At 40.0% G+C, this 60,948-nt stretch overlaps 1 protein-coding gene across 3 annotated transcripts; it reads left to right on the top strand.

The window, feature by feature from the left end:
- Nucleotides 1-4,533: 4,533 nt before the first annotated feature.
- Nucleotides 4,534-48,524, top strand: LOC140465762 (ras-related protein Rab-5C). Of its 3 annotated transcripts, XM_072561490.1 has the most exons (7): nt 4,539-4,696; nt 13,803-13,919; nt 24,091-24,340; nt 39,610-39,761; nt 41,139-41,261; nt 41,410-41,503; nt 46,919-48,524. In XM_072561490.1, the coding sequence occupies exons 3-7, from the start codon at nt 24,175-24,177 to the stop codon at nt 47,032-47,034; spliced, it is 651 nt and encodes a 216-aa protein (XP_072417591.1). In that variant the 5' UTR covers nt 4,539-4,696; nt 13,803-13,919; nt 24,091-24,174; the 3' UTR covers nt 47,035-48,524. The 3 variants fall into 3 exon arrangements, with proteins under 3 accessions (XP_072417590.1, XP_072417591.1, XP_072417592.1); XM_072561489.1 differs by lacking the exon at nt 13,803-13,919 and having other exon boundaries at nt 4,534-4,696; XM_072561491.1 differs by lacking the exon at nt 4,539-4,696 and having other exon boundaries at nt 13,785-13,919.
- The last annotated feature ends 12,424 nt before the right edge of the window (nt 48,525-60,948 follow it).

Below are 60,948 nucleotides of genomic sequence, written 5' to 3'. Positions count from 1 at the left end.
CTAAATATCAAATTTTATTATATTTTCCTGCTCCAGTTGTGACTCCTCACCCTGTAATTCACCTTTCTGGCAGCAATGCCTAACTCGTCCAAAGGCCTCAGTCCATTAAGTTACATTGGGATGTCTGATTCATGCAGAAATTAAATGAAGCCAGGGTTTCAAAATCAAGTGGTCCTCTTTGCTATCAAATAGTTGTGCACTTTTTCAAACTGTTGTCCAAAAGTCGAAATTGACCTTTTGAGCTTTATCCAAAAAAAAGTCAAGTAGTATCATGCTGGTGCATCTACATAAAACTTCAGTTACGTCATAATTAGAGCACAGTGGCTCCCAACGTTGGGCTAACAACAAGGGTGTTGAGACAGAGGAGAGTGAACAGCACAAGTCCACTAGGATCCTGCTCATAAGGCAATGAACCAACAGGATAAAAGACTTGAGAATTTAGGGCTGTTTTCCTATTGCAGAAGAGATTTCAGTAGCTTGAAAGAAGTGTTCAATATTATAAATGAATGAAACAATGTATAGATTAGATTAGATTACTTACAGTGTGGAAACAGGCCCTTCGGCCCAACAAGTCCACACCGCCCCGCTGAAGCGCAACCCACCCATACCCCTACATCTACCCCTTACCTAACACTATGGGCAATTTAGCATGGCCAATTCACCTGACCTGCATATCTTTGGACTGTGGGAGGAAACCGGAGCACCCGGAGGAAACCCACGCAGACACGGGGAGAATGTGCAAACTCCACACAGTCAGTCGCCTGAGGCGGGAATTGAACCCGGGTCTCTGGCGCTGTGAGGCAGCAGTGCTAACCACTGTGCCACCGTGCCGCCCACAATGGAGGGTCTCCAACAAATGGATGTGGACAACACACTACATGTGAAAGAATTAGATAAGTGTGAGAGTGGAATAATCTGTGTGGAAAATATAGACTATTTTTAATTCTACTTTAGATTCCATAAGGCATTTAATAAGGTGCGACATCAGAGGTTAATATTGAAAATTAAAGGACATGGTGTAGGAGATAACACTAGGCATGAACACGAGGCACTAACAGGAAATAGAAAGTTGACATAAATGGGTCATTTTCTGATTGGCAAGAAGCAACAAGTGGTGTGCAAATGGATATCGTTATATTAAGTGAATGGGGAAATGATCTTGTAAATGGAGAATATTACAGAAGAATGTGAAATTGTCCAATTTGTTTGGTAGAATAAAAAATAAGCATATTATCTAAATGCTGAGGGATTGCAGAGCTCGCAGAAAGGATCTGAGTTTCCCAGTGCATGATTTATAGAAAATGCAAGTATGTTACTACAGCAAGTAATTTAGAAAAATAACAGAATATTATTGTTTATTTCAAGGGGAGTTGAATATAAAATCAGGGAGATTATACTGGGCATTGTGAGACAATAGTTGGATAGAATGTACAGTACTGGCCTGCCTATTTAAGGAAGGATATATATGTGCAAGAAGCAGTTTAGAGAAGGTTTAGACAAATAGTTGGAATGGAAGAGTGTGGTGCTGGAAAATCACAGCCCTGTCAGGCAGCATCAGAGGAGCAGGAGAATCAACATGTTAAGCATATGCCCTTCATCATGAATGAGACTCAATCCTGATGAAGAGCTTATACTCGAAACAGCGATCCTCCTGCTCCTCGGATGCTGCCTGATCGGCTGTGTTTTTCCAGCACCACACTCTTTGACTCTGAACTCCTGCATCTGCAGCCCTCACATTCTCCCAAAGGTTGGAATGGGCAGGTTGTCTTATAAAGAACTGTTGGATGGCTAGACTTCTATCCACTGAAGTTGAAAAGAGAAAGAGGTTACTTGATTGATACATCTATGGCCCTGAGGTGTCTTGACAGGATGGGAAATGATGGTTCCTTTCATGGGGCAAGCTAGACCCAGGGGTCACCCATTTAAGAGTGAGATAAGGAGGATTTATTTTTTCACAGAGAGTTATGACACTTTAGCACTCTTTTTCTCAAAACGCAGTGGGAGCTGAATCTTTGAAGAGTTTTAAGGCAGTGGTAGATAGATTCCTCAGAAGAAATTGACTGGAAGGATATCAGAGCATATGGAAATGTGGAGTAATCAGTTCAGCCATGATCTCATTGAATAGCAGAGCAAACTCAAGGGGCCAAATGGCCTACTCCTGTTCCCAAGTTAAATTTGGGCTGAATCACCAGTTTCTGTCTTACAACTTCTGTGTATTTCTATATTTTTTCACTCATTTTACTACATCAGAGCTCTCCGTAATAAGGTAAATGGGGCTTGTCCCTGTGAGAAAATATTAGGCAAACAGAATTTTTACCTAAAATATTCCAGCAGTTCTTTTTTTTTGTCTGTGTGGATTGGTTTGGACATGGTGAGGAACTTCTGAGGAGTTGTCTCATAAATACCAAATAAACATAAAATATAAATTAATATTAGGTAGAATACCTTGAGACAGAATACCTTGAACACTGAGGGATGAATTATTTTGTTTAACAGTAAAAAAATGAAAATAAACTTTGGGATTGTGAATGGAAATAAATAATAAGTGACTAAGGCAATATTTGTGCCATTGCTTGAGATTATTTTTTGTCTAATATCTCTTAAACTAAAATGGGATTCAGAGAGAAATTGAAGGGAGTAAGATTAATTTAAATTCTACACAGAAAGTGGTGATTTCAGCTGCATTACTGACTGTTCAAAAATGAAGCTCACTACCACCTTTTTGAAAGGCAACTAAGGATGGCCAATGAATGCTTGCCAAGCCAAGACTAACTACATCCTATGAATTAATAAAAAAGCAATTGCATTTCCAGAGGGCCATCATGGGCTCACCAAGCCCAATAACACACGTTTGTTTATGTAACCATTCTTTGATTCAATTCACCCCAACTGGGATATCATTTAAAAATAAGGGTCCCCTCTTTAAGGCTAAGATATAAAAAAAATTATCTCTAAGAAGGTCAAAAGTCTGTCAAATCCTCAGCAATGGAGACTGGGTTCTTTCATATATTCAAAGCTGAGATAGGAAGATTTTTGATGGACAAGTGAGTCCATCCTTCCAGGTCAGCAAGCAAACCTACATCCATAACTCAACCTCAAGCGACAAATGTTTCTCAAAACTTGCAAGGCAGGCTCAAGGGGCTAAATGGCCTGCTCCTAATTCTTATGTTTCACAAATGAGCTTTAACTTGGAGAATTGTTAGTTATTCAAAATCAAAGAGTTAGGAAAAGGTAATTAGGGAGATACTATTCCCCTCAGTTTAAGGATACCAAGCCAGAAGATATTGATTGAAAATAGTTGATAGAAAAGAAGCAATGGCAATACAAGGAATGTTATTTTTACACAGTTAATGGTTAGGGTCTAGAATGTATTCCCTGAGAACGTGGTGGAATGGACTCGATTGAGGCATTCAAAAGGAATCACATCAGGATCAGTGAAGGAAGGATGTTCAGGGTTATGGATAAAAGGTGAAATGCTGGTGCAGAGGCTCAAATGGGCCAAGTAGTCTTCTTCCATGCAGTACCTCTGGCGATCCTATAATCATTAAAGGTTTAGAAAAGATTTGAAATAACCTTTCTATGTGTAAACACACACACACACACATATATGCGTAGTTATTGGGGGTCTTGTGATCATTATTATTTTTTGCCACTGGGCTAGAAAGTTCAAGTCCCAACTCAGAATGCTATGGTCACTAAGTCATGATTTGGAGGTGCCGGTGTTGGACTGGGGTGAACGTTAAAAATCACACAACACCAGGTTATAGTCCGGGAGGAGAAAGTGATGCTGGAGACCAGAGTTGAAAGGTGTCGGGCTGGAAAAGCGCAGCAGGCCAGGCAGCATCCGAGTAGCAGTAGAATCGACGTTTCGGGCATAAGCCCTTCTTCAGGAATGAGGCTGGTGTGCCAAGCGGGCTGAGATAAAAGGTGGTGGGAGGGAGGGGGGAATGTTTGGGCGGGGTGCTAGAAATACGATAGGTGGAAGGAGGTGAGGTGAGGATGATAGACCAGGTGGGGGCGGAGAGGTCGGGAAGAAGCCTCATTCCTGAAGAAGGGCTTATGCCCGAAATGTCGATTCTCCTGCTCCTTGGATGCTACCTGGCCTGCTGTGCTTTTCCAGCAACACACCTTTCAAACCAGGTTATAGTCCAACAGGAGTAGTTACCTGAGGGAAGGGGCAGCGCTCCGAAAGGTAGTACTTCCAAATAAACCTATTGGACTACAACCTGGTGTTGTGTGATTTTTAACTGTGCAAACGAAGAGTACCCTAACAGTGCACTGTCAAACACTCTGTCAAGGGAACCTAGTCAGGTTGACTACCCCTGCGCCCTGGGTATTGTAGTCCCAGATGCCCAAAGACTTGAGTCCACAACTCCCGGCATGCAATGGGCAACGTTCTGATTGGTCCATCTCCGGGCAGGCGGCGCGGTGCCATTGGCCGGCCGGACCTCACCCTATTCAGCGTCTATTGGTCGAGCCTGATGTCAATCCGAGATCTGCCCACCGCGCTGCTTGCGCAGGTCCGGAAGTGCGTGAATTGGGCGGGTCGGACATGTGAAAGCGGAAGTGTAGGCCGAGGTTTGGGCCTGGTGTTTTCTTTTTAAGTCAGAAGCGGGGCGGCAGCGGGGAGAAGTGAAGTAAAAGTCGAAGGGAGGGGTATATTAGACGCATCGCCTCTGCTTTGCGGTGCTGCCAAGTGAGTATCCGTTTTTATGGCTTTAAAGGGAGGCGAAAGTCGAGGTTGTTGAGTCGTCTTGAGGTAAATGTCGGTGTGTCCGCTGTCAGAGTCGGGCCAAGTTTATCTGGCAGCAGAACTGGGCATTTCCCCCTTATCAACCTCCATATAATCTAATCCCACTCCAACCCCCTCAGTGAGAACTTTAACAGTGAGAGTGTAATCCTTGTTGGTGAGGGGAGAACTTTTAAATAAACATTACGGGCAGAGAGATTGGATTCAACTTGAGAAGCCTCGACTGTGCGTTGTTCCTGGTTTTCGGTTCGTTTCTTTTAGGTTTCGACTTTGGAGTTGTTAAAATTGTTCACTTTACAGGTTCATGGGCAACAACAGAATGAGTAAACCATGTACTGAGTCAGCCGTTTTATAGTGAATTTATTGCGAAACAAATCGGGGGCACAGTGCAAAGCTTTAAGTGCGTTTTGTAAACTTTTTTTTCTTTTGCAGTCGGAAGTAATCAATTTCTTTTAACTTAGCTACTTGTTAGACTCCCACTTTGCTTCTCTTTTTCTCTCCTTGTCTTTGAATTAGTGTTTTAATGACAGCCCAATCTCAGAATTCTGCTTTTAATGTTGTGAATTTAAATCTGCCTTTCTTGAAGTATGTAAAAGCCATATTTTTTTCTTAATATTATTGCCTCTTGATCGCCACCACCCCCTCCTCTTTTTTGTTCCCCCTCACCCCCAAGTCATGTCTTACTAGCAATTTTTTCTAGCAATGTGCATTTCTCAGAAACAATTGTCTTGGGGTTTAATCGCTACATTCACTGGAGTTTATACTGTGTGCATTTCATTGTCTTGGGAATTTGTACAAGCAACAAAGTTTGCTGAATTGTAGCTAAGATATTTGGAAATACTGCTTTCTCAGTGATAGCATGGGATACCTAGATGTGGAAAGAGACTATCTGTTTACTTTTTCTACCTATAGCTGTGTAGATGTATCCTCATTTTGTGTAGCATTCTTTAAAATGTAGAATGTAAATTGTAGTAATGTTTCGAAGTCTGCAGTTGTAGAGATCCTTTTTAACTATTTGCAAGTCAATTCTATTTAGTCTATTATTCTATATATCCAGAAAAGTGTCCCCCTTCTGTTGTAGACAGTTCTCCCTTTCCAGGAGATTTGCACTAGTGTAGTCTATTTTGAATTAGCAAAGGACCACCAATCCACAATTCAATTTCCAACATCCAAAATGAAACAAAAACAAAATGTCCATGTATTCTGTAAGTATTGCATGAATAAATCGGGTCCAATGTATATTGAAAATGCTAAAATCCATTGCTTGGGATTTTACTGGAATACTCAACATCAGAGCACAGTACAGTTAGATCCCTTTTATTGCTGGCATTTATTCAGTCAAGAACCAGGTTTACAAAGATCCCACAGATGCTGGTGAGTTCCTTAAGTTCTGAAAAGCATTACCTGCACTAACTTTGAATCAACTTTTAATAGCCTTTAAATCTTGTATTTTTTTACTGAGCCAGTGTAAAGTTACAAACTGGTACCTCTATCACTTCAGTGTTATGCATTGTTAAATGGCTAGAAGTAGGTTAAAATCTCAAGTGTAGCTGTCTTAGTCAAATTTTGCATGTCAGGAGAATACTTTTTTTGATTGGCTTGAGGCTGTATCAATTGATCTAACAAACTGTTCTTCCTATTTACTCAATATGAATAATTTTAATATTTTATTTGAATTTCTTTTACTCTGGATTCCAATTATCTATTTTAAAATGCCTTTGAAAGTTGTAGCAGGCAATAGTCTTGATTTGGATTGAAAAACTTGAGAGTTCAGAATTGCAGGTGTCCTTGATTCTAATCTAAAACTGCGATACAGAAGGAAGAACTGAAAGGTGAATCCAGTAGTTATGTTTTTTTTCAAGAACGAATAGCTTTTTGCACTGACGTCCAGAACCTGATACTGTTAAGACTGGAAAATAGAAAAGTTTTTGTCCATTCGCCTTAGTGGGCAGGCTCATTGAGTTCTTCACTGAATTTCTCTCTCAACTTTCTCTTTTTGCTTTTATTCAATTTTTAAAAATTTTCTTGTGCAATGGATTTGGAAAGGCAAATCTGTTTCTGGGCTGCATTTGACAATTGTGCCAAAAATGAAGGACTTCAGTTGTGTAGGATTAGAGAAGTGAATATTTTTTGCTTTGAGATGGTTAAGGTGGTTTTCAGTCATGCGAGTGAAAATTTGTGGGTTGGTCTCTGAGAAATTTAACAGGATGGTCAGTAACAAGAGTATTCACTTTAAAATAAGTTGTAAAAGACTGAGAGTAGAGATATCTCTCTCATCCAGTAAACTTGATGTGTAATCTACCACCTGCGGATGCTGAAAGCTGGTTTTTAAGTAGTAATTTAGGTTTGGGGTGAGCTTCAGAAATTGGATAGATTTTTAAAATCTGGTACAGGCAGAATAGGCTGTGACAGCTCCCTATGCTGAGAGGTTCTGTAATTCAACGAATTGCTTTGTGGGTTGCTACTGAAAATGAATCTAAGGTTCATTTAATCCCTGTCCTCTTTCCTCAGCTTTCTTATAGAGAAGGGAATCTATATTGCTTCCCTTTATATAACTTGTGTAGTGTGTACTTACAACTGTTATGTAAGTAAAAGTGGTAGTGATCCTGCATGTATAAATGGCTTGCATACTCCTGGTTAGAAACGTAATGATAAAAATCCATCAGAAATGAGGGATGGAAATATCTACATCCAAGAACAGAAGGAAAAGCGCAACCTCCTCCTTTCCCATATCTTCCAGTTATAAACAATACTGTGACATTATTCTTGAGTGAAAATGTGAATCATTCAAATTTTGCAACATTTTCTTTTGCTAGTGTCAGTATTTAGCACATGACTGTATATATTTTTAGGAGAAAGTGAGGACTGCAGATGCTGGAGACCAGAGTTGAAAAATGTGGTGCTGGAAAAACACAGCAGGCCAGGTTGTGTATATTTTTAGCCTTTTGTCAACTTTGCTCGCCTCCCCACACGCCTATTAGTGATATCTTCTGGGTTTCTTGGGAGTAGTGTTCCTGGTGCAGAGACAGTTATTTTGGTGTTGAAGTTTAGTTGAATGACTGATGGGTGACAAATTGTTCTCTTGGAACTACTGTCTCTTAAAGCACCTCTGGTCATTCTTGCTTTTATTTCTCCATTAATTCTTGGGTCACTTCAGTGGCTCCTGCCATTTTCCTCTTTAAGAGTCTCCTTTGATGTTTTAAATTTTTACTTCCATCAACAGATCTGTCAAATTTTATCAACTTAGATCTTTTTATCATGGAAGACTGTTGATTTTTATGAATGTTTTGGGTGAGTTATAAGGGATCATATTTAAAGAGTTTTGATGTTACAGCTGAAGACCTGATCTTGAATCGTTCATGCTCCCTTCTGATTTGCACACTTGCTTTCATCATGAATTTCTCTTGCATTACTTCAATTTCCCCAACTTTCCTGAGTTTTATAGCTGGATTTAGTCAAGTGGAACGCTTTCATCAGCTGCTGTAGATAGTAGTGGTGTTTGGTTCCTTTGCTTCCATTCACTTTATTATTGACCTTTTTGAGCATCTCTTCTAAAACTCAGTTGGTTAACTTACTAAAGTGGTTTCTTTTTCTATCACTCCTGTTCCACCAGGAAGTGAGCGTGGCCCAGGTATAGCTTGAGGGTAGGGAGGAATGTTTTCTTGTTTCACTGATCTATCCACATCCTAATGCATTCCATCTCTTTCTCTCTCTCTCTCCTCCTTCTCCCCCCCCCCCCCCCCCCCCCAGCAGCAGCAGCACTTTTTTTTTTCCCTCTTGGGTATCATTTATGGTGCTTGCTTCAAGGTTTTATGGATTGATTTTGATAAAGTTCAAAAATTTGCCTAGTCATTGAATGATCAGACTTTCTATAAACTTGATGTATGTAGGATTAAATGCTTGTTACGAGATGTGCATTTTAATGGCATTTGACATAGTTTATATTTGTAAGAAATGTTAAGCAGGAAGGTAGATTCTGCTTGGTGCACACCTGTACCTACAATTGCTATGTCTGCATGATTTGAGAGATGTACTAGTGTTTGTAGCAATTCAGATGGTTAAATTTTCACCCTCCCAGTCTCAGTTTTGGCAAAAGCAGAGTAAACCTCCCTATACTACTGTGTCTCCGATGTTATCCAAGAAGAATCCCTTGTTTGTTTCTCCCAAGCATCTTCCCTGGTCTTAAGTGGAATTTCCATTTGGGGTCCAATTGTGTTTTGGAGCAGGACCACCTAATTGCATTTATAAGGTGCCATTTGCCAACAGATTGATGTTTTCTATCAGTGCAAGGTAGTTTTGAGTTTAAAGAGGCAAGGCTTTGTTTTACGACTGAACTATGAAAATTCTGCAATGCCTTTTAATGCTTGATGGTATTAAAGCATCCTGAAGTACAAATCAATAGATACCAGTAATTCCCCTCTGCCTACCTAACGACTACCTGCACAGTTGAGCATCATCTAGTCTCAGAATGCAAACTGCCAAAGTACAGTTGTATCCTGTTCATCCTTGCAGTTTATAGCAAAAATGGTTGGATTGCAATAGCGTATAAAATTGACACTGTTGTATGCACTTTGGTGCAGCTATAATATGCTAACTGCATACATTTAAGACATACCTAACCTGTTACCATCTCCAAAATGTTTTAAATATTTACATTATGATCTGACTTAAGAGCAGCAATATTTTGCCTAAAAATAAATTCACTAACACCTACAAGTTGGTTTAAGTCTGATCATGATTTTGCTTGTAGTTTCAGTTGTTAATGAAAAACTGAAAGTTCTTAAAGTTCGTGGATCGTACTGAGCAATATCTGACTTTTTTGACGTTGCCCTTCTTTGTTTTTTAAATATAGTCTGATTTAACAACTTGAAGATTCTGACACAGCCTGATCAGTTATGTTCTACATGATTCAGTCACCTGTTAAATATGGTTTCAATCTGTCAGGTCTGATCAAATGGATGGTTTTTTGGTTTGATTTTTAATTGCATCGCTTTTCAAATGTGATAAATGTTCCTCCTCCTTTGTCACCTATGTGCACACTTCCACATACACACATCCTTCAACCAAAAAAGTTTTTTAAAAAAATAAGGAATCTGCTTTTTTAAATGCTAAACTTTATTTTGACTGAAATTAGCAATGGATCTGCAGCATATAGGTAAAATGGTCCAAATTTGGAGGACTGCTTGGTTACATATATTGTAGTGGGTAGCAAGAAACATGTTTAGCAATTTAACCAGTTCTTCAAAAATTGCATGTCCGTGCTTATCAGTGGGCTAGATTTGCAATGCAGACTGATACCAACAGCATGGGTTCAATTCCTGTATCAGTTGAGAGTAACATGAAGGACTCCCCTAAAGCTCCTGTTTGAGTTATTGTAACCAGGTTAAACCACCACTACTTTCTCAAAAAGCAAGCTGCCCTTTGGCCCAGTAGAACTATCATATCTTGGTTTTACCTTTTTAATCTTTGTATGCACATAATGCAGCTCTCTAACAAAAATGTAATTGGGAAAAATGCTGTTGAAGATTCACATTTTTCCAGTATGCAGTAACACTTGAAGCATAGCACATTTTTGCAGTTAAAAATGTTTTCTGCAAGTTGATCTTGCTTATTTCTAGAATTTGGGTCAAATGGGCTTGTAGCTTATTAGTTCTCAGACTGTTAGCTGTAGATGGAAGTTTTCTTTGACATTGTCTCAAAGGAAAAACTGATTCATTATTCTCTGGAAATGCTAATATGCACATCCCCACACTTTTTAAGGAAGTAGCACGAGAAAACAAAGGTTTTTCATTAGCTCTCATTACATGATTGACTTGATGGTTTAAAGAAAGCAAGGCCAGTTGTGTTGAAAGTATTGTTACCTGAAGCACATTCTTAAAGTAGTTTCTTAAGAGCTTGTCTCTGCTTTTCTCTCGCATCGCTTTTCCAAATTTATGGATAACAAACTGAATTAATGGCCTCTGGTTCAGGACAGGCATTATAATTGCAACACTGTTCCAATTGTTGCTAGCTTGATCCCTTTTGGCAATGTGGAATAGAAATGCTGTCAAACTGTGGATCTTGTGACTCATTTATTCTTTCCCAAAAGGGAAATTGGAAATTGAAGTGATCAAAAATATTAATGGCTTAATGATATAGTTCACTGGAATTCTAGTATGCTGTACTGTGGAGGTGGTGTTAGTGTATCTTCAATTGAGTTGTCAGTTTGTAGTTCAAATGGAACTATCAAAAATGCTCACATTTCTGCGTTTGCCAACAGCTGCTTTGAAGGCAACATTCATTGAGTAGGTATTTCATAATCTTTCTATGTGGATGCTGTGGGGCAAATCCAGATGTTCAGTTTATGCAACTTACTGTCATGTAGTTTTTAGTTGCAAAAGAGCAGTGGAGGCATGAAATGCATACTTTGCTTCTAGAGTGGTTCACATTACAGCTCAACATATGGAGGGGAGGGTAAACTCAAAAGCAAAAAACACTTTTGACTACAGACCTCTCCCTCCTTCCCCACCTATTTTTCTCTTTACTTCTATCTGTGTCCCCCTCCATGGCTCTGTTCAGTGGCAAGCCACCTACTAACAATATATACTACCTGAGCTGTTGTCTGCACCAATTTTAGCTTCAAAGCCTGTACGTTTTTGCAGTCCCTTGCATAAACAGCAACCTTGGTTTCTAGCAAAATGTAAACTGAATCCAAAAGGAGAGCAGGCCAGAAATTTGTGGCTTTCCAGGATGTCATATCTATTGAGGGGACAGCCTGTAAATCAGCGAGAGCTATCTTTGTGTTGGCTATTTAAAGTGTAATGTATAACTACTAATCCGCAGTTTGCTTGTTCATTTTGATTTTGCTTGTTGAAGTAAAGGTTATGAAAATGAATGTTAATAAATCACTTCAGTTGGCTGGATTGGTAAGCCCTGTTTTAGATAATGGTCTTTGTGGGGATTGTAATGTATGCAAGAATTAGCACTGGAGTCTGGCAAACACCAGCTGGTCCATTTTGAAACTGTCCTGGTATAACCCCTGTACACTCTGCCCTTGTCCACCAGCTGTGCACTGTCTCAGCAGGTGTCCAGATAAGTCAGGAACTCGTTCTTTGCGCTGTCAATGTGATTAGACTATTTCCAACTACATCTTGCAATCATTCGCAAATTCTTTCAACTCTTGAATGCTAGTGGAAAATGTTTGCATGCATTATACTGTAAATTTAAGATCCCTGACTGATAACAGCAGACAGTTATGATTATACAACTTAGCTTCTCCTCCTCTTCCCTCCACCCCCCCCCCCCCCCTTTCTTCTCTCTCCTCCATTCCCTCCTTTCTCTCTTTCTCCCCCCCGGGCTCTGACCATCTTGAGCACTTTTTAAATAACTGGCCTGCAAAGTTGTAGATAGACTCCTAGCATTTCACAAATTATTTTAATTCATGTTAAATTACTTCAGAAGCTGAAAGTGCAATTTCACTAAGTTGCCCTGATGAGAACCTAAAAACCTCTGCTGTAGTTCGTTATGGGAGAAATCCATTCCGCGTGCAAGTTTGTCTTTTTGCCATTCTCTTCACTCTTCTGTTTTCCCAGCCAGCTATTGTTTTCTATCTTTGCAGAAAGATTGAATTTTAAAGAAACATTTTTATTTTCTTGACCCTGTCCAGCGCACACAAAGGAAGCTTGCTTGGAGCAAATGTGCATTTGGTTAAAATGACAGCAACAATCAAATATTTTCCTTCTCTTCCCCTGCCCCCCCCCCCCATCTGAAAAATGCTCTTGGTTAATTTCTTGAGCTGATTTTAATCTTTCATCTTTTTAGACACAGTCAATACAATACTTCATTAATGTGGAAATGGCACAGTGCAAAAGTCAAACCATCTGTATAAGCATTATTAAGGCCTACTGCTGTTTAAGGAAGCTGGGTCACACTAAATTATTTGCTTTCCTTTGTGTTTTGTAATGTTCCTTAAAGTACAAGCCTCAGCATTTTTTTATATCAGGAATTCAGTAACTTGACCCATGAAAAGCTGGTACTGTGGTGTGAGGAAAAGATGGCATTCAGTTAGTTAGTTTAATGCAGTCAGTAACCTCTACCATGGTCATACTATATCTTTGCACAATTAGTGGTTGAAAAGTTGTGACCTTGTATAGCAACTAATTTTGAATAATGGTGTTTTTGGTTCACTTAATCGTGGTGAAAGCATTCTATTTTCTTGGTCCAATCATTGGGCTGGGGGTTTGGCATCTGGAAGGTTATAGTGGAAACTCTTTTATTCTGGTCATTTTTAAAATTAAAAAATACTCAAAGTCCCTGGATTTGACAATTGTTGCTGTAAATATTTGCATAAATTGTATTGATCAGTTATCCACCCCTGTTAATAGCTACTAAATTCAAGTTTTAACAAGAGGTGAAGGTTTTTGTAAACAAAAGTTATTAAGTCAGAGCAAAGGCAAGTGTCTGGAGTTGGGTTCACAGACAGTGGTTAGCACAGCGCCAGAGACCAGGGTTCAATTCCCATCTCAGGCAATTGTCTGTGTGGAGTTTGCACATTCTCCCAGTGCCTGCATGGGTTTCCTCCCACAGTCCAAAAAAATGTGCAGGTTAGGTGAATTGTCCATGCTAGATTGCTTGTAGTGTTAGGTGAAGGGGTAAATGTAGGGGAATGGGTCTGGGCGGGTTGCTGTTCAGAGGGTCGGTGTGGAATTGTTAGGCTGAAGGACCTGTTTCCACACTGTAAGTAATCTAATCTTTTTTTTAAAAAAACTGATCTCATTGAATGGCAAAACAGTCTAAAGTGGAGTAGTGTTCTTCCATGCTCTGCACACTTTTTTTTCTTGTTTAGTCATTAGTCTTTCCTTGAAAGGATAATTCCACTTCAATTGACTGCTGCATTTATAATGGGTCCAGAAGGGAATGGCTTAGCTAGCCAATTTGATGTTTGCATTGTTTCCTTGCATTTGAAATGCTTGACTGTCATTAGCACTATTGTAAACAGCCTTTTGACTGCAGGTATGGTATCTCACATCTGGCACCCTTGAGACAATTTTGGATTTCCATGCTGTACTTGCAGATTTCAGTTGAACTGTGAGTAGTTTGTTGGATACTCGTTTTGTGAAGTAGAACGTGCACCAAGCCGAGAACAAACAGTTAGTCTGGAACATCGCTGTCAGTGCAGTGGATTGTCCAGGTAAGTTGCATTTTAATTTCACTCGATGGGAATTTTTTGCATGTTTTAGTTTCCAACTTTCAGATAATTGGATTTGAGGTGCTATACCTGTACTATGTTCTCAGGTGTGATCGCATATGTATAGAAGTTGGGTGTTCTTAATGGTAGTCATCAAGTCAATTTGGTACTTGTTTAATCAGTCTTTTGCAGCTTTCACCTTTTCATCCAAATCTACAATTGAGGATCTACTTAATCAGCGCACCCCCCCCCCCCCCCCCCCCCTTAGAATAAACTGTCACTGCTGAAGAGAAATGAACAGTGGATAAACATGCATAGCACAGGAGAGCAAACCTCCTTGGATAAGTGGATAGGAATGCAATATAAATTTAATTTGACCCGAGCATTTGTGGACCATAATTTATGCAAATGATATATAAGTTATTGAAACATTTCTGCAATTGCTGTAACTGCTAAGAATGTATCTTGGATCCTAGTGAATTTATATTTGCTGCTGTTTGCTGTTGAAACTTAAAACTCAAACTTTACCTGAAGCTTCTACATCTAAAGAAATAGAAATAAGTAGGATAAATTCTTAATGTGAGTAGTCTTGACTGTATTACTTAGTGTGTGCTGTTGTGAAGTTTAAACATTGTTTTTCAAGCCTTTCTCGTGGCTTTTTGCTATTCTCTATCTATTATTTCCTCCTTGAAGGTGGAGATTTTTACTGAGGTATCTTTTATAGGCATTGGCGCTCTGGTATCTGACAGTTTTTCACACTTGAGGTGCTGTGCATCTCCAGATTTTTTTCCTTGAAGTGACCCGGAACAACATTGCTGTTCTGAAACTTTATCTACACTTTTTTTTTGTCAGAATTGATAACTTTCCTTATTAATGTCTGCTTTCAATACCACTATTGGTAGCATTCCACTTCCACGTGACCTGATCTTGTGCTGCACAGATCTGGCATTAACTGGGAATTTTTACTGCCTTGTTTCAATACATATCCCCATGGTGATTTTGCACTTTGCAACCAACCATGCTGCTTTGACCTAGTCTGATATGTAAAGTTGCCTTTTCAGCTACCTCCACCCTGAAAATACTGAGTCCAAATTTAGGAGGGTTCTAGTTTTATTTGATCTAGCTGGTGCCAGACTGTGCTGGATGTAGTTTAATATCCCAAAGGAGAGTGAAATTTCACTAGTTTCCCATTGATTTTAAACACCCTAGTGATTCCTAATGTACGTGGCATCTCTGAACAGTTTAGGGCAAAATTGAGCTTGTCTGTTTTACTAATGGAAAATAGCTCATTAGCAACTTGCCTGCTGAAATTTGGACAAGACATCAGGTGTGCCATTAGCTGCAAAACTGCATTCAGTATTTCAGTGCTTGAAGCATGAGGAAAAGGCATTTGGGGATTTCGCCTTGTCACAGCTAGCACCCTTGGCAATTATAGTCAAACCAGTTATTTGTGGAAGAATGGGGTTAATTTTGATTTGATACTGTCTTTATGACTAGACTGAGTTAGGTGATTTTACCATGTTTCAAAGTAACTGGGAATTTTAGAGACTTCCTGCAATGTAACTAAACCATTTTGTTTAAACAGACTAACTCCTGGTTTTTCATTGGCTGGCTGGTGATAATTTGCTCCTTATTTTAATAAGTGAACAATATTTGTATCAACTTAGTGAGCATACTGGAAACAATATAGCCATACAGCTTTTGCTCTTCAAAGGTCCACATTATTGAAGTCCATGTGTTGTTTTTTTGAAAAAACTGCACACTAATGGAGGTTGTGTGCAGACCACAATGTAGGAGTGATGTTGGGAATGGTATTAAGAAACTAGAGATGCACGCAGTAAAGAAAATCTTTGAATGGTTTTTAATCTTTTTTATTATTATTCGCTCGTGGGCTTCACTGGCTAGCCAGCATTCAGTCCCTGATTTGTCCTTGAAGGTGGTGGTGCGTTGCCTTTCAGTTTGGACAGATCAAATTAGGAATGCCATAGAGGAGGAATTCTTGCAATCTGTGCTGGATGGTTTTCCAGATCAAAATAGAGGAACTAATTCAAGAGCAGGCTGTCCAAATTGTACAGGACCAATGAGTAATTAGCAGCCTATTTATTGTGGATCTTGAAGAATGACCATTAAACGAAGGACCCAAGATGGAGAGTTATCAGCAACTCTGTCCTGAATCTAAATAGAAGAAACTAAAATGGTACGAGGTGTGAATTGGCAGCATCAGATTAGAGAATGCTTTTCCACTGTCATCCCTTTAAGTAACAATGGTGAACATGCAAAAAATGCATAGATGAACTGTAGCAGTTGCTTATTACTGACTGGTGCAAAAGTAAAGGTATCTGGAGCATGAGTTAGTATGAGATTGGCCAGGAAAAAACAACCTGAGTGGGAGTAGTTTAGAATTCTGTAAAAGAGGACATAAGGACTGATTAAGAAAGGGAAAATAGAGTACACTAGTAAGATTGTCATCGAGATGTACAGCATGGAACCAGACCATTCGGTCCAACCCGTCCATGCCGACCATATATCTCAACCCAATCTAGTCCCACCTACCAGCACTCGGCCAATATCCCTCCAAACCCTTCCTATTCATATACCCATCCAAATGCCTTTTCAATGTTGTAATTGTACCAGCCTCTTGTGGGGCATATAGAAACTACATAGAAAGGTTTTCATAAGTATGTGAAGACAAATGTGGGTTCCTCATAAAATTGCCAGTATCTGATCATAAAGGGAAACAAAAATGGCTGATCAAGTAGACGGTTTGGTTCTTTGTTCACAGATGTAGATAATGTACCAGAAATGTTGGAGGGGGGAAACAAGGTATAGTAATTGAGGATCTAAAGGAAATCATAATGAGGGAAATTGTGTTGGGAAATTAGTATTAAAGACAATTGAATCCCAAGGCCCTGATAATGCACCTCCCATAGTACGTAAGGAAATGGCCCTGGAGCTAAGAATGCATTGGTCTTCATCTTCCAATATTGTATACACTCAAACTATTCCTTTAGAGTCGAGGTAGCTAATGTAACTCTGTTTAAGAGGAGAGGTGAGAATTATTGATAGTCAGCTTGACTGAAAAAATTGCTAGAGTCCATTTATAAGAATTTGTAGGTGAGCATTTGGAAATCCGTGGCAGGATTGGGCAGAATCCAAATTTGAGAATGTAACGGAAATGAAGGGGAGCCAGTGATGTGGTTTATTTGGGTTTTCAGAAGTGTTTCAATAAGTTCTGCATAAGTGATTTGTGTAAAACTGAAATAGATGGTATTTGGGTTAGTGTATTGCGATGGATAGATATCTGGCTGACAGACATTAGGTAACGCACCTATAAATGTGATGGTTGGAGGGAACAGTCCTAGGACACTAGCTATTCCCACTCCATTTTGTGACTGAGATGTTATATTTTAGTTCCATCTAAAATCTGCAAATGACAAAGATTGGGACAGTGAGCTATGAGGAGGATGCTGAAATGTTTGAGATTTTTGACAAACTAAGTGGACTAGTGTATGGCAGATTTAGTATAATATGGACAAATGTGAGAGTATCCACTTTGGAAACAACAAAAAGCAGGAAGTCAGATTACCTTCACTCAATTTATAGCTAGATGATAATGAACAAGAGACTTTGGTGTTCTCATACACTAGTTACTAAAAGTAAGCAAACAGGTGCAACAAGTGGTATGTTTGCTTCAATAATGAAAAGATAAGTACAGGAGCAGCAATGTCTAGCTTTAATTATCAGTGCCATGGTGAGACCCCACACCTCAGTTTTTGTCCTTTTTTTTTGATAGAAAGATGCTCTTGCTACAGAGAATGCAGTGCAGATTTACCTACCTGATTTTGATTGCTAGGATGGTGGAATTGATGTATCAGCTGGGATTGTATTTTCTGGGAATCTCTGAACATTTTATAGGTTTCTCACAGTATTAAACCATGGCAGGTGCAAGAAGGAATTCCTGATGGTGGGGGAGTCTAAGGATATGGTGCAAAAACCATTTGATACTGAGACCTAGAGATTTCTTCAGTGTTGGGGAGCTTCTGGAATTTGCTATGAGAGCAGTCAAAGTCTAATGTTAACTTTCAAGGAGAATTTGGAAATTGTACTTGGGGCTAAAGGGATGAAAGGATATTGGAAAAGCAGAAACCAGCTATTCAATTCAATGATCTGCTATGATCATCCAGTGGTGGAGCAGGCTGGAAGAGCTGAATGCCTATTTCTTTTGTATGTTTCTAAGACTACAGTTGATGCTGTTGCTAATAATAATTTCCTGGACAGTTATAAGCATCTTGCCTGAACTCCTTTCAGAAAGTGTTTTTTTTGTGTGAGCTTGTGGTAGTTATTTTGTTTGTGGTCTTTTGTAATGACTGTCTCATTGCATGTGCTACATGGCCTGGAAGTGACTGCAATAACTGTATTGGTGACAAACTCAGTTGAGACATTCTGCTGTCTGATCTGCCAGTAGTTTTTAAAACCGCAGGTTAGGCACTCACTTGGAATTCATTGCAGTATCTGCACCAGTGGGTCAGACAGTGTTGTCAATGTGAACATAAATGAAAACACATGTGAATGTTGGAAATCTGAAATAAAAACAAAGGGAAATGTTCTTCAGATGGGATCTGTGAGCAGAACTAAAATAACATTTCAGTAACTTTCTCTTGGAGCTTGTTCAATTATGAAGTGATGGCAATTGTCAGAACTATGCCACTGGAAAGGTTCCAAATGAGAATAACTCATTGTGAAATTTTAGCAGTAAACTCTACAACCTGTCACTGAACCAAGCCTAGGAAGGAGTAAGGTCAAAATCACAGTAACTTATGGTGTGATGTTTAGAATACTGTAAGTGATCTTCCCTAATGATGTAGCCTGGGGATGAATCATTCTGACAGCTTCAACAATTTCAAGCTGCTTCATAAATTATTCCTGAAATAGCAGTGCTGAAGTAAGCATGCTTGAGTCAGTTTCAATTGTTTGGGCGGTTGAGCTGTGCAGGTTCAAATCAAGCAACTTTGCTTCACTAATTGTGAAGTCTGGAGTGTGTAAATCCATCTCAGCTGGAACTGAAGTGGGGGGGGGGGGGGTGAAGAGACAAAAATCAGCATTGCTTTGGACTTCAGAAGAAGAATCTCTAGTAATTTTGTTTTTTTTTCTTGGCTTCTCTAAATGCTTTTGCCTAAATAAGTCGTTGAAACCATAGATAACCTATTATGTACAGCTGACCCATTTCAGTGTAAATGGCAGCATAACCTGCCTGTGATGAAGTCTTAGACTGCTTTTAATGCCATTGTCAGCAGCGGTATCCTGTGTACAAGTGTTCCATACAATTGTACTCGAGGGCCATTTTTAAATGTCAACCCAATTGATAGAAAATTCAGAATGAAATGGTGTTTTGTTGTGTTTGAATGAATGAGATTAAGCAATGATTGTTATAAAGACAACTTGCTGCAGGCAGTACATTATGTCTGACTGTATAAGTTAAACTAAGATCCCAGTTAATCAGTGTGCCATTGTAGTCTGATAGTAACTTCCCCTTTTTGAGGTACAGCGTTTTGTACACTTTTCACACAAACAATTGCATTTCAAGGGCAGATTCTGTAGTTTTTGGGTCTTTAATTTGTGGGTAGGAATGTCTTGCATCTGAACTCTGAAATTCCCTCTTAATCCCCTTGTTTTGCTGCAGCCCTTCCCACTTGAAATCCTGATTTGCAACCTACACCTCTCCAGTCACCAATCGGAGTTTCCTTTCTGCACCAATTGGACTGTTTTGCGACATTTGAAATGAAATACACAAGTATGTTGAAAAGGGTTATCTGACTACAATTTGAAGAGCAGTAAATATAATCAACTTGAATACTGCAAATTCATTACACAATAATGCTTAATTTGCTATCAGTTTTAAAATCTGACACCAGCTGATTCCATTTTCTCTAATCAGGTGGACCACTGGTTTGTAACCATCCAGTATATGCCCAGCCTTTGCCATTAAGGTGAATGACACAAGTTCCAAAGGTGACAGTGTTAAGTTGGAAAAATGGTTAGAGGCTAATATCAGAGGTAGAGACTTTACTGTCAGTGCTCCTTATACAGAAGATCCTTTCCATTACCTCAATGGATCACTGCATGACTGAATATCATGAGGATGCTTCTTTTCTTGTATATTGAGGCAACCATATCATGTAGCAACTGTACATGAGACCTTCTTCAGGCCAGCATTTAATCCCAAATGCTCTACTCCCTGTTAGTGAATAAGCAGAATGGTTTCAGGCTGTGAAACCAAAGAAGATTTTGGCTTTAACCTCACCTACTGGAAAGAGCTGTCCCATGATGGACCCTGCATCACTTGGCTGCAGCTGACTTTGAAAGCTGAACAAGAGCAAGAAGCCTCTAAGGTGTACGATTGACTATATTGTTATATTTTCCTTAGTCTTTACTTCAGGCTGTCTCTTACTGACCCTGCTCTAGCTCTGCCCTCCATTAGTGTTTAACTCCATGGCATGCATTAGCCTCCTTCTAAGGGACAACAAAAATGAAGCTGGTAGATTCACTGACTGACTGAAAACAAAAATGCTGGAGTTCACCAATCGGGCAAGCTAACATTTCGAGTCTAAATGACTACTCAGCTGAGATTCATTCATGGGTTTCAAAAGGGAGTTAGATCATTGAGGAGATTTGCAGAACTAGGGGAAAAGGTGGGTGAGTCAGATTAGCCAAGTTAGTCTGCAGAGAGCCAGAACTGAACAAAGCTTTTGTAAGATTCCATTAAATCACTTGACAGATATGTTACAAATTTGTGCTGTCTTATTGATGCTGGATTCATCATGTTTTTTACAGACTATATCCTCCAGCCCAGGGTTCAGGTATAAAATATGGACTGCTTTCAGAATGTGCGCACATTCAGTATTGAATCATACATATTGTCCTTCAGTTGAGGCATTTGTGAATGGTAGAAGCTTCACCAGTGTTTGAACACACACTCCAGTTCTCTCAGGCCACCCAACTGTTAGTTTGACCAGTTTTATTCAGGAATGTGCAGGGGAGAATAGTTGTTTTGTTGCGAGACAATCTCTCCAATTCAAATACACGCAAAGACTTTGCACTTCATTCTTATTGTAACTGGCATTGGTGACATTACCAACTAATCTGCTTTGGCAGCCATCCAAATTCGATCTGCTACTGTTCACACACTAAACACATCGCTGGTCCATCCCTTTTGGGGTTCACTTTGATTACATGATGCTGACTAATTGTGGCCAGATAATCTAAATTTTGAGATGCAAAGTCTCCCAGGAGTGAGTTGACCATTGTCTCATTATATCAGGCAAACTCCCTATCACTTGTCCCTCTTAATAGATGGGTTAAAGTGTTTTGGTGTTTGTTTTCAGATATCCTAGCAAACATTTGTTCTCCATCTAAAGCCTCCCACTTTTGTTTATTTGGCACTCTGAAAATTTGGTTGTATTTGTTTAAATAAGTGACCTCAATAGAGGCTCTGAATTATTTAAATTTTCCCTTTTATTTTTGAGGAATTTCCTTGAATCTAATCTTTGTCACTCCCCCTTCCAATTGAAGCTTGCCATATTGCAAGTCCACTAAACTGGAGCTACTGTAATTGGATGTCTTGCAATTGTTTACCAGCCTGTCAATTTGGGGACAGAAGTAACTGACAATAAAGTATCATCACAAAATGAAGCAACTCTTTCTCCAGGATCCTAATGTTTCCTGTGAGATTTAGATTAACTTTTTTTTATTTCTTGACAGATCTTTAGAAGTGAATTGTTCAAATTGAATTGGTGCATGGGGTACCATTAACCTATTTAGGATAGAACACTTGAGCTGTAAACTGAAATTGGTATCCTTGCCCTAGCATGTACCTGAACAAAATGTTTATCCTGTAGCAATGACTGCAACTGAGAAATCCAGCTGTACTATGCATAACACTTGCATTTAAAGTGCGCATGTAATTAAAATTGTTCCAGGGGACAATGGTTCATTTCAACCATATAAGTTACTCTGGGAAACTAGTGCATGCAATGTTAACCATCTTGGAATTTGGTTTAAAGTAATTGACACTCCTAAATCTCTGCAGCCTGCAAGAATCTTCAATCTATGACCTTAATATTCTGGTACCCATTTGTCTTTTCGGTGCCCATACTTGCTCAAAATGGAGTGCAAATCAGCCATGTGCAAGTAAATTTTTGAAATGTTCAGTTGCTTCCAAAACCAATCCAACTCCCGACAGTTGCTTTTAAACTATACACAATATTTTACCTGGTCGAATCTTTCAGCAAGTCAGTGTAGATTTCGCTGCTCGTTGGATGCTGCCTGAACTGCTGTGCTCTTCCAGCACCACTAATCCAGTATTTGGTTTTCAGCATCTGCAGTCATTGTTTTTACCTTTTACAGTATGGTGATGTGACTAGTCGATGACTTTTGGGTGCAACTGTGATAATGTATGTAGCAGCTTGAGGAAAACCTATGACCCTACAGTCATTGCAAGCCTATTCAGTGCTTTTCTCAGTGTGAAGTGGGGCAATTTTCATGATTTTGGATAAGTAATAGTAAAGTAGTGCAGATGCTAAAGATCTAAAATGCAAAGTGCTGAAGAAACTCTGGTCTGATTGCATTTGTGGCAAAAGACCAACTTGTTCTGTCTTGAAACTGAAGAGGGGTGGAAAAGTCTTGTCTTGTTTTTACTTAGCGATAAGCATTAATAGTACTATCTATAACCACTAATACCTACTCTTCAACTGTAACACAACTCCCAGTAACAGTCTCTGCTTTATCTTACCCCCACTGTCTCTCAATTTCCTTTACAGCCCTGTTCAGTTCTGAAGTGACTTTCTCACTGTACATGTGCTGCCTGGCCAGCTGAGTTTCTCCATTTTGTTTTTATTGTATGACTTGGGTCTATTTATTTTTGTTCGGAGAGCTATAAATTAGTCAAAAGGCTTCTTTTGCCTTTTGCTGTGACCTGCATTGAGTGCAAAGAAATCTTGTTTGGGTTGATTGAAGAGAAAATGGTTATTTGTTGATTATGTAAGGCTTCTGCCCTGTACAGTCAGTGCTTAATCATTTTTTGTTTTGATAAATTGGGAGTCTAACCAATGGGTTTGACACTTTGTGGCTGTTAGATCATTCTAATTATGCCTGTATTAACCATGACACAGACGTGGTATGTAGTCTTTTTGAGGTCTTTGAAGATTTATCTCTGGATTATAAAGCTTAATTTCAGTTTAATGTAGGTAACATTTAGGCTTGCAAACACGCTACTTCTCAAGTCTGTGTGAATGACCACACCTGCTTTAGGTGCTCGGTTATCCTTTTTCCGCTTTTTTTCTTAAAAGCCCCATCCTCTTGCAATACCCTTCTCCTGTTTCCTAAACAAAATTCCATACCAATGTTTGCCTATATTAGTTTCCCCTGCACCCAGTTGCATTTTATTTCAATGTACACTCCTTGCCTTGCGTGAGCCTCTTATAGATGGCATGTTACATTATTGTGGCTATGCTTTTGTTATGCTCTCCAAATGGTTGTCATTTCTCAACAGATTTCTGCTATCGTGAATAATGACCCAAGTCCAGTCCAAAGAATAATGTCCCTGGTGATCTAGTGTTAATTGGAGCAGTTGTTGGATTTGTTTACCAACTCTGACCACTGTTTTTAATATAAGAATTGTTTGGAAAGTAGAATCTTGAATGAACTGAAGAGCTTACATCTTGTCGCATGGCACTATCAACAGCCTATAAATCAGTTTCAGTCAGATTGAAATTATCCCAGAGTATACTAATCAAAATAGCTTGCATTTATGAGCATGCTATAATCTCTCAACATCTCAATTAGTTTGAAGCATGGTGGAGAGCTAATCTTTGAAATGACAAATAGCAAGTAATAAAAATGTTGGAGAAATTCTAGTCTTGTAGCATATATGGAGAGAGAAACAGTTTGTGTTATGAATCTAATATGACACTTTGGAATTGAAACAGTACTTTTGTTCCTCCCTTCATGACTGTTTTACATTCAGATCTTCATCCTCAATGCATTTTAAATGAGTGGCTAACATTTGGTTTGGACATGTCTGGCTTCATGCTGTGATATTACAATTTGAGATGGTGGAAATATAGCTGACACTTTTCCTATGATGAAAGCTTAACCTGTTTTTGTATGTCTTTTACAGTTCTGAACTTGGTGAGAGTTGCTTGTTTGACACTGCTCCTGCTGTTGCAACTTGGAAAGGTTCTGGGTCTCTGCACTTTAGGCCATGGCGAGTCGGGCAGGCGCGGCTCGATCCAATGGACCAGCCACTGGAAACAAAATCTGTCAGTTTAAGTTGGTTCTCCTGGGCGAGTCAGCAGTCGGGAAATCCAGCCTTGTGTTGCGCTTTGTGAAAGGGCAGTTTCATGAATTCCAGGAAAGCACAATTGGAGGTGAGTGAACATTACTGCAAGGCCCTAGAGTTGTGGAGATGTACAGCACAGCAACAGACCCTTTTGGCCTAACTTCTCCATGTCACCCAGATATCCCAACCTAATCTCGTCCCATTTGCCAGAACTTGGCCCATCTGTCTAAATCTTTCCTGTTTTATATCCAGATGCCTCTTAAATGTTGTAATTGTACCAGCCCCCACCCCCCCCCCCCCCCTCCCCCCACCCCACCCCACTTCCTCTGGCAGTCATTCCATACATGCACCACCCTCTGCGTGAAAAGACTGCCCATTGGTCCCTTTTTATATTTTTGCTCTCACCCTAAATCTATGCCCTTTAGCTCTGAATTCCCCCACCCCATGGGGGAAAAACCTTAGTCTATTTATCCTATCTATGCTCCTCATGATTTTATAAACCTGAGACCACCCTTCAGCCTTCACTCCAAGGAAAACATCCCAGCCTATTCAACCCCTCCCTATAGCTCAAATCCTCCAACTCTGGCAACTTCCTTGTAAATCTTTTCTGAACCCCTTTCAAGTTTCAAAGCATCCTTTCTTTTGGAAAGAGACCAGAATTGAATGCAATATTCCAACACTGGCCTAACCAATGTCCTGTACAGCCGCAACATGACTTCCCAACTCCTGTACTCCATACTCTGACCAATAAAGGAAAGCATACCAAATGCCGCCTTCACGATCCTATCTACCTGGGACTCCACTTTCAAGGACCTGCACTCCAAGGTCTGTTTGTTCAGCAACACTCCCATGGACCTTACCATGAAGTGTATAAGTCCTGCTAAGATTTGCTTTCCCAAAACGCAGCCCCTCTCATTTATCTAAATTAAACTTCGTCTGCCACTCAGCCCATTGGCCCATCTGTTTTAATCTAAGGTAACCCTTGCTGTCCACTACACCTCCAATTTTAATGTCATCTGCAAACTTACTATCTATACCTCCATAGGCTCAAATCCAAATATAAATGACTAAAAGTAGTGGATCCAGCACCAATCCTTGTGGTGCTCTACTGGTAACAAGCCTCCAGTCTGAAAAACAACCCTCCTCCTCCACCACCATGTCTTCTACCTTTTGAGCCAGTTCTGTATCCAAATGGCTAGTCCTCCCTGTATTCAATGAGATCTAACCAGTCTCCCATGGATGACCTTGTTGAACGCCTTACTGGAGTCCATTTAGATCATATCCACTGCTCTGCCCTCATCAATCCTCTTTGTTACTTTTTCGAAAAACTCTCTTCATGAGACACAATTTTCCATGCACAAAGCCATGTTGACTATTCCTAATCAGTCCTTGCCTTTCCGAATCTGCTTTTAGTAAACTATTCAAATTTTGTCTAGTAGACTGTCATGTTCTTAAACCAGGTTTTATGACTCTGGATTTCTGTTGTTTGGAGTAACAAGTCAGTGGTGTGAAACTGCCCATGGGGAAAGTTTTGCTTTAGCCATCCAGTGTGACTCTAAATGTGCACTTCCAGTTTTAATATTGGTATGAAGGTGAAATTGTTTCACATATAGCGTTCATTGTATCCACTGAATAACCACTAACTTCCAGAAGTATTTGGACATAATTTTTTTTTAGAACCCCAAGGACCATCTTGCATTTGAGGTAATTGAATCATAAAATCCCTATAGTGCTATTCTGTCCATCTAGTCTGCACAACTGAGTATCCCACCTATTCCCATAACCCTACGTTTGCCACGGCCAGTCTAGCTAATCTGCACATCTTTGGGCAGAAACCAGAGCATTTGGGAGAAACACAGATGCAGACACAAGTCAACATAAAAGTCTGAGCAAGCACCCAGGACTGGAATCAAACCTAGGTTCCTGGCACTGAGACTGCAGTGCTAACCACTCTGCTACCATTATCATATGGGAATGAGCATTTAACAGTCAAGTGCCAATTTATGGTTGTCTTTAATTTCTTTTGAGCTAACATATGTTTTTACAACTGATTAGGAATGCTTCACATTACAAGTGTGTTGATATTAATGCGCTGAAGATTTTACAGCAAATAACTTCTCAGGTGCTTAATGTACCAAAGGTGATGAATCACTTGCTGACTGGGCCCTAACACCAATTCTTTTCCAGGAGCTATAATTTCACATTGTAGCATTGATATTCTTTAATTTTGGACGTGTAAGTATTAGTTTGTCTTTGGCAGCACACACTTAGACAGTTGCCTAGTTTACTGGGTGGTCTGTTGATTTCTGAGAATAACTGGTGTAGTGATGTTTTTTTTTTGGGAGTTGTCCTGTATCTGATGAATTGTTAAATCAAAGTCCCTTCTGCTTGTTATCTTGTGTTAAAAGCTGTGATCTGTAGTGTTGGGGTGGTATTGAGATGCTCTGACCATTTTCTCCCTCAATTAAAACCATAAAGCAGATTAACTATTAGTTAATCTAACAGATTTGGCTGCACAGTAGTTCGCAAGTTAAATAAATAACTAGGATCCTGAATTTTAAGTGCAATTTTTAGCTATTTTCCCTTACTTCAGCATACTGAATTGCAAATACAGGCAATTATATTTGATTCCAGTCTAGCAGAGTATAGTTTGTGTACTTAACTACTCTGGATTTATCTTTTTTAATTTGATCAGTCACTTAACAATTTTTATGCTGGAGGGATGCCATCCAGCCAACTATCTCTCATTCATTTACCATTCAATCGCGTTGATTTCCTACTATGACAAACTCTAGGCGATGGGTTAAAGGGATGGTAGTTCATGATTTTCTTTTATTCACAGGGCGTGAATCTCTGGGCCAGCTTCAATTTTGTCCATTTCTTGGGTTGCTTTTAGGAATGTGACAGTGAGGTCCCTTTATGAACAACTGTAGTGCAAGTGTACCCAGAATCCTAATGCTGATGGGGTCCAGGGTTGTGATTCCGTGACACTGAAAGAACAGTCATGTATTTAAGTCTGGGTGATCAGCTTGGAGGGAAACATGCAGCTAGTCATATTCCCATATGTCTGCTGCCCTTGTCCTCCTAGATGGCAGTGGTTTTGCAAGGAGCTGAGTCCCTAATTTTTGTAGTGAATCTTGTAGATTGCACTTAACAGTAGTGCATACTATGGTGGGATGAGTAGATGATTCTAGACATGCCATTTTAAGTGGGCTGCTTTGTCTTGATTGTGTAAAACTACTTGTTTTCAGTGAACTTGAGTTTTGAGATCAGAGAGAATATATTTCTGAAAAGCAGGGTAAAAGGGCAGCAGGCAGGAGAGTAGAGTTAAGCAGGATAAGATGAGCCTTCGTGTCAAATGGCAGAATGTACTCGAAGGGTTGAGTTGCCTACTCCCACTCCTAATTTCAATGCTCCTATGTTTGGAGCTGACTTAATTTCAGACAAGTGGGGAATATTCAATCAACCCAATTTTATGCTTTTATAGATGCTACCTACTGGACTGGGTTAGTGTAGTATTGCCAAACCACCTAACCTGCATACCTTTGGTCTGAGGGAGGAAACAGGAGCACCTGGAGCAAACATGCAGAGAACGTGCAAATTCCACACAGTCATCCAGGGTGCAATTCCTAATATTTTACTAACTTCAACTGTTTTGATTGCATCTCTATCCCATTTTCTAGCCTTTAGTGCAATTGTCTCTCTTGCATGCATGTTAATGCCACTTTCTATAATGTTTCTCCTCCGTCAAGAAATCCACTCCAGTGTGGTTATAGGGCTCACGTGATTCATCATCCTAGTTAGAACCTTAAGGTATCCCTTGACCTTTGTACCTTTTTACTCTTCTCTAAATTCAAGGGATGTTGTCTGCCTCTAGCACCATACCATAATCTAGCTAACCTTTCCAGCATCCTCCCTTCTGAAGAAACTGTTCCTTCAACATTCTGGTTCTCTGTTCCATGATACACAGCACTCAATTGCTTGCTCCTATGGGCTCTTCCTGTGGAGGCACAGGGCCTGCACCAATTCTTCACTTCTCATGTTATGGGCCAAGAACACATCTCCAGGTAAAACAGTAATTGTTTATTTGTTAGTGTTTTCTGCTTTATGAAGCAGTCTTTACCTTGGGGAAACAAATGTAATTTGGATGATCATGTTATAAAGCCCTCTATCAGCCAGTAAGGGTAAACTAGAGTTTAGTTATTTGCCATTAAATTCATCCTTTGTCTGTTCTCTCTTAATGTCAGCTATGGTTTAGTTGACAGTATGCTCACCTGAGGTTGAGGGTTCAAGACCCACTCCAGAACTTTAGCAAAAGTTAAGTGGAAGTGGCATTGTTCAGATTGTCTAAGTGCAATGGGATCTTGATCACTTGGGCCAATGAGTTGAATGGTAGATGAGAGTTTAACTTGGATAAATGTGAAGTATTGTGTTCTGGTAAGGCAAACCAGGGCAGGCCCTATGCAATTAATGGTAGGGCCCCAGGGAGTATTGCCAAACAAAGACCATGGCATGCAGGTGCAAAGTTCCTTGAAAGTGGATTTGCAGGTAGACAGTGATTTAAGAAGGCATTTGGCCCACTTGCCTTCATCGGTCAGAACGCTGAGTACAGGAGTTGGGATGTCATGCTGTGTCTGTACAGGACATTGGTGAAGCCACTTTTAGAATATTGTGTACAATTCTGGTCACCTTTTCTACTGGAAGGAAGCTGTTAAACTTGAGAGGATGCAGAAAAGATTTCTCAGGATATTGCTGGGATTGGAGGGCTTGAATTATAAGGAGGGCCTGAATAGGCTGGACTTTACTCCCTGGGCGATCCAAGGCAGAGGTGACTTTATAGAGTTTTATAAACTCGTGAATAGTGTAGATAGATTGAATAGCCAAGGCCTTTTCCCCAGAGTATCCTCTGGGGAGTCCAAATTATTAGATGGCATAGCTTTAAGATGAAAAGAGAAAGATTGAGACCGGAGGAGTAACTTTTAAGCAGAGGGTTGGGGGTGTGTGGAACAAACTGCCAGAGGAAGTGGAGCAGGCTGGTACAAATAACACTTAAAAGGCATCTGGATGGGAACATGAATAGGGAGAGTTTAGATGGATTTGGGCCAAATGCTAGTAAATAAGACTAGGTCAGATTGGGATGTCTGGTCGGTGTTGAGTTGCCTTGAAGGGTCTGTCCCTGTGCTGTATGACTGATTTTGTTTGATATCAGAACTGCTTAATTTAACCTTTTGTGGTTGAGGGCTATAAAGTGTAAATGCAAGATTAACTTCAATTCGTTAAACTCCTTCTATGGAGGAAGGTTGTAAATTGGAATTGTTGGTTGCTTTCTTTTGCATTTGTAATGTGAAACAGCCTCAATTTGCCAGGAGTTCCTCAATCTCTAGCTGTAACAAGAAGACTATCCATAATTCTAAATCAAAACTTAACCAAAGATAATGAATGCAAACTTGTATTTTTGTGTAAATTCTTCTAGGAGAAAGTGAGGACTGCAGATGCTGGAGATCAGAGCTGAAAATGTGTTGCTGGAAAAGCGCAGCAGGTCAGGCAGGAGCAGGAGAAGGCTGAAGAAGGGCTCATGCCCAAAACGTCTATTCTCCTGCTCCTTGGATGCTGCCTAACCTGCGCTTTTCCAGCAACACATTTTCAGTTTTTGTGTAAATTGTAAATATGCATTTGACGCCGTAGATTTAACTGAGAACCAGAAAGAAACATGCCCTGAAGGCTATCTGGAGTAATGGCTAGGTAGAATAGTTTTCTAATGTTATATATTCTGTTTATGTAGTCTCTTGCATCGAGCAAAATTGGATTGGTAAACATCAGTTTTGAATTTGTAAAGTGATTTTTTAAAATTTCTGCATAAACAGTCAAGGTAATAGGCCGCTTAAATTAGATTTTATACTGCACCTCTCTTAAATCTTGTCTATAACACAAGCAAATGTCCCCGTTTTATCCACGTGGGTATTCTAGAACTAAGACAACCCAGCCATAAATGGTATTAGATCAGAAGGCCAAAGGTTTGGTCTCTGCAGGTTTTAAGAATCAGTTTGAGGAAAGTGAGGTAAAGAACTGAAAAATATAAAACGGTTATCCCAGAGTTTGGGAACCACCCAACCAAAGGCAGACCAACAGTGAAACAATGAATACTATGCTTGAAATCATAGCAGGTGAAGCATAGACAGGTTGGAGAGGTTAGAAATGGTGAGGGGCAAGCAATGAAGGAATTTGAAAATTTAGGATGAAATTTTGATTTTGCATGATGGATCTTTTTTATATAGTTTTAAACATGGGTAAACAAAAGTTGGTGTGAACTAAGATACTGGCAGCAATTTGACTTCAAGTTAGCGTACGGTACAGTATGCAAGATCAGGAATACGGAAGAACTGTTAAGACAATGAAGCATCAATAAGAGTTTTCATGAACTATGTAAGGTGATGTCGACAAAATTATGACGCTTTGAGAAGGCACCAATGTGTCCACTATGACAAAGTTGCAAATAGACAAGCTTAATCTTACTGTTGTCAGGGTGAAGGATGAAGTCAGTAATGTGGATGGAACTTGGAGTGGAACAAAAACCAAAGGCAGCATTTTTCTCCGTTTTAATAGGAGAAAATCCTGATTCACTACTGGATAAACAAGGAGTGGTGATGGCCTAGTGATTTTATTGCTGTCTTGTTAATCCAAAGACCCAGGTAATTTCCTGGGAGCCCAGGTTTGAATCCTGCCAGGCCAGATGGTGGAGTTGGTATTCAATCATCTGAAATTAAGATTTTAATGACCATGAATCCATTGTTAATTTAAAAAAAACATCTCATTCAGTCATGTCCTTTTTAGGGAAGGAAACTGCCATCTTTACTTGGTCTGGCTTGCCTGTGACTCCATAACCACAGGTTTGTGGTTACCCATAACTGCTCTCTCTGGGCAATAGTTGTTGACCTAGCCAGTGGTGCTGTCATCCATGAATGAATCTTTTGAAAGTACTGGATTACAGTTAGCAGTTGAAAGGTGATGCTGATACCCAGTTCTCTCATCATAGATAGGAAATGCTGAGGAACAGTATGAGAAATGGAAGGGATTGGCAGATACCCACCAAACACCATGTAGGTGCAGGAAGAGAAGCCATTTTAAATGATACCTTTGCTACAGTTGGTATGCAAGGTTAGTCCTCATCTGCTAGATGACCATGGAGACAGTCGTCATCATAGAGATGTACAGCGTGGAAACAGACCCTTCGGTCCAGCCTGTCCATGCCAACCAGATATCCCAACCCAGTCTAGTCCCACCTGCCATCACCCAGCCCATATCCCTCCAAACCCTTCCTATTATACCTATCCAAATGCCTCTTAAATGTTGCAATTGTACCAGCCTCCACTGCTTCCTCTGGCAGCTCCTTCCATACACATACCACCTTCTGAAAACGTTGCCCCTTGGAGAATGGGGTCTTCAACCATCTGAGGCTGCAGACTGTAGAGCAAGGAATGTCAACTTATTATAGCTCTTTTGAGGGCTGATTTCAGATTAATGTACAGTCACTTTGGGAGAAATTACTGCAAAGTAAGAGTCAAGTGACATTTGAAAGGAAAAGGGATAAGATTGTATTATGCTTTGCCTTTTCTACTCTTTGGGCACCCCATGCACTTCACAGCCAAGTGGGCATGTTTTGAAGTATGGCCGATGTAGGCAAGTTTGTGAAATCAGAAATTAACAGCATTTGTTTTTGGCATTAAATTGAAGAGCAAATGCTACCCAGGATTCTAGAAGGATTTCTGTACTTGGTACATTGTCATCTCTTACATTCTTGGTTGGACAGTCTGATATTTTGTTTGAAGTGGAGTCTGAGAGAACTGGAGACTTTCATTTCATTTTTTAATTTTAACTTCCACATTGGTGCCATCTCTTATAGAGAGAAAGATCTTTTGGATGTAAGTTGGCTCACTGAGCTGGAAGGTTTGTTTTCAGAAGTTTTGTTACCATGCTAGGTAACATCAGTGAGCCTCCTGTGAAAGCACTGGTGTTATGTCTCATTTTCTATTTGTCTCGGTTTCTTTGGATGGATGATATCACTTCCAGTTCTTTTTCTCAGGGGATGGGGTCCAAATCAATGTGTTTATTGATGGAGTCCTGGTTAGAATGTCAGGCCTCTAAGAATCCTCGTGCATGTCTCCGTTTACCTCTTCGTAGGATGGAGCTGCTGTCCCAGTGAAAGTGGTGTCCTTTGTCTGTATGTAAGGGTACTAATGAAAGTGGAACACGTGTTTTGGTCTCAAGTTGGTGTATCCTGGTGGCTAGTTTCTTGCCCATCTGTCCAATGTAGTGTGTGTTATAGTCTTGCATGTTGTTTTGTAAATGGCACTTGTTTTGCTGGTTGTTTCTATTAGACCCTTTTAGGTTCATTAATTGCTGTTTTTAGTCTGTTGGCAGGTTTGTGGGCTACCATGATGCCAAGGGGTCTGAGTAGTCTGGAAGTCATTTCAGATGGTTTTTTTGTAGGGTAATGTGGCAAATGTTTCTGGGTGCATTGTGTCTGCTTGGTTGGGTTTGTTGAGAAATCGGTGGACTGTTTGTTTATTGGGTATCTGTTCTTGAAGGGACAGCAAGGACTGCAGCGAACGCTACATTGGACAGATGGGCAGGATCTATTCCACTCGACTGGACAGTCTGATATTCTGTTTGAAATATAGCACCTGCCTGACCTTAGTACAAAAGGCTAGGTTATGGTCTGAAGTCCAAAAGTCAGTCAGAGATGGACTCTTTGGTCCAACTTGTCCATACCGACCAGATATCCCAACCCAATCTCTTCCCACCCAGACCATATCCCTCCAAACCCTTCCTATTCATATACCCATCCAGATTCCTTTTAAATGTTGCAATTGTACTAGCCTTTACTTCCTCTGGCAGCTCATTCTATACATGCACCACCCTCTGCGTGAAAAAGTTGCCCCTTATGACCGAGCATCTTGCAGCACAGATGAAAGAACTCGAGGACCTTAGGCTCATCTGAGAAATTGAGATCTTTCTGGACAAGACCTTCAGCGAGGTTATTACACCAATCATACCAGAAGAGAGCAGACGATGAGGAAGGCAGAGAGCCAGGAGAAGTACCTGTCAGGAATAAGTTGAATCTTTTGGAAACAGTAGAGACAGATGACACTGCCGGTCTGCAAGGCGTCCAGTTCTGCCAATCAAAAGTTGGTGCAGAGGCAATGCGGAAGAGTCTGACATCGCACAGAGCTGTGGTAATAGGGGACTCCATAGTGAGAGGAACTGACTGGGGGTTTTGTGGCAGCAGACAGGACTTAAGGATGGTGTGTTGCCTTCCTGATGCCAGGGTTAAAGACATCAGTGTAGGAAATCCTCAAGGATGAAGGTGAAGAGCCAGAGGTGGTGGTACATCCCGGCATAAATGATGTCGGGAAGAAGAGGAGAAACATACTACAGCGGGACTTCAGAACTAGGAAGAAGGCTGAAAAGCAGGACGTCCATGGTGGTTATCTCCAGTTTACTTCCAGTTCCTTGGGCTGGTGAAGCTAGAAACAGGGAGATAATGGACTTGAATGCATGGCTGGGGAACTGGTGCAGGAAACAAGGATTTAAATTCTTGGATCACTCAGGTATGTTTTGTGGTAAGCATAAATTCTATAAGAGATGGTTTGCACCTTAATAGGTTAGGGACCAGCGTTCTGGCAGGCAGGTTTGCTACTGCAACACAGCTACGTTTAAACTAAGTAGCGGGGGAGATGTTTAAGAAGGAAATTGAAGGGAAAGTTAGAACAAGGAGTCAAGAGACAACTATCAATGAGGCAGAAAACTCAGAAAGGGATCATGCTGTAAGGTTAAGTGAAATAGTTGATGGGAAGGGTGAGAGCAGTAATTAAAAATACTATACACGAATGCACGAAGCATTAGACATAAGATGGATGAGCTTGAGGCTCTTTTAGAAATTGGCAAACATGATATTGTGGGGATAACTGAGACGTGGCTTCAAGTGGACCGGGCCTGGGAAATTAATATTCAAGGCTACACGTGCTATCGCAAGGACAGACTGGGCAGTGGGGGTGGGGTGGCCATGTTGGTAAGGGATGATGTTCAGTCCCTTGCGTGGGGGGACCTAGAATCAAGGGATGTAGAGTCAGTGTGGATAGAGCTGAGAAATACTAAGGGTAAAAAGACCCTCTGGGGAGTTATCTACAGGCTCCCAAACAATAGTCTGGATGTCGGATGTAAGTTGAATCAGGAACTGAAATTGGCCTGTTGCAAAGATGTTAGTACAGTTGTTATGGGGGATTTCATCATGCAGGTAGACTGGGAGAATCAGGATGGTATTGGACCTCAAGAAAGAGACTTTGTGGAGTGTCTCAGAGATGGATTCTTTGAACAGCTAGTGCTGGAGCCGACCAGGGAGAAGGCAATTCTGGATCTGGTATTGTGCAACGAACCAGAATTGGTCAGAGACCTCGAAGTGAAGGAGCCATTAGGAAGTAGTGACCATAATACAATAAGCTTCAGTCTGCCATTTGAGAGGGTGGGGGTACAATTGGAAGTGACAATATTTCTGTTGAATAAAGGGAACTATGGAGCTATGAGGGAGGAGCTGGTCAAAGTTCAATGGTGCAATACCTGAGCAGGGATGAGTGTGGAGGAACAATGTCGGATATTTGTGTAACAATGCAGAAGTTGCAAGATCAATTAATTCCAAAAGGGAAGAAAGATCCTAGGAGGAGGCATGGGTGGCTGTGGCTGACAAGGGAAGTTAAGAAACATATAAAGTTAAAAGAGAAAAAGTATAACAGAGGACTGGGAAGCTTTTAAAGAGCAACAGAAGGAAATACGCAGAGAAAAATGAGGTACGAAAGTAAACTGGCCAATAATATAAAGGAGGATAGTAAAAGTTTTTTAGGTATGTGAAAGGCACAAAAATGGTTAAGAATAAAATTGGGCCTGTGAAGACAGAAACAGGGGAATATATTACAGGGAACAAAGAAATGGCAGAAGAATTGAATTGGTACTTCAGATCTGTGTTCACTGGGGAAGACACAAGCAATCTCCCTGAGGTATCAGTGGCTGAAGGACCTGAACTGAAGGGAATTTATATTTGCCAGGATTTGGTGTTGGAGAGACTGTTAGGTCTGAAGGTTGATAAGTCCCTGGGGCCTGATGGTCTACATCCCAGGGTACTGAAGGAGGTGGCTCGAGAAATCGTGGATGTGTTGGTGATTATTTTCCACAGTTCGATAGATTTGGGATCAGTTTCTGCAGATTGGAGGGTGGTTAATGTTATACCACTTTTTTTAAGAAAGGTGGGAGAGAGAAAGCAGGAAATTATAGAACAGTTAGTCTGACTTCAATGGTGGGAAAGATGCTGGAGTCTATTATAAAGGATGAAATTATGACATCTGGATAGTAGTAACAGGATAGATCAGAGTCAGCATGGATTTATGAAGGGGAAATCATGCTTGACTAATCTTCTTGAATTTTTTGAGAATGTAACTCTGAAGATGGACAAGGGAGATCCAGTAGATGTAGTGTACCTGGACTTTCAGAAAGCTTTTGATACAGTCCCACATAGGAGGTTAGTGAGTAAAATTAGGGCGCATGGTATTGGGGGCAAAGTACTAGATTGGATTGAACGTTGGTTGGCTGATAGGAAACAGTAGTGATAAACTGCTCCATTTCAGAATGGCAAGTAGTGACCAGTGGGATACCGCAGGGATCAGTACTAGGACTGCAGCTTTTTACAATATGTTAATGATATAGAAGATGGTATCAGCAATAACATTAGCAAATTTGCTGATAGTAAGCTGGGTTGCAGGGTGAAATGTGATGAGGATGTGAGGAGATGACAGGGTGACCTGGACAAATTAGGTGAGTGGTCAGATGCAGTTTAATGTGGATAAATGTATGGTTATCCACTTTGGCAAGAACAGGAAGGCAGATTGTTACCTAAACAGAATCCATTTAAGTGAAGGGGCAGTAGAGAGATCTGGGTGTTCTTGTACACCAGTCAATGAAGGTAAGCATGCAGGTACAGCAGGTAGTGATGAAGGCCCGCATGCTATTAGCCTTCTAACAAGAGGGATTGAGTATAGGAGCAAAGAGGTTCTTCTGCAACTGTACAGGGCCCTGGTGAGACCACACCTGGAAAACTGTGTGCAGTTCTGGTCTCCAAATTTGAGGAAAAACATTCTGGCTATTGAGGGAGTGCAGTGTAGGTTCACGGTCAATTCCTGGAATGGCGGGACTATCTTACGCTGAGCGACTGGACATGTATACCTTTTGAGTTTAGAAGACTGAGAGGGGATCTGATTGAGACATATAAGATTATTAAAGGATTGGACACTCTGGAGGCAGGCAACATGTTTCCGCTGATGGGTGAGTGCCGAACCAGAGGACGCACAGCTTAAAAATGTGGGGTAGACCACTTAGGACAGATGAGGAGAAACTTCTTCACCCAGAGAGTGGTGGCTATGTGGAATGCTCTATCCCAGAGGGCAGTGGAAGCCCAGTCTCTGGATTCATTTAAGAAAGAGCTGGATAGAGCTCTCCTGGATAGTGGAATCAAGGGTTACGGAGATAAGGCAGGAACAGGATACTGATTAAGGATGATCAGCCATGATCATATTGAATGGTGGTGCAGGCTCGAAGGGCAGAATGGCCTACTCCTGCACCTATTGTTTATTGTCTCTTTTATATCTTTCCCAAAAGCTATGCCCTCTAGTTCTGGACTCCCCAACCCCAGGCAAAAGACTTTGCCTGTTTACCCTATCCATGCCACTCATGAATCTCTGCTCCAGGGAGAACAGCCCCAGTATATTCAGTGTCTCTGTCTCTGTAGCTCAAATCCTCCAATCCTGGCAACATCCTTGTCAATCTTTTATGAACCCTTTCAAGTTTCACAACATCCTTTTGTTAGGAAGGAGACCAGAATTGCACGCAATATTCCAAAAGTGGCCTAATCAACATCCTGTACAGTTGCAACATGACCTCCCAACCCCTACATTCAGTACTCTGACCAATAAAGGAAAGCATATCACTATCCTATCTACCTGTGACTCTACTTTGGGGTGCTATGAACCTGCACTTCAAGGTCTTTATTCAGCAATGCTCCCTTGGACCTTACCATTAAGTGTATAAGTCCTGCTAAAATTTGCTTTCCCAAAATGCAGCATCTTGCATTTATCTAAATTAAACTCCATCTGCCACTTCTCAGCCCATTGGCTCATCTAATCAAGATCCCATTGTAATCAGAGGTAACCTCCCTCGCTGTCCACTACACCTCCAATTTTGGTGTTATCTGCAAACTTACTAACTAGACCTCTTTAGCTCACATCCAAATCATTTCTATCAATGACAGCATTACAGCTGTACTCCAGGTGGATATTCCTGGGAATACATCCCAGGAAGTTATTTGGGCAGAACTGAGAAATAAAGAAGGGGTGATCATCTTGTTGGAATTTTATTAAGACCCCCCAGTAGTCAGAGGGAAATTCAGAAACAAATTTATAAGGAGATTTCAGTTCTTGAAGAATATGGTAGGGGATTTTTAACTTTCCAAACAAAGACTGGGACTGCCATAGAGTTTAGATAGAGAGGAATTTAAGTGTACAAAAAAAATTTGATTGTGTGTGGATGTACCTACTAGATTAGGTGCAAAAAGTTTCCTGATGAAGGGCTTTTGCCCGAAATGTAGATTTTCCTGCTCCTTGGATGCTGCCTGACCTGTTTTTTCAGCACCGCTCTAATCTAGATGGTGCAAAACTTGACCTACTCTTACGAAGTAAAAGTAGAGCTTGGATCCATAATTGAATGACTTGGTTGAGTATGGCTGTATCAAGGTAACTGTCAGTCACTAACTCAACAAAACATGCATTAACTGGCTTATTTCCTTTTTGATTGCCAACTTTGCTTTAGCTTTTCCTGTACAGCTGCCAGGATTCTAGTTTTTGTTTTGCCTCCCTTTTTGGTCAAGATTGAGTTAATCATAATTCACAATTCTTGCTGCTTTATTTCTCTGCATGCTGTGCACACCCTAAACATATGAGTTGGGATGCTTTCATATGGACTATTTTCAGCTAGACTATTTCTTCAGATCCTAGGTGTCAGTAACTTTCAAGCAGCATGTGCTCTTAAAGCATGCTGAGGCTCAGGTCATTGGATTTAATTCTGTAAAATCTTGTATTATGATGCAGTAGGAGGCTTGTGCAGATGACAACACGCGGACGAACTAAATGGAGAACGACAACGGAGAACTCAAAGTCCGATTGGTGCAGTGAGCACAAGTGACACAAGTTAATGCAAAGAAGAGGAAAGGGATGTGTTTTGCAGAAAGAACTTGGAAAGGCAGTGTTAGAGAGGGTAAAATTCTGAAGGGTCTGGACCTTTGAAAATGGCAGGAGAGGTAAAGAGAAGTAAGCCATATAGTATCCTGTTATTAATTTTGACTGTAAGAGTACAGGAGTTGATGTCATGTTGGAGGATTTGAGCTTCACAGAGGTGATGCTAAACTTGTAAAAGGTGCTTGTTGGAAACCTCAGTTGGAGTACAGCGCACAGTTTTGAGTAACCGATTAGAAGGCTGTGGAAAGCATTTGAGTACAGAAACAATTTACAAGATGGCTCCAGGCATGAAAAGGACAATTTGAGGACAGATTGACCAAGTTGGACTACTTTCCCCAAAGTAGCTAAGTCTGTTCGAGGATTTCATAATCTGAATGGGCTGAGTAGGGTAGATAGGAAGAAACTATTCCCACTTGGGAAAGAAACAGGAGCAAGATTGTATGGATTTCAAGTGACCTGCAGTGGTGAAGTGAGGAAAAACCTTCAGCTAGTTAGGACTTGGAGCGCACTAGGAGAAAGTGAGAACTGCAGATGCTGGAGATCAGAGCTGAAAATGTGTTGCTGGAAAAGCGCAGCAGGTCAGGCAGTATCCAAGGAGCAGGAGAATCTACGTTTCGGGCATGAATTCCTGAAGAAGGGCTCATGCCTGAAACATCGATTCTCCTGCTCCTTGGATGCTGCCTGACCTGTGCTTTTCCAGCAACACCTTTTTCAGCTCGGAATGCACTGCCTGGAAGTGAGGTGGTGGCAGGTTCAATGAAGGAATTCGAGAGCTTTGGATGATTTGGATAAAATTGTGTACAAGCATTTGGGGATCTACCAGGAAATTTGGTCTGCTCATTAAGGAGCCAAGAATGTACAAGGATTGGTTGGTTTGGTTTTTAAAATGGGTTTAGGGACATATCAAACATTTTACTCTGCTCAGCACCAGATTTTGACCTTTAGTTATGACCAGAGATGGAAAGACTATTTTTAACTTTCCTTTTGTTGCCTGAAATGCATATCTGTTTCCAATTTTTGTTTTCAGCTGCCTTTCTAACACAGACAGTCTGTTTGGATGATACAACAGTTAAATTTGAGATCTGGGACACTGCTGGGCAAGAGAGATATCATAGCTTGGCACCAATGTACTACAGAGGAGCACAAGCTGCTATTGTGGTCTACGACATAACCAACACAGTAAGTAAACACCTATTGCTGCCTATTTAGTTTCCTATACCACTACCACTGAACTGCCTGTTTCTTTCTGACTCCCATTATGTATACTGAATCTTAAATGTTCAACTTCAGATATCTGATCTGATGCCAAATGCCTATTTTAGGGCTGTATGTTCATTTTAGTATAGTTGAAGGCTTCTGTTTGCTCCTTATCTACCATATAATGAGAATGATCAACAAAAGATCCGCTGGACCACCTGGTCTGTACCTGTACACACTCAACCAATTGATGGTGTTATGTCTGTCTCTGCAATGCTTCACATCTAACTTGATAGACAAATAGCACATGGGTGATTGATGAGAACTGAGTTATTAATTCAACCATTGTGGAATCTTAATGAGACCTTGTAACTGACTTGTCTAATTCATTTTTATTTCCTAAAATGTTCTGGTTCTGTTCTACGCACTAAACATTGAACAAATGTTCAGTTTGATGTACGCCTACACAATTAACTTGTCTGTCTCTAATTCAATTAACCAGTTTCTCAACTCACTAAAAGTCCCTAAATACAGATGGGATTGCCATCAACTGTGTTAATACTTCCTGCAAATCTGGTTTTAAAACCTACATTACATACCTGTCTTGCTAGTTAAAATAAGCAGGTCCGGGACTGTTCACAAACTAGATCTGTAGACCGGCAATAATGGTTTCCTTCATTCTGAACGTATTCTAAACTTTTTTAAAAAATTATTTCACTGTTAGAAATTGACATGCCGAATCTGGAATAAGTTTTTTTGGTACTTGAGTATTAGCATTTGTGCTTGGTTCCTATTGTCTAAGCACTTTCTAGTTGTGACTAAAGCACTTGGCACTGTGTAAGTTGATTATTGTTTTAAGGTGTCGCATCACACTTTTATTGATCTGATTGTGATGACATCCTACCCCCCCCCCCCCCCCCCCAACTTGCTTTACTGAACAAAGTGAGTGTCCAGGACCGTTTTACTTTGTACAATTTCCTCTTAATGTCAGCTCCTAAGCTTGAAATGATACCAGATCCATTTGATTTATTTATTTTTCTTTTGAGACTATCTTTAGCAAGTAAAATGCCTAAAAAATTCATTTTTGTCCAATTAGTCAATTATTCAACCAACTTTGTCCACCAAAACTTCATGTAATGAGTAATTAAGGAGACGATAGCTTACCTCTCCCTAAAGGAAAGGGTTGGTAGCTGGTGTGGTTTGAGAGTTTTTAAGCTACTATACTAAAGACCAGTCTGACTGCCAGTACTTACACCACTTGCTAGCAAGTCAGTGAGTGGTGTGTGCTGGACATTTGGTTGGAATTTTGTTTAACTGCAATTCTCCAATAGTAAATCTAATCCTTTTTAAATTTTAAAGGACACCTTTGCACGAGCCAAGAACTGGGTAAAAGAACTGCAGAGACAAGCTAGCCCAAACATCGTGATTGCATTAGCTGGTAACAAGGCTGACCTTGCAAATAAGAGAGCTGTGGAATTTCAAGTAAGTAATTGTACAAGATTGCTAATTTGTGCTCTTCAGTTCCTTTTTTCCCAATAATATAAAATGTTCTTGCAGCCCTCTTTATCTAGATGAGTGGGTCGTTTGAGTGTTGTTGTTTAAAATTCTGGCTCTTATTTTTTTTTTGCAGGAAGCGCAAGCATATGCAGAAGACAACAGCTTGCTGTTCATGGAGACATCAGCAAAGACTGCAATGAATGTGAATGAAATATTTATGGCCATAGGTATGTGCATGCTCTTTGATTCTAGCACAGGCAGGTGTTCTGTCTTAAATACGTTCTGATCCCTTTTATTTCTGTGTTAGTTGTATGTGAGCTGTCTTCTCTGAAATAGCTTGCTTCAAATTGTTTTATTTTGGCTCTTTTGTATGAATCAACAGATGTATAAAGTTGCATATTATATTCAAGATAGCAAGTGTGACTGTTATATACACTGGTTTTACTTATTTGTCCTTTTATACACTTCAAACTTGCATTTAAAAGTAGATCTCTGGATGATGTTATGCAGTAATGGTTCTGAAGGGGCCACTGACATTAACTCCGCACACTCCACTTATCTTTTTGCAATCTGAGTGGTCTTTTGCTTTCAGAGCTGACTTCGCCTTTACCAGCTGCCTTCGTCTGGTTTAATTACAAGGGTCTAAGTTCAGTTGTACTTCTTGCCATCTTTTCAGGAAGTGCTTTTTTAAGAAGACAATGTAAAATGCAGAGAAACCATGTAAAGCAATGCTAAGACTATTACAGACTTTAAAAAGCAGTGAGCTAGTAGAGAACAGCTAGATACAATTTAGTGTTTCAAATTATTTGGGGGACCCTATAGAACAGTTTCATTGTCGATTTAAATCGACAGTGAATGCAAGCTTAATGAGATTTAAAAACTATTAAATTATTTTAAGTAGTTGTAAGAATCAGCACTTTGAGGAGAAATTAAAAAACTGCTTCCAAGTCTTCTGTCAGAGGGACCAGACAGAACCCAAGAATGGATTTAATGGAGGTGACTCTTGAGAGCACTGTCCCAATCAAACTCGAGAGAGAGCACACAGATTCAGCAAAGATTACACATACAGTAGTATAGCACAGGAAAAGCTGATGATCCAGGGCTCATAGCACCTGTTTGTTCATGGGTATCCAACTGAATTTTAGCTTTATCAGTGCCAAGGTCCCTTCTCTAATCAAAGCAGTTTTAGTGCTAGTGAAGCAAAGCTGCAGCTTACTCTGACTAAAGGCATGCACAATAACACTCAGCATAAGAATGCTGCTAGTTACATTCTTGCTCAAGGGAGTCTAATAGTTGGAAATTCATATGTCACTAACACCATTTGTACCAGTTGGCTTATTTGGGCCTCTACCTCAGGGCAAGAGATTCCATAGGTTTCAAGAGAACCACTGATATAAAACAGACAATTGCCAGCACGCTGGCCCATCATTGAGCCGTGATTGACCAACCAGTGGATTTCATTTGAGCCTCTTAGTCTAAGACACATCCAAAGAGAATCTATTACTTTAGATTAGATTACTTACAGTGTGGAAACAGGCCCTTCGGCCCAACAAGTCCACACCGCCCCGCCGAAGCACAACCCACCCATACCCCTACATCTACCCCTTACCTAACACTACGGGCAATTTAGCATGGCCAATTTACCTAACCTGCACATCTTTGGACTGTGGGTGGAAACCAGAGCACCCGGAGGAAACCCACGCAGACACGGGGAGAACGATTGTGATTATGTAGAAAGGCTTAAATTGTTATAAAGGTCTGACAAACAAGGCCTGCAAGTCAGGAGTTGCTGAACTAAATTTGATAAGAACAAGTGACAGGACCTGACAACTAATTGCCAGTCTTGTTGAACACTGGCCAGGCAGAATGTCCAAGTTGAGTAAGAAGGTGCACCTTGAGCACCAATAGTATTTAGGATCTTGTGCAACTGACTACTATATAACAGGAGGCTGGTTACTTCAGCTTCCTGTTAGAAAGCTGTATAGGAAAGGATGCACAAGGACATTTGACATTGGGTGTACAGGGAGGACGAAGTCAACAGTATGATAACCAGAAATTTCCAAAGGGATTGAAAATGCTGTAGCTCATTGTGAAATCTGCAGTTGTACATTGTGATGTATGGAAAGCAACCCAAGACACATCTGTCCAGTGACCTTGCCATTTAGTAAAACCCAGGTCCTGGCAGATGTTCTGGCCTTCACTTCAGATCCTACGTGGCAATTGGTGGAATTTAATTGAATTTGATTTGAAATGTAAAGCTGATCTCTAATAGTGACCATGAAATTATCAGCGATTGTCATGCAAACCCATCTGGCTCCCATTTCCTTGAAGAAAGAAAAATTGCCATTCTAGTCTGGCCTTTGTGGCTCCAGTAACATAGTTCAGAGGGCAGTTAAGAGTCAACTGGTAAACACAATTATGTACGTAGATATATGATGGATTTGGGTACTGGTAGTGAAGGTTGGAGGATGTTCTCTGCTAATGAGTCTTATGAGGTTAATGTTCATTTTGGATTGGCTCCACCCATTCTGTCCCTGTCTGACTGTTTGTTTGGAGATCAGAATTTCTGCTGTAGCCTTCAGAGGGGGCAGATGTCTCTGTACCATTTCCCTAAAGTCATAGTAATTTTGCCTAATGGTATTATTGGCTAACATGTAATAAACCTTGTCATCTAAAACATGTCTCTTCTGTTGATACTCTGGTGATGGAGGATACATCACCATTCCTAAATAGGCAATCTGGAAGTGATGGGTTTTTAATTCTGATTGTTTTTAGAATCTATAGTTTTATCTAAAATGCTTCAGCCAATGAAATACTAAATTTGAAAAATACAAATTGCTTGTCATTTGAGAATGAATTGTAGACATTCTTTCCAGTTTTGTTAGCCATGGTTTAGTTGGTAGTACTCTTTCCATTGAGGCAGAAATGGACTCTGTTCTTGAGAATTGAGCACAGAGCAAAATCTGCTCCCCTACAGTACGAAGCCACTGCTCCATCTTTCAGGTGAGGCTGTAAACCAAGAAGCCCATGTACCCTTTTTTTTGAGGTAAACATCCGTATTTCCTAGAGTTAATTTTTAAGCTGTTATCCCCAGTGATGGATATTTATATTTGAACCTCCCTCAAATCCGATTACCTGCTTTGCATCATAGTGTTGTTTGTGGGAGCCATTCTAAATGACTACCTTTTTTTTGACCTGTTGCGAGGAGGGTGGATTTTATAAATAGGGGAGTCTTGTTACAACTGTACAGGAGTGTTGATGAGATCATGCCTTTAGTTACTCTATACAGTTTGAGGTTCCAGTATTTACAAAAAGATATATTGGCTGTGGAAGCATTCCAAAAGAAATTGGGCTGATTCCTGCGATTGATGGCCGAACAACCTTTATTAGAATTTAGTGATTTTGTTGAAACAAAGTCCTGAGGGTGCTTGACAGGGTTGATGTTTGGAAAATATTTCTACTTGGGATCACTGACTAGGAGACATTCTTGCAACTCATTTTAAAATTAATTTCTCCTCCCAGTGCATAGTCAATGTGGAATTTTCTACCTCAACCTCTGGAGGCTCCATCGCCAAAGTCTGAGATAGATTTTTGAAATATTGTTGCGTTGAGGGCTCATGACTGTCAAGGATAGGGCATGCTTGAGGGGCTGGATATTTCCTTTTGATCCTCTTGTATCCTTCCCACATTTATAGTAGTAACTGCACTTCAAAAGTACTCCATTGACTGTAAGTACTTTGGGATCTTGTTGTGGTCACGAAATAATGGGTTTTGTAGATGTGCTTTGTTTCATTTGTTTCTGCAAGTGTTTTGAATTGTTTCGAATTGTTTCTATGCAAATAGATTTTAGATTTGTTGTTAAATAAAAATTAAATGGCTTTTTCATTCATCACACTACACAATCTCAAAACACTGACTGTAATGCAAGATCTTACTGCAACAGAGTTCATCTTTATCTCTTATTCTTCCTCCAGTTGCTGCGTGACATCAACCAGAATCTCTCAAACAGGCTCTGGGGTCTCAGTTATGGGTCATTACCACCACTGTGGGTGCCATGTCTGAGCTAGAGCCATGAGCCTTGGGATATGTGGGTCCCATACCTCCTGTTCCCCATTTGACACTCCTCCAGGCGCTGCCACTGTCCATCCCTTTTGTCAATGCTTCCATTCAAGACGCCTGGGTCTAGCTGCAGACCTGGGGCCTTGGTTCAGCCTGCAAGTGTGGCCCAGGAGAGTTGGTCCGCAACCTGCTCCTCACCCCAAGTGACCCTGGGCTGGGTGGAACTGTGCCTCATCCTGGCCTTCATGCTGTTCTGTATTTAATTATCTGTAAACATACAGTTGTCTATCTTAGTGTCATTTTGGTTTCCACCAAAACCACTGGAATTGAACTTAGTCATTTGCTCTTGACCCCAGTGTCTCACTGCTATCGCTTTGCCAATATCTGTCGTTGGTGTTATATATCTTTTGATTAATGCTGACACTTGCTGCTTCTACAACCCACTTGCTGTTCTTTTTTACACCTCTTCCAAGAATGTGGTTTAGTTGCAGAGTAGTAACCTGGTATAGGCAGAGAGTGAATTGAAATAACCAAGATGTACTGATGTCCTTATAAACCAATTAGGCATTGGGTTAATTTGAAATTTAAGGGTTATTGTTTTATTCATTTTGGCTGTTTTTTGTCCAGAACTATGAAGTGGATAAAATTCCCACTTATTCAAGCATGCAGAATGAATGCTCCCTAACAGAAGAATTTTCTGAACATAGCCTTCAGAACCCAAATCTTAAAACCAAGCAATGTTAATTCCACTTGGCCTCTGTTACTCGGAGGTTTTAAAACAGCACATAATTTCTGACTCTTCCTCAGCTGGAGCGATCAGACAATGAATATTCAATCAAAATAACTCTCCTCGAAGTTTTTTTGTGAATAGACCAGCTGAGGCTCATGCTCAAACTGCATCCTTTGCTAGGACATAATACACTCCACAAACATGTAATATTGGCAAGTCTTCATAATGCCAAGAAAATGATTTGGCATGTTTTTCAGAATGTAGAACTGAGTTTGTGTTTTTGATCTATTCCATGAGCGAATAGTTTCCTCTTTAAGGGATCAGAATAAATCTTTTGCTGCATCTACACCATGACATCTTTGACCTTTAGTTGAATCTCCACATTTTCCACCTTGCTCCTGTCCCCTCAGCCATGCTTCTGATGTTTCCTGCTGTTTATAATCAACACTGTCCACAGTTGACTATAGGGCTTCATTATTTAAAAAGTGGGCCAGGGACATTTACGGTAAAGGGATTATTGCAACTAATGTCGTGGGGAGACATTAAGCATATTGGAAGTTCTAAGTACCTTCTATACTAGTCTAACTTTATAGAGTGCCAGTGAGGCTTTCATACATTCGAGGACAATAACAAAAATCCTAGAGCCATGAGTCTACCTTATGTTCTGAAAGTCTGAGACCGCTCTGTTGGCCTTCGATTCCTCCCTGAGCTGGCATTACAGCTTGTCAGTTACTGGCAATAACTAATAAAGTTCATCTAAAATTTGTGTTTCTTAAACTTTTGCACGCAATCTATTTTTGTGACTAAGTATAGAGTTCTGCAATAATGACTTTGTCTTTAAAACGCTTTACAGCTAAAAAGCTGCCGAAGAATGAACCTCAGAATGCAGGTGGAACCTCAGGCCGAACCAGGGGCGTGGACCTCCAGGAGACCAGTCCGCAGAGTCGGAGCCAGTGCTGCAGTAATTAAACTGGCAACTGGCAGGTCTCTTCACAGAATCCCGACCGGAATCCCCTTTACCACTCGCACTTACCGCAAGAGCGGCTGCAGGTCGCATTGATTCTTCGCACCACTCCAATCAGATGGGAGGAAAGTCGCAACACTTTCCATATAAAATAAATTTTAAGTCTTAAATCACTTTTTTTAATATGAACCTTTTGCTCTTCCCTTCTAATTCCGGTGGCGGACGCATGTACCAGTTATTTTGACCCAACTTTTTCTGGGCGATTCCTTCATTTTCAGACTCTGCAATCTTGTATAATATTCTGGAGAGAAAAGATTTAAAAAAAATAGATTAGGTGTCTTTTTGTGAAAAATCTTCCTAAAGAACTACTCATATAGTACACAAACCATCCAATAAATGTAACAAATATTAATTTAACATGGGAATCAGCGGTTAAATGCTCGTGGTTCTGACCAAATCTCAATTATGAATTTTGAAAAGGATTTCTGTATTTGTAATGTAAGTTTTCTTTACCATGTACTCAATCAGTAGACCATTATGTCCATACAGCACCTTCCAATATGCCTATTTTGCTCTTCCTCTTTGTGTTCAGAAAGCATGGAGTTTTCCTTTGGTTTCTAGTGTAATGCACTATTCTGTTCAGATGTTTTCAATAACTTGTAAATTTTGATGTCCTTGAAAGTGATGTGATGTCACTAATGTCGGTAATTACAATCTTACACTGCTCTGATTTGTGGAGCTTGTTCAGTCTGCTATGACTGTTGGCAGTGAAAGACCGAGCTTGCGTGTGTGAGGAGCACTAGTCTGTATTACAAAAAAAAATCTGTAATTTGACAAATAAAAATAGCGGGAGGTATCAATTAATTCCAGTTTGTATTTGTTCTGTAAGGGTAAGTGTATACAGCGTTTTAATTACCGACCCCCTTAGTGTTGCATTACACAAGTGGCAATTAACCAACAGTATCTTTTATGTATTGAAGTATTAATTTGACAACTTTACAAATGCGTATGGTGGAACTAATTCTTATAACAATTTGATATAAAGTATGCTTCAAGTACAGTATTGCACACTGGAAATGTTAATAGCATCTTCAGATGTTGCTGCCAGCTAGCTTGAGATAAAATGCCTAATGTGACAAGTTTTAGAATGTAAAAGGGTGAGAATGATTTTTTAAAAACTGGTAGTGATAATGAAATTTCATTGTTTTCCAGGTGCGTGATTTCATTTTCACTAACTTCAATAAGTGGTCTAGTTCTAAGTACAATGCAGGATTCATTCAGTGACTGGTACCTTGCAATAATTGCAACATAATTTCAATCTGTAGTTTTCATCACTGTATCCTACTGGTATCAAATGTGGACCTGTACACACTACTGTGCAACAGCCTTTTAACATTCTGGAACTAAGGCACGTTTTGATAGCTGAGCACTAGTGGTTTAGCAGCCCACAAATTAGTGCTGATTTAATTCTAATAAACTTATCAACTTCAAAAAATGGCTGTATCTATTTTCCTTTTGGTAATGTGAACTTGCAACAAACAAAACCATCACAATTCAGTGAGGTGCTGTGGTTTCCTGAATGTAACCAATGTTGCGGTGACTAAATGTATGAAGAATGCTAACCCGAGAGCTCTGAACTGCTCACGTTGTGTTTTTTCTTTTGGTCACTTTTCAGACCATGACTTTGGAGAGGTTTAAGAAATCTGCAACATCTGTTTTGGTCAGATCAGTTTTTAAATCCAGCATTGGTGACATGAACTCAATTCCAGGTTTCATGGGCAACACTAAGCTCACTATAATGAATCCATACTATAAATCTAGTGTACCTCCCTCTTCCTTTCACAGACCCCTCTGTCCTGTAAATTGTCTGTGGTTGTCATAAATGAATGAGACCCTTGGAAAGTAAAATGGTATATTACTAAATTATTTGACCAGTAAACAAAGTCAATGATTGGTACCTACTGACATTCCTAGCAAGTTGGACAAAAGGGTCTGTTTCTGTGCTGTAAAACACTCTCGAACTGCATTTTTACTCTTTTCCCAAACAAACACTCTCTCAACAAGAGGAGTTAAACTTTAGAAATGGAGCATTTTAGAACACAAACCCACTGAAAAAGTAGACAAGACAGTAGTTTAATGTTCTGACAAGTCGCCAGATACCAATTCATGTCGAGTCCCTCATAGCTTCTCAACTCTTAAACTATGACTAAAACTGTTATTTTGCTTTACGGAATTAGGCTTGAGTTGAGCAATAAGAGCTAATTCAAACTTCTTGGTGCTTTAGTTCAGGGAGTTTGGCTGCAAGGTATTTACAGATGGAAAAGACAATACAACCCTTTTTCTCAACCAGAAGACATCTTGTTTTCCCCATTGTATTGTCCAAACATTAACTTTTTTTCCTGGGCTTCAATTTCATCTGAACTGGAAGTACACACTCTTATTTATAGGTCACTTTGTGAACAATTCCTCATAGCACTTCTAAATCTCTTCCTTTAACCAATTTAAGTATCTAATCCCTGGTTCAATATTTTCGATTCCATTTGGAATAATTTTCTGGGTTTACTTATGATCTGCTAACCCTGATGCTTTTGAAATGAAATTTTGCAGCTCCAGAAGGTCCAAGATGCTTTATAATCAATGAGCCGATGTTTTACAAAAAGCTAATTTTGTACACCGCAAACTTTAAACAACAAAACTTTGGTTTGAAATAGTCAAGACACCAATGATAACTTGACTGCTAGATGTCTCAAAACACTTCAAAGTATTTCGATTGTTGTCCCGATTTTATAAAGTATGACTCTTTTGCATGCGCACACTTCCCTCACAGTAATGTCAGGACAGCCAGATAAGATGTTGTGATGACTCTGCACAAATGTTGGCATGAGCTTTAAGGGAGATCTCCCCACCTCTCTTTAAATAGTGTCATGGATCTTTTTTAACCTAACCAAACAGAAGTTTTGATTTTACATCATCCAAAGGACAGTTCCTCTGGTGCAGCACTTTCCCCTCTACTACCCTGGAATGTAAGGTTTTTTTTGTCCGCTCTGTTCTGGAGTAGAATTTGAGCCCTGTGTTCCAATCAATGCTATTATCTGCTGCACCATATCAGACTCCTCTACATATGCACCTCATAGCTCCAAGATAACTGGTTACTTTCTTTTGAAGAGTGAAAAATCTAGGATTGTCTAATCCTTCAAAATTTGAAAAAACATAAAGCAGGCCTCAACTTTGTGCGGAAGTAGAAAAAGAAATAATCTCCAAAGCTTGATTAACTGAGATTGATTTGAAGGAATTAAAACAAACCAGGTGTTAGAAATCTAGAAGGGAAAAAAAACACTGGAAATCCAGTATAATTTTTGGGTAAAGTAAGTGTTCAACTGACTTTTGCACGTCACCAAATTGCTTCTCTGATATTAGTGTTTTGAATATTTCCCTTTTTTTTTTATATTGATACATTTGACCAGAGGGCAGTACAATTTGATTGTAACATCTGACTTCTATAATACTTCATTTTGTTTGAACATGTTTGAGCAATGGCTCAATGTTGAGTTCCAAGGCTCTTTCTTACGTCAACTATCTTTTGCTGTTTCAACACCCTCCTTGGATTGTTGTCCAATTCCTTTTCATACAAAATTTTGCCCTTGCCTTAAATTTCAGGTGCCTTTTTCTGTCAAGCTTTGTATTTTCTTGCTTTTGCAAAGAGTTGAGTCATAGGATTTGAGATTTTTGGAAATGGGGCAAGGTCATCAAGAAATTTGTAAACACCTGTTTTTAAAGTTGATATTGTTAGTTGGAAGCTAGTCTGAATCAACAGACAGGTATGTGGGATGGGTATGCAGGGGATATGGACAGGCAATGGGGTTAGTTTAAGTTATGAAAACTAGGTAATAAAGAGGCCAAAGGACCTGTTTTCATGCTTTGGACCCCCTCTCTTTTCTCCCCCACCCCTCAAAAAAAGCAAGCAGGATTGATGGGTAAGTAGGTCTTGGTGCAATTTTTAAAAAAGGGCACTGTGGTTTTGAAAGTCCCTCTAGTTTATGGAGGGTAGAAAGTTCGGATGCATTGGAATATATTGGACAATTTAGGGCTATTTTCCCCTGGGAAAGGAATGTTGAGAGGAAATAGAAGTGCTGTCCAGATATGATTTTGAACAATAGGCAGGGGATGGATCTGCCCTGCTAGTGTGTAATGGAAGCAGATCAAGAGAATTGGGCTCTTATGTGGAAAGGAAGTTTGTGCAGGAGTGTGGGGAAAAGCAGGGGAATGGCCCTATGGGGAACCAATACAGGCATGATGGGTTTAATGGCCTCCTATACTGTAAAGATTCTGAGAGTTGCCTTCTATAATTTGAAGAGAAAGGAGCAACACCAGTTGTTAAATCAGGGCTATTGAAGCTAGCAAGCAAGTGTGGAGAATTACTCAAATTGAGTGTTATTCAATCATCGTTGAATTGCTTTTTAATCACTTTGCATAATTTGAGAAATTTTAACGTGGAGCCACTGTCATTTGTGGGGTGAAAATGTTTGTTTGTTTTTGCATCTCAGCTGTTGAAACCAGTAAACTAGATTTGTGGAAATGAAACCAAGCAATAAGACACAAAATGAAAGTGGTAGGGTTCAGATTCATTGTATTAAAATAGCAATACTTTTCCAGAATCCAGGCAAGGATTAGATTAGATTACTTACAGCGTGGAAACAGGTCCTTCGGCCCAACAAGTCCACACCGCCCCGCCGAAGCGCAACCCACCCATACCCCTACATCTACCCCTTACCTAACACTACGGGCAATTTAGCATGGCCAATTCACCTGACCTGCACATCTTTGGACTGTGGGAGGAAACCGGAGCACCCGGAGGAAACCCACGCAGACACAGGGAGAATGTGCAAACTCCACACAGTCAGTCACCTGAGGTGGGAATTGAACCCAGGTCTCTGGCACTGTGAGGCAGCAGTGCTAACCACTGTGCCGCCCACAAGTTTTGTGAGTTTGAAACTTGCCCCTCTCCTTCCAGCTTGCAGCTGCAGTTTCTTAAGTGTTTTGGTCTGTTACCTTTTCTGCCAATCTATTCTATAGGCCTTAGGCTAATTTCCCTGGAGCGTCAGAACTTGAGGGGTAAATTTAGAGGTTTATAAAATCATGAGGGGCATGGGGAGGGTGAAGAGTTAAGGTGTTTTCTCCAGGATAGGGGAGTCCAAAACTAGAGGGCATAGGTTTGAAGTGAGGGGAGAAAGATTTAAAAAGGACCTGAGGGGCAACATTTTTCCCCCAGAGGGTGGTGCATGTATGGAACAAGCTCCCTGAGGAAGTGGCGGAGGCTGGTAAGATTACAACATTTCAAAGGCATCTGGATGGGCATGTGAATAGGAAAAGTTTAGAGGGATATGGGCCAAATGCTGGCAAATGGTACTAGATAGTTTAGAATAGCTGGTCAGCATGGGTGAGTTAGGCCAAAGGGTCTGTTTTCCTGCTGTCAAACTCTGACTCTAATTCTAGCTGAACATTGCATTAAAGGAGTGTAATTGAAACAGTTGCAAAAATGCTGCCACTAATTATTGCAGATGCATTTTAGAATGTAGCTTCGTTGTGCAGACTGGGTCTTTAAGAGATTATGACATACCTCATTCATTAGAAGTGCTATTTTAAATCAGTATAAAATTTGCTATTTGTTAGCAAAGAATGCCGAAAGATAGGTTTTGTAATTGAATGTGAAAAAAGAAAATGACACTATTGGGATCCCTTTCTAGTTGCAACTTATTGTAGGGTGTACATGGAGATTAATTTTCTTTGAATTGCCAGCATTCTCATGTAGCTTGTAAGTAGCACATCCTGGGCTGAAAATACAAGTAGTAAAGGTCAAGAGGGAGCTGGGGTACGTTGGTTGAATACATCTAGAAATGTTCTTAATGAGTCAGGTATGTCTTATTTTGGGATGTTTTGTTTTGGGATTTTAATTCCATTCAGTATGGATTTAGTATGGATTGGAATATTTGATTGCTTGAATTACTGTTTTGGCAAGAGGTATGTTTCGTCCTTCTAACATGATGGGAAATAGCCAACGTTGAGCAAGATGATGTTCAAATAGGCTCACTAACTGGACCAGTGTTTCAGAGGCCTTGGATACTGCAGAGACATGAATCCAAAACCAGCCCTGCCTGCTGTGGAAAGTTAATTTCAGAATAAAATGTGAGTCTCCTGAATAATATTATTGTGAGAACTCTTCTGATTTTACTAATGCCTTTCAGCAGAAGAAAATCTGTGGTCCTGATCCAGCTGTCATTTCAGATACACAATGTGCTTGATGCTTTCTGCCCTCAAGTGGCCAAGCAAGCACTTGGTTCAGGTGGCTAAGGGATGGGTAGATGCTCATACCAAGAGCATGTTGTTTTGAGATACAAAAAGGTTTTTATAAGAAAGAGGTTGTATTTATGCAGTTCTTCATCCACTCAACTGTGAAAGCAAACTAAAATGACAAGAGACCCAGCAGAATACCTGTAACTAGTTGATGTCAGCTTCAGAGGATGGTAGCTTTATTGTTAATACAAATACCATCAAAGATTTGATGAACTAATTTTTGAGTTTGCCAATGACACTCTCAACCTGCAATCTCCGATCCAGCTGTAGTGCACAAGTCGATTGAAAAAGCAATTGGAGAAACACCACCAGTGTTCAAATTTTTCAAATCAGCATGTTCAGAAATATTATAATACATACCTTTGGAGAAGATGGGAATTAAACCCAGAGATCAGGACATAACCACAACAGCCTCTCCATTTCAACGTTCCTACTCTGGCCCTAAACGTGTGGAGAGAGGTCAATGATGGATATCCACTGGCTATCCCAAAGCTCTTCATAGTCTATTACTATCTGAAGTATAGTTGTAAAAGTGAACAGTCAGCATGGTCTCATAGTGAACTCCTGTAGATAAAGATGTTCATGTTGTTCTTTTTGATTTTATGCAACAGTTTTGATTTTACGCAAGAGTATTGGCCATGGCACTAGCAGATGTTTTTTTTGCTTAAAATTGATTTGTGGTCTTTGTTTGAATAGACAGGCTACAGTTTAACATGGCATCAAAGTCACCACCATTTGACAATGCTGAACTCCTGCTATGGCACTGACATGTCATTCTAAATTGTTTATGTAATAACTTATGACGAAGCTTTAATCCATGGCCATAATACTTGATTCCACAGTAAGTATACTGTGTAAACTTTTCATGTTATCAATATGTCATCTTTGTACTTTCACCATTGGTACTTGACAGTACTCGACTAAGCAGACGTCCTGATAATATCTTCTGACCCCAGCTGCCTTTTACTGAGGGGGTGGGGGGAGAAATACCTCAACAATGACATGAATGTTTGAGATTACCTCCGTAACCGCAGCTGATAACTTTCAAACACTGTGACGCTTCCTCATCATTTGCAAAAGTTAAGCCCTTGAGTGATTTTGTGATGTTTCTTTTGAGAAAATAACAAGTGATGCTATGATACCTTTGATTTCTAAATAGCCAATGCATCCTTTGAAAACTTACTAGCTTCTACCATTTCTGATTACTCAGGAAGTCTAACTTGGCAGTTGTTGAGGTTTTATGTCCCTATAGTTTCTACCATTTTAGCTGCTGTGATAACAATGTACGTGATATTGTCTGTGCCAAGGTTTAAAATCTTCCAGCATTGGAAACTGCACGAGAAGTGGGGTGGGGGCATATGGATTGAATGAAATGAAGTGTTGGTTTTAGAGTGCCAAGTTTCTGCATCAACCCTAGGGCATTAAGATTAAGTGATAAAATGTAGTATCTGTGCTCAAACTTCCATTAAGGTTAAAATGCAGATGTATCTTTCAAAAACCTACATTAAAGGTGTATTATGCACTTTGAAGTCTGAAGTGCTCTTAATTTCCTGAACAGTTTGCCTCACTAGATCCATTCCTAAGATAAATCAATATTATCTTAGGGGAAAATATTATCTTGAATTTAATAGCCGCCTGCAAGATTTAGAAAACTAACAGTACACTTGGCACAGATATGAATAGGGTACATGGGCGTCACTGTTAGTTTGGGAAACTTGGTGTGCGATGTGCTTTTGAATTAAATCTATCAAATAATAAAACAGGATAAGATGTTGATGCCAGCTGTGAACCCGACTATAGAATTATTCCAAGAAACATCATAAATGTTACAGTGCAGGAGAATGACATTTTACATCTTATCTGCATCAGATCGCCAGATGAGCATCATGACTTGGTGCCATTGTCCTGTCTTTTCCCCATATTTTTGCATGTTTTTACACAAATAATTGGCATAGCCTTTTGAATGCCTCAACTCACCTGCTGTCATCAAATTTTCAGACAGTGCATTTCAGACCCAACCCACACTCTTGAATTAGATCCCTTATTTTGTATTCTCTCCATGTACTTCCTACCAAAATGCATCACCTCGCACAGAGTCATAGAGATATACAGCACGGAAACAGACCCTCCGGTCCAACTAGTTCGCACCGACCAGATATCCCAACCTAAACTAGTGCCATTGGCCAGCACTTGGTCCATATCCCTCCAAACCCTTCCTATTCACATACCCATCCAGATGCCTTTTAAATGTTAAAATTGTGCCAGCCTCCACCACTTCCTCTAGCAGCTCATTCCATTCATGCACCACCTGCGTGAAAAAGTTGCCCCTTAGGTCCCTTTTATATCTTTCCCTTCTCACCCTAAAGCTATGCCATCTAGTTCTAGACTTTCACACCCCAGGGAAAAGACTTAGTCTATTTATCCTATCCATGCCTCTCATAATTTTATAATATTAGGTCACTCCTCAGCCTTTGATGCATCAGGGAAAACAGCCCTAGCCTATTCAATCTCTCCCTATAGCTCAAATCCTCCAAACCTGGCAACATTCTTGTAAATCTTTTCTGAACCCATTCAAGTTTCACAACATCCTTCCGATAGGATGGAGACAATTGCACACAATATACCAACAGTGACCTAACCAGTATCCCGTATAGCTACAACATGACCTCCCAACTCCTGTACTCAATGCTCTGACTAATAAAGGAAAGCATACCAAATGCTTTCTTCACTGTCCTATCTACCTGTGACTTTACTTTCAAGGAGCTATGAATCTGCACTCCAAAGTCTCTTTGTTCAGCAACACACCCTAGGACCTTACTATTAAATGTATAAGTCCTGCTAAGATTTGCTTTCCCAAAATGCAGCACCTCACATTTATCTGAATTAAACTCCATCTGCCACTTCTCAGCCCATTGGCCCATCTGATCAAGATCCCGTTGTAATCTGAGGTAACCCTTGCTGTCCACTACACTTCCAATTTAGATGTTATCTACAAACTTACATCGTATGTTCATATCTAAATCATTTATATAAATGACAAAAAGTAGTGGACCCAGCACCTTGTGGCACTCCACTGGTCACAGGCCTCCATCTGAAAAACAACCCTCCACCACCACCTTCTGTCTTCTACATTCGAGCCAGTTCTATATCCAAATGGCTAGTTCTGGTATTCCATGAGATGTAACCTTGCTAACCAGTCTCCCATGGGGAACCTTGTCGAATGCCTTACTGAAGTCCATATAGATCATGTCCACTGCTCTGCCCTCATCAATTCTATCAAGTTCATGAGACGTGATTTCCCACACACAAAGCCATGTTGTCTATCCCTAATCAGTCCGTGCCTTTCCAAATATGTGTAAATCCTGTCCTTCAGGATTCCTCCAACAACTTGCCCACCACTGATGTCAGGCTCACCAGTCTATAGTTCCCTGGCTTGACCTTACCCATTTTCTTAAATAATGGTACCATGTTAGCCAACCTCCAGTCTTCCGGCACCTCACCTGTGACTATCAATGATACAAATATCTCAGCAAGGGGCCCAGTAATCACTTCCTTAGCTTCCCACAGAGTTTTAGGGTACACCTGATTATGTCCTGGGGATTTATCCACCTTTATGCATTTCAAGACATCCAGCACTTCCTCTGCTGTAATATGGACATTATGGAAGATTCACCATCTATTTCCCCATATTCTATATCTTCCATGTCCTTCTCCACACTAAACACTGATGCAAAATACTTGTTTAGTATCTCCGGCTCCACATAAAAGGCTACTTTGATGATCTTTGGGGAGCCCTATTCATTCCTTAGTTACCCTTTTGTCCTTAATGTATTTGGAAAAACCCTTTGGATTCTCCTTAACCCTATTTGCCAAAGCTATCTCATTTTTTGCCCTCCTGATGTCCCTCTTAAGTATGCCCCTACTGCCTTTATACTCTTCTAAGGATTCAGTCCCACTTCTCTGCATTGAATGAAATCTACCATCTATCTGCCGACTCCATCAAATTGTCCTTTTTGAGGTTTTGCACTCTCCACGTAGCATGATATTTCCAAGTTCTGCAAATGTTGACATTGTTCCCTCTGTGCATATTTAGATCATTAATACACATGAGAAAAAGGGTCCTAATATAGACCCATATGGAACTCCATTTCCACTTTCTTCAGTCCACAGCATCCATTGACTATTGTCTCCTGTTCCTCAGCTGAGGAACTGTTATGTCTATGGTGCTACTGTCCTGTTTATTCCAAGAGCTATAACTTTTCCCACAAGTCTATTGTGTGGCATCGTGTTCAAAAATATTCTGAAAGTCTATGTATATTACATGAATTCCTGATGAAGGGCTTTTGCCCAAAATGTCGATTTTACTGCTCCTCGGATGCTGCCTGAACTGCTGTGCTTTTCCAGCACCACTCTGATCTAGATATTACATGAACAGCATTGCCCTCATTGACATTTCATTTACCGCTTTGAAAAAAGACCAATGACTTAGTTAAATGTAATATTTCCTTTAAAAATCCATGTTGACTCTTCATAATCAACACAGCTCTCTCAATGTGATTACTCATCCTATCCCAAATAATTGTTTCCAGAAATTAAAAAGAGAAGATGATCAAGTTCATCATTCAGACAGCTGAAGAGGAAATCACAGAATTTGATGGCTCCTGAGTAGCCTTGCTATAACTTCCTTCATTCTACATGGCATGATTCATGTATTAAAATATCCCAAGATACTGTATGGAAGTCTAAGCAGTCAACAAGTGAGACCTGGTGCGTTAGGATACAACCATCAGAGTTTTGGATAAATTCAAGTTCATGAAAGGCAGCTATTCTTTACATGCAAGAAAAATTACTCTTGACTGTCCAAATCAAAGCTTTTCCATTTTACAAATCAAAATCTGTTCTCTTATCCTGTTGATATAATAGATAATGTAATGTCGAGGCTGTGGTAGCCAATTTGCACAGCTAGCTCTTGCAAAAGCCAATGTGGTAATGACCAGATTGTTTGTTTTCACTTTTATTATTTAAATAATATGTTTTAATAGTTTGCATTCTCACACAACCTTGCTGAAATATCAGCCTATATTATATACACATGTCTCTGGATTGTGATTGTTTTGAAGATGCAGATATACTGTACCTTTAAGAGAGTTGAAAAGCTAGCAAACTGCCTGACACAGCACAAAGTGTTCTGAACAATGTAACAATGTAACGTTTGATTGAAACAGCAAGCAGTAGCTGGGTTGCCATAAGACAAAAAAAACGAATTCAAATTCTGCCAATCAGTTTACAATATGCCCTAAGATACCAAACACCAATCAAGTTTGAATTTAGTACTTTGATAATATTAAGACCAATGAAATGATCCAATGTTTTAGGGTATAAAACTGGCCATTTTTGAACAGTTGAGAGAGAACTGCCAAAAGACCAACACATGTAGACAGCTAACTCAAGAGCTCTCTGAGAGGTACCTGTCTGTGGAGAGTCTGTGCTGCAGAACATCAAAACTGACCTGGAGTGAATCTACAATGGAGATTCGGCAAAGCTGACTGGTTTTGAAACGTGATTAATGTTTTTGTAAATCGTAATTGGGATTTTTTTATTGGACTAGTATTGTAGATTAGAAGGTACAAGATAGGTTTAAGAGAAAGAGGTTATAAGTAGTTGTTAGTTAATATTCTCTGTTAGACGTAAAGAATAAAGTTATTAATTTTTACTTTAAATAGTGACTTTTGGGATAGTTCTTTGCCTCTCGAATTTTAACAAATTACAGCACGAGATGAATCTTTTCTGTGTGACTGGTTTAAAAAAGCGGGGGGGGGTGTGGGGTTTACCCCGTGTTGTAACCGTTTGGGGGCTCATCACCAGGATTTGAACAGTTTGGGTTTCGGATTCGTGATTTGAATAGGTTTAGACAGATTTGAATATATTTAGGGTACGAGAAAATCCAGTAGACTTAAATACTTAAAGGTTAGTGTCCTAGATCTTAAACAAACTGTCTCACCTATGTTTTATTTAAATTTCAGTGACTTGTGGTAGGTTAAATTAAAAGTGAGAGAAATGGCTCTTAAAATTGCTAAATAGGTTCTGGGATTTGAAGATGATTCTCAAATTTGCCAAGGAAGTTTTAGAAGGAAAGAAAAAGGCCATACTTTTGGAATTAGGAAAGAAATTAGTTTTGAGTTTAACCAAGGACAAAAGTGAAGCTGAAATTGTAAGGGAGTTATTCAAACACTTAGATGCATCAGAGAAACAAACAAGTGCAGTAGGGGTAGAAAAACTTAAATTACAATTGCGAAAAATGGAGATAGGAGATAAAACAAAGGGAGAGAGAAAGAAGAAAGAGAGAAGAAAAAGAAAGAGAGAGGGAAGTGCAGGAGGAAAAAGAGGGGGAGAAATTCCTTACCTAAGCAAAGAGAGTGTGAAGAAAGGGAGAGACAAAAAGAGAGAATTTGAACTTGAGAAGTTGCGACTTGGTCAGCAAAGTCAAGTTAACAGGATGGAGATTAAAAGAGAAGGTAGTGATATTTACAAAGATGTCAAAACTCTGCCACCTTTCGAGGAGAAAGATGGTGAAGCCTTCTTTATTTCATTTGAAAAATTGACTGGAGAGATGGAGTGGTCTGAGGATTTATGGGCAATGCTAGTTCAGACTAAACTGGGAGGCAGAGCCAATGAGGTATTTGCCACGCTGTCAGATGAGGCATCAAGAGATTATGAAGAGGTCAAACAGGCTATTTTAAATGCTTATGAATTGGTTCCAGAAGTGTATAGACAGTGGCTCAGAACATAAAGAAGGAACAAGGTCAGGCTTTGAAAGAATTAAACAAGAGTCATTTAGATAGATACGTATGTGCTTTAAAAACAGACAGGACCTATGAGGCTTTAAGAGAGATTATTCTGCTGGACGAGTTTGAAAACTCACTTCCACAGATGATAAGAATTCACATGGAGGAAGAGAAAGTGAAAGGGCAGCAGAATTAGCAGATGAATACATATTGGTCATAAGACAAGTTTCTGACCAGAATTTTGTCCTGTGAGGGATAGGAGTTGAGAGAAGTCAAGATCCTACACTATGAAACCAAGAGTAGAGAGCACTAGTAAGAGATTACCACAGGTTAAAAAATAAGCCCAAGAGAGTGGAAAGGAAGTAAAAGGCCTCAGGGTTTTCCACTGTGGTAAAGTGGGACATGTAAAGTCACAGTGCTGGTCGTAAAAGAAAGGCATTGTGGGAAAAGATGTGGTAAAAGAAGCTACGCCAGTGGCATTAGTGAAGATAGTAAAGGAAACCCCAAGAAGAGCCAAGGAGCTGCAGGAGTGTGCACAGTCTAGGCAGGGACTGGATATGGAGTTAGTGCCTGATCTCTATAAAGCATTCACCTCTGTGGGTAAAGTTTACTCAGAAATAACAAGGGAGAAAGACAAGAAGTTATAATTTTGAGAGATACAGGTTGTTAACCTTTGCTGCATTTGTCATATATGCCAAATGATAAGTCAGCCACAGCTTGTAATAAAACCAATACCCTTGTTGCCAATTCTGACATTTGAAGAACCTTTCACGTAGGTTATAA

Source organism: Chiloscyllium punctatum, chromosome 42 (assembly GCF_047496795.1).
Source record: "Chiloscyllium punctatum isolate Juve2018m chromosome 42, sChiPun1.3, whole genome shotgun sequence".
Lineage (NCBI taxonomy): Eukaryota > Metazoa > Chordata > Chondrichthyes > Orectolobiformes > Hemiscylliidae > Chiloscyllium > Chiloscyllium punctatum.
Note: the sequence above shows the minus strand (reverse complement) of the source record. Positions and strands in the feature narration are given on the sequence as shown.

What these genes read in the sequence shown, in the direction of transcription:
- LOC140465762 (XM_072561489.1), top strand. Translation starts at nt 24,175, where the DNA reads ATGGCGAGTCGGGCAGGCGCGGCTCGATCCAATGGACCAGCCACTGGA. An exon ending in TCTACGACATAACCAACACA is followed by an intron (nt 39,762 to 41,138) that starts GTAAGTAAACAC and finishes TAAATTTTAAAG; the next exon opens with GACACCTTTGCACGAGCCAA. An exon ending in AGAGAGCTGTGGAATTTCAA is followed by an intron (nt 41,262 to 41,409) that starts GTAAGTAATTGT and finishes TTTTTTTTGCAG; the next exon opens with GAAGCGCAAGCATATGCAGA.